Source organism: Diospyros lotus, chromosome 7, assembly GCF_014633365.1.
Source record: "Diospyros lotus cultivar Yz01 chromosome 7, ASM1463336v1, whole genome shotgun sequence".
In the NCBI taxonomy this organism is placed as follows: domain Eukaryota; kingdom Viridiplantae; phylum Streptophyta; class Magnoliopsida; order Ericales; family Ebenaceae; genus Diospyros; species Diospyros lotus.
Window position 1 is genome coordinate 32223446 of NC_068344.1, and position 72089 is coordinate 32295534.

The 72089-nt window shown below is 37.2% G+C and overlaps 4 protein-coding genes across 4 annotated transcripts; all 4 read right to left on the reverse strand.

Moving 5' to 3' along the window:
* Window positions 1-16392: 16392 nt before the first annotated feature.
* Window positions 16393-18448, reverse strand: LOC127805887 (putative UPF0481 protein At3g02645). Its single transcript, XM_052342714.1, has 2 exons — window positions 17200-18448; window positions 16393-16981 (listed from the first exon to the last, which is right to left on the reverse strand). Exons 1-2 carry the CDS (start codon window positions 18397-18399, stop codon window positions 16583-16585), a joined length of 1599 nt encoding a protein of 532 aa, XP_052198674.1. The 5' UTR covers window positions 18400-18448; the 3' UTR covers window positions 16393-16582.
* Window positions 18449-33165: 14717 nt separating this feature from the next.
* LOC127805677 (uncharacterized) lies at window positions 33166-34611 on the reverse strand. Its single transcript, XM_052342432.1, has 2 exons — window positions 33433-34611; window positions 33166-33339 (listed from the first exon to the last, which is right to left on the reverse strand). Exons 1-2 carry the CDS (start codon window positions 34609-34611, stop codon window positions 33166-33168), a joined length of 1353 nt encoding a protein of 450 aa, XP_052198392.1.
* Window positions 34612-38025: 3414 nt separating this feature from the next.
* Window positions 38026-39675, reverse strand: LOC127805678 (putative UPF0481 protein At3g02645). The gene has a single exon (XM_052342433.1). It carries the CDS (start codon window positions 39673-39675, stop codon window positions 38026-38028), a length of 1650 nt encoding a protein of 549 aa, XP_052198393.1.
* Window positions 39676-60989: 21314 nt separating this feature from the next.
* LOC127805679 (uncharacterized) lies at window positions 60990-61787 on the reverse strand. Its single transcript, XM_052342434.1, has one exon. The coding sequence runs from the start codon at window positions 61785-61787 to the stop codon at window positions 60990-60992; it is 798 nt and encodes a 265-aa protein (XP_052198394.1).
* Between the last annotated feature and the right edge of the window lie 10302 nt (window positions 61788-72089).

The window sequence follows — 72089 nt, forward strand, 5'->3', positions numbered from 1 at the left end:
CTTAGATCAGACAAGGACGAGGGTCAATTCTGCACGACCACCTCAGTCTCATCACTCAAATCACTCATTGTATCAAACAGACGCAGACATACCTTGAGTAACCTCGGTCTCATTCAAATCATGCCTTATAACAAATAGGCGTAGATAAATCTCAAGTAACCTCGATCTCATTCAAATCATGCCTTATATCAAACATGTGCGACAAACATTTAGTAACTTCAGTCTCATTCAAATCATGCCTTATATCAAACACTTGCGACAAACATTTAGTAACTTCAGTCTCATTTAAATCACACCTTATATCAAACAGGCAAATAGGTTCGGCGACCTCAGCTTAGCTGACATTTTGTGTAAGACCCCGTTTCGGCATAAGGTTGCCACGTAATTTAAGTAATGTTTGAATACCGAAAAATGGGATTGACAGTAGTTATAAGTACCGAATCGACTGTAGGGGGTGTCTCGGAGTAAAATTATCTAAAAAAAATGATATGGTCTCAATGAGCGTTCTGAGATAAGATTTATGGTATCGAAAGAAATCAGATCGGGAATGATTTTCGGTACAACTAAAATACAGCTGCCATTGAGGTTGCAAAACCAAATTGTCATAGGAGACTTCTAGAAAGTCAACAGAAGCCTGAGGAGGCTCCAATTTTTCATAATGAGTAACCATTCAATGGTTTCAGGATGAAACAATAGCCCTGTGAGGATAATGGGGCAAAATCGTCATTATTGACTAACTTTGAGGTTGTTAATTTTGTGTTTTCGATATTGAGATGCAAATTAATTTGATGTTTAAGGGTATAGTTGCAAATAGGGAATTGCACAAGTGTAATAGAGATGAAATTTAAAATTTAATGTGTAATTTTTCTTAAATTAAAATGTAATATATAAATATATATATGTGTGCACAGCACGCAACGGCCACGCCTATGCAAATTTTGAAAGGCTTTGCATGCAAATCCCATACCCTCTGTAATCTCCATTACCTGCAGGCGTTATGGCAATTGGAGTGTGTTCCACACAATAAAGTATGGCCAGGCAGTAAGGAGAAGCGGAGGATGGAAATGAAATGGAAGCAAAATGAAATGGAAATGAAAGCTATGGCTGAGAGCAACAAAGAGATCAACGGAAAGCTAAGAGGCAATACTAGAGGCCGAAAGCGCCGCAAGGATAGCTGGAAGCAACCAGAGCAAATCGCCACAACAGCAGCAAGCGGCCATAGCCGCAAGCTCCCAAGGTTGCAGGTGGCCATGGCCGCACGAGCAGCAAGTTGGGGTAGCCGCAAGGAGGCTGGTGGCGACCATAGCAGTGGCCGGCAAGGCCGGTGGCGACGAGCGGAGCAACAACAAGAGGTGGTGCGGAGGAGGCTGGAAGGAGCCGGAGGAGCGGCCATGGCAGTCGGGAAGCTGCTATTACAGCAACTAGGTGGGCCATAGCGGCGGAGCAGGTCGCGATGGCGGCGGTTCGCGGGAGGCCGAGGTTGGTCGGAGGTGGCGCAGCAAGCCGGCGGAGGGCCAAGTGACGGCGGTCGCATGGCTAGTGCACATATGTTGCGCAGTGAAGAAGAAAGAAGAAGAAGAAGAAGAAGAAGAAGAAGAAAAAAAGAAGAAAAAAAAATAGAGAAGAAAGTGGATGTTCATGGGTTGCAGAAGGGGTTGCAGAAGGAGCAGAGGAAGGAGAAGATGAATAGGAAGAAGAAAGAAAAAAAAAAGAAAAGAAAAGAAAAGAAAAATGAAGAAAATAAAAGAAATAGAAGAAAAATAGAAAAAAATCAAGAAAATTCTCGAAAAAAATTCTGAAAAATAGGATTTGAATATTTATTAATATTATGGAGATTTTGGGCTAAAAAATTGTTCGGGCACACGTTTCGAATATATGACTCGCATATCGAGGAAGCCTGAGAGGTTAAGTTAAGTTAAGTAAAATTCTCTAAAATTTTTTATAAATTCAAAAATATTATTTTATGAATTTTCATAGTGAAATATTTGAGAAATATTTAGTTTGGATTTATTGAGGAAAAATAGGAAGAAATAGAGAGAAAAATAAAAAAAATGCAAGAAATTATGAAAAATAGGTTTTAATACTTATTTAATCAAATATGGTGATTAGGATGTTTTGAGGCTTAAATTTGAAGTGACTGGTGTGAATTTTGAGGTTGGCATGCAAATGGAGGCGATACACATATTTTGAGGCAAGGCACGAATATCGAGGTAGTCCAATAAATTTGAAAATGTAAGTAATACTTCCCAACTGGATTTAGTTTTATGGAAAATGCTTGGTTTGTAGGTGATTTATGTTTCAAACCCCGATCCTCGGGGATGCTTTCAACATATTGACATGCTCTGATATGTATCCATCTGTAAACTACATACATGATATGCTATGAAATGCATATGTACACGTTGGTATCATTGATTACGTGCATTGTGGCCGTAGGGAGTACGAACTAGCACCGCTGTTTTACCAAGGGTGCCCCCATATATCTCGACTTCGAAAGAGATGGCCACAAAAATGGTGAGTAGCATGAAGGGTGCAGTTGACCCTTACGATGAAATAAGACATTGCATTCATGTACAAAATATGTTTTTTGTACCCTTACTTAGATAATTCATCATCTAACTTGAGCTTTATCCTTGAAATATTCAAACGTTCCAGATGGAGATTGTAGTAGATACGAGGATGAATGAGGCATGAAATGGTACTTAGCAAGGTGCATGATGAATGAAATGTATGTTATGTAGCCTATGTATTTAAGTTCTGCTACTTTGAAATTTGAACGTTTTAAGGAATGAATGATGATGTATAATCCTATTTAGGGTTAATGTTGAGAACTTATGCTTTGTATTAAGTTATGTTGAGGTACGATGATGTAAGAATTGATTTATGATCAATGTTAAAATGTCAGGTTCGATCTCTTCTTCCGCATTTGATGTGTATAATGATTCTCTTTCAAGAAAAATGAATGGGAATTTTGGGACAGATTCGAGGAATGATGTGATTTAGAATTAGTTTGAAAAAAAAGAAATTTATTATCCCAGAATTGTCCTAAGTTATAACGCGCTCGGGAAAGCGGAGTGTTACACTTTGTACCAATTGCCCGGGTTTACCCTGATGGATAGATTTTTCTCGAAATACGAGTTTGGATAAATACTACAACAAAACAAGAATAAAGAAAACTAGAAGTTGCGAGGTATTCGAAAAGTCTAAAAACCTTTCATTTCATTACTTCACTTAATTACAAGGTTTACATTTTTGACAATCAACCTACAACACTACGAAGACAACCAAATAAAGCAACTATCACCACAAAATCTATTCCATGCTCCATCTATTCCATTGGTAATTCCTTATCACAAAATATGTTCCATGTTCTCTCCATTCCATTGGTAGAGCCCCCCAAGAAACCCCTAGCTACGAGCATCCAACTGGAAATCCTACCATGTATCTCAGTTGGGAATGTTAAGATGATCCAAATCAATTGAAAGTATTCTTCGCCATGCTTCAGTTGAAAAAGATATCGAAAGAGTACGTGGAGAAGCAGTCCGGCAGGCCAGCAAACATGATGTGACAATCACTCCAGAAGTGAACTCAAAAAGGAGTGAGGTCACTCATTCTAGTGTCGCTCTCGTCCAAAATCACCCATTCTAGTATCGCTTTCCCTTAAACACACTTAACTCCGGCTATAGGTACCTCAACTGCCTCCGCAACACCATCAACGAAAACACTGTTGTCAACTAGCAAGGCCTTAAGTCGAATCAATGACCTCATCCCTCAAACCCTAGGGCTTCCTAAAAAGCAAAAGGCAACCAAAAGCGACTAAAATTGAATGCGTGTGAGGAATGCAGGAGTAAGGTGGAGTCCTTCCCCTTTTATAGGCGTAATAAGGGGTATCCAATGGCCAAGGGTCATTCATTGTCTCACTCGTTGCGATCCTGCCACGTGTCCAGATATCAATGCCCTACATTCGGCAGTCGAGGAATTGTCGTTACAATTTGTCCATGTGTCCAAATAGTTAATATCCTAATAAACGCGTCTTAGGGAAATGACGCACCTTGCATTGGAAAATGTCGCTTCATCCTCATGAGTGCCCCTGGTAGGGAAACGACACACCCTGGGTTTGAAAATGTTGCTTCATCTTCATGAGCTATGTGCCGCGTGTATCCCAACCATAATATCCAAACGACCACCGCTGAACCCCTTGAAAGGACTAGCCTGGGGTAAACAGCTCGAACATGAGACAAGACCGTCTCATATCCTTCGACATACTGAATGGAAGCCTTGTTTGCTAGCCTTTCATGAAAAAAATCTTTTTTTTTTTTTTATCAAAATTCCTACTTTTAAGGTGTTTGATTAATATTATTTTTCATAAAAAATGTTTTTCAACTTTAACTCACGTGTGACCTCATTTTCCCCAAAAAGTTGGAAAATAATTTCTTAGGAGAGGGTAGATTTTATATTTCAAGTAATTGACATTTCCATTCATGTCTTCTCTCATTCCCATCTTTCTCTCTCCCCACCAGCAAAACATGGAAAACAACCCAAATTCCCTCTCCTTTCTTTACATAAATCGTCTCTCCCCTCTCTGCTACAGAAATCACATCTTCTCTCTCTCTCTCTCTCTCTCTCTCTCTCCAAAACTCGCTCAAACAGGTTACAAGCTATTTTCGAGCAATGAGTTTCAATAGAAATGAAATTTGTGATTATATATATATTTGCTCTGCCTATTGAATTTCTTCACATTCATTTTTTTGAGGATAAAAGGAGTAAGCAACAGAAAAACCGAAGTGGGTTTCTGAGGTATGATTTTGTATACTGTTTATTTGCAGAAATCTGTCATGGGCTATACCTTATTTTTCGATGTTGATTTCGATTTTATTATTTTAATCCTTCTACATAGTATTACAGTGTATTATATCATGTTCTTTTGTTTTTTCTTTTTTCTGCATAGAAAAAATGGAAACAGAATACTTAACAATGAAGAGTGTGAAACCAAATTATGTGGGCTTATCGTGTAAAATTCTGATCTTACAAAAAAACAGTGTACAGAATCATCACAGACTAAAATGCTGGGGAAAAAAATGAAGAACAATACCTAAAATTAAAAAAAAGTGAAATGAAATTGTGTGGGTTTTGAGTGGATTACAACGTTTTCCCTTTTATTAAGTCAAATATGATTTTAAATCAACACCTCAAGCGAAAGTAACTTTTTTCTAGAAAATTCGAGAATCAGCTTTGACTCCTGTATTGATATTCAGTTTACCTATACATATTTATACATATGGATGCAGGAGTGAGAAACCTGAACGAAAATGTATTCATTGGGGTTATAGTTGTTCAAAATGATTTTCCATCATTAGTTAGGGCTGCTGATTAGTTTATATGGACTTACTAGTTTCTAGTAATGATTTGCGGGGATTTATTAGTAGTTAGCTACATGTTTTAGGTGCTCTTTCTTCAGTTGGATTTTAAGCTTTGGGAACTTCTAGTTTAATGTTATCAGAGTTATATGTTGTTATTATAGAGCGGTGGTTACTGATTTTTTGAAGAAAACTGTGGTAACTCCATTCAATCCCAATAGGGACTATATTATGCATATGGCAAAATTTAACCCCTTTTCCAGTATGCTTGATTATTGCTCTACATTGGTATTTTTAGCTGAAGTATGAGCAGATAAATATTGAGAACTTTGGCCTTGACTGATGTATGTTACATTCCTGTTTTGGGGTTAACTTTTTGCCTAACATCTATGTAATGGATAGAAGAAATTAGACTGTCTTTGTCTTAAAAGGTGGCTTGCTTATTGAATTTTTATTTAATATGTGGTAGCGAGTAACATGGCTACAACAATGAATCAAAGTCGACGCCAGCAACAATGTTTGGGTTTTTTTTGGACGATACTCATGCAGGCGATTGTGATATATAATTATAATAGGAGTCATGACTGACATCTAGGGATCTTTATAGAAATTGGGATGCTAAAAGAGAAACAACACTTACACGAATGTTTGGTACGAGTGATAGAATCTATCATGAGCTACATAGGATGAAAATAGGTCCGTTTCAAAAATTATATGCTCGTTTACAAACATATATGGGTTGGTTGATAGTAAACATGTTCGAGTTGAGAAACAATTGGCTATTTTTCTAAATAGAGTCGGACATGAACAACATAATTGAGCTAGTAGTTTTATTTTCTTTAGATTTAGTCAAACAGTGAGTTATTACTCCCATAGGGTGTTACACACTTGTTTGGACTGTATAGAGATGTTGTGATTAACACCACTATTCATAACTCACCATATGAGAAGGAAAATGTGAAGCCATAGTATACATTTTTTCAAGTTAATTGTTCAAAGTTATTTCATTATATTTTTAAACTTGCTCAATTTTTTTATTTTCTCAAAAGTAATTTTTATTTTCTTAAAGGATGCTATAGGGACAATAGATGATACACATATTACTGTGAATGTGCTTGGAGAAACAAGTTAGGTATCACAATAGAAAACAAGTGATTTCTCAAAATGTTTTAGTAACTTGCACATTTAATATGAAATTTACATATTTGTCAACTGGTTGGGAGGGATCGACACATATGGTCGTTTGTTAAGGAGTGCAATATTATGCCAATGACATAAGCTACAAATTCCTTTGGTAAATTATATCACTAGTTTGATAATATTTCTTTCACATGTTATAATAGTTTAACAATCACTATGTAACAAATAATTCTTTAATAGGTAAATATTATCTTGCCGACACCGACTTCCCATTAGTTGCAAGATTTCTTGACTGATGAAGATTTTATGCGTGATTTGGTATTTGAGAAGTTTGGCCGAGATTACCTCCACTATTTTAAGATGCCATTGACGTATGGCTTAATTAGTATTTGGTGTCTGGTATGTTTGTTGAAAACTTGTTTAACTCATATGGCATAAATAATTTATATTTCTATCTTTTTGGTAATATGTATGTTATCCTTTTTATTTATTTATTTATTTTTGGATGTTAACAATCTCTATATGAAGAGTCACTATATCTTATACGTGTTCTTGAATCTCGGGTGGATATTCTTATTTTTTAATGTTAACAAAAATGAGTGTATATATTTTCAGTAAAATCGATGATAATGTATATAATCCTGATACTCCGGTTAACAGAGAAAGAAAAGATAATATAATAATCTCTCTTCTCCAATGCTTCCAGAACGTCACGGCGATCGGGTGGCGCTTTCAATGATAGAATCACAGGCTTACGCATTGACAGGGTCGATATTTGGATCGAACACGATATCTATATAATAATATAATATATAACACTATATGAGCAAGGTACAAGTTTAATGAAAAAATGATAATTTTCGTAAGAAAATAATGATTATCAAACAACAAAAACTAAGAAAAATGATTATAATTTTTATGAAAAATAATGGCTATCAAATACCAAAAGATAGAAAAGTATAATAATTTTTAGGTAAAAATTAAGTCAATCAAACTTTAATTGATATTTTTCTTGAAATTTAATTCTATATAATTTAATTGTCTGAAAAAAAAATTCATGCAAATTTCATCCTTGCAATTAATGTTTTATTACTATGACAAATATATGTAATATTTATATTTATAACTACTTGTCATTTTGGTATGTTATATATATATTTTAATTATTTAAGATTAAAATTTGTCTAACTTTTTTATTACTGGTAAGGGTGGGGAAAAAAATTGGCAAACCAAGGAAACCGCTTGCATTGAACCACACCGCGTAGTTTTTTTGGGGGGAGCGGTTAGGCACAATTTGAGAAATTCTCAAACCGTGCGGTTTGCGGGTTTCTCGGTTCGGTTAAAAAATTAAAAATATATGTTTGCTTGACCATGCATTATGTTGTGGATTTTTGTGTTATTTTTATGTTATTGATATGTGGTTATGTTGTAGATTTTGAACTTTTAAATTTGCATTTTAAATAAGATTGTAACTCATTTTACTTTTAAACTTCAAAATACTATAAGAATCTAAAAATTATGATTTTATACATTGAATTTATTGTTTTAATTAAAAATTTATAAAGCAGTAGAGGAAGCACCAAATGAAACAATAGATGAAGTACCAAACCGTAGAAACCACACTAGACCGCGCGATTTGATTTAACGCCAAATCGCACCGTACCCACCCCTTCATTACTGGTGTTGTGTTATGCTTGTTAATGTTAAAACTAAGTGAAAATTGTTGGGTTAATTTTTTTTTTTTTTTTTATTGTCCTGCGGATTTATAAAATTCGGTTTGGGTTGGGTGGTTATAGATTGGGCCTCGAGCCCATATCTCAAGCCCCGCAAGCAAACTTGTACACAAACTGTTCATATGAGACAATCTGGTACACCTTTTGTTTTGTCCAGCTTGCACCTTTCCTACTTCCAATCCAGCCCGCATTAATTGAGTTCAAACTTGCAATTTTTTTTATTTTAGACTAAAAATTCATATTAAACTGGAATTGGGGAATTAGTGGCGGGAAAATTAAGAATAATGAAAGAGTGTAGAAATTATGGCCAATGATAATTAGAGATATTGAATAGGTTAGGTGTGATTTTAGTTTTGATCCAACTTCTTAGACTCAATGGACATGGGTATGGGTCTAGAAGAGATGGGTATAAAAATCTCCTATATTTTTTATCCTCCTACCAATAGAAAAATGTATCAAATTTCTATTTCTTTTTGTTTATAGCGAATAAATTTCTGTCAAAATTTGCAATTAATTGCTCATAAAAAGTTTTTCAATATGGATTTTCTATATACATTTGTTGGGTTGAGACAACTCTCGGCCAAAACTCAAAACAGTAAACAAATAGAGCCAACAAACATTCACAGAGGCTTCATTACTATAAGCATGCAAATATACAAGAAATAGAAATAAAATATACACAGAACACAAGCGATTTTTATCGTAATTCACCCGTTAAAGAGGGTTACGTCCACGTTGATGAGCTCTGTCAAAGGGAACTCACTGCATTATCGGGACAAAATCGATTACAGCCACAATGTACAAACTCACTCTCGCATCTCACTATACAAAAACAACTCTCAACTCAAATTGGCTCCATAACTACAAAACTACAGGTTAGAGGCACAAACCCTAGAGAGAAAATAAGCAATCGTAAATGCTATACAGAGAGAATGAAACAAGATAAATGAGCAGACAAACCCTAAACGAAGCTGATAATTGGAGGTTGTGCGTCCCACATCTCAAGGTGACTGTAGCTGATATAAAGAGGACACAAGTGGTGCATATTATATCGTATAGGGGCACAATAGAGCATCGACGATCGGGAAAGAGGCAGGCTAGAAGACAAGCTGAAGCACGCCAAATGAAATGGCAGGGGGGTTGTTGTTTTGGCCTTCCACTCAGGGCCCAAAACGTTACCATTTTGAGCAGCCATAAGGGTTGCCAAAAGACCCTCCTGCCTATTATAAAGTTTGATGCTAGATGAATTTTTTTAAAAATAACTTTTAATATTAGTCTTGGACCAAGAGCTAACCCAATTTATAAATTTAATCATGATTAGGTTGGATTCATATTCATAGAAATTTTAACGTTTTCAAACTTTATGTTTTTATTTCAATGAAATTCTCACTACAAGAAAAATCAATTTTAGTGATGAAAAATCCATCACTAAAAATAGAAATTTGTTACTAAATTTTTAGTGATTAATTTAGTGATGGGATAAAAATCTATCACAAAAAAGGGAATAATTGAATTTTAGTGACGGGGTTAGACAACCTTGCTTTAGATCTTTGATGGGAATATTGTCGCAGATCTTTTTAAATAATAAAAAAATAACAAATAAAATATTAAAATTAATTTTAAAATTAAAAATTAAAAAATAAAAATTAAAAAATTTAAAATAATAAGAATTTTTTCAAAAAAATTAAATAAATATTAAAAAGTAACATTATAAAGAAAATATTAATATTATCAATGTTTACATTAAAAATAATAAAAAATTAACATTAAAAAGAAAATTAATATTAATATGTAATGAAAATTTGATTTGAAATATTTCAAATAAAAATTTATATTGTCAATGTTTACAACATTCAATTACAATCAATAATCATTATTATTCTTATTTACATCTTCCTCTTCGTCACCCTCATCCTGATCAGCTACTGGGTTATATCCAATCGAAACAGTCGACGGTCCAACATCTGCAATTGATTGCTTTTGTCAATCGTTGTACTACTGTATTCATTTCTGACTGTCACGCCATCATTTGTTCTTACTACTATCGTAGTTGTTGATTCTCAACCCGAGATTGAAGCAACTCTTTGTTTAATTATGTGACTTTGAGTCTCATTTGTTTAAACTTTTGTGACATATTTGAAAATGATTGGCTGTAGCAATTGGCGGATGTAGTTGGATATAGTAGGTTAGCTTGGGAGCCCATGCCGTATACTCAACCCTTTTTATTCCGACCACTGACAATTTGATAGAAGATGTCGTATTTATTAACTGTAATCGACGAGGCCTCTCCGGTACTTACGGATGATGAAGATGCCCTCTCACTCAATCTGTCATATATTTCTTATAAAATTAAAACATTCGTGTTATTAATTAAAGAAATATTTTAAAATAAAAATTTTAATTTAATATATGAATACACTTACAACGACGTCCCTAGATTTGTCATCAACTCACACTTCTTGTCCTTGAGCATCTTTCCTCGTGTGGGTTCTCCTGAATAATTCAAACTTATTGGGCTCGCGATTTAATTCAATTATCTGCATAAGAAATTAATACATAATATAGTAAAATTGATGAAATTAAACTTATTATATAATTTAAGTAAATTATAAAAATACAACTTAGCATAAGTAATTACCAACCTCCTTCGAGTCAACGAGAATAGAATGGACCCACCAGTGTGGAGTGACCCATTGGTCTTGGAGGCACGATTTTTTTTTTTTTTTTTTTTTTTTTTGTGTGGTAATTTTTTTATTGCTTTCATCTGCCCACTTTGCATCAAGTGCCTTATGCACGTCGGGGTTCATTCACATTTCCTAGTTTTCCCCGCTTTTAATTCGATGCATATGCCTCCTGAAACTTCTTCTACCCGACTTATTCCATGTGAGCCATATGCGATCATTATCTTCGGGTTGGCAGAAATAAGTTTTCTGCATTAAGTTAAGAAACATATATATTTAAGAATTTAAATACAAACTTGTACTAATAAATAATTATAATTTGACTTACGCTAAATTTTTTAAGCCATATCCTTCGTATTATTTATGGCATCTCATCCCATTGAATCCATGATTCAGTGTATTGTGCCATCCAAATCTTTGCTAATTTGCTTGGTGGGACATTCTCAAGGATAAAGCTGTCCAACATAAAAGATGTATATATATATATATAAACTTACAAAAAATTATATTAATTTGAATATATAATAATTAAGAGTAATAAATTCAAAATAATAAATAAACAAATGATACTCACTGATTACACTGTTCATCATAAGATAAGCGTTTTTGACCATCTTTTCGGCTAGTGCCAATTGATTCAATTGGACTGGGCTCAGAGTGCTGTGCAGAACTAGACGATGAATTGGGTCCTTGCGGTGTCAGCATGAATGTGTATGAGGAATGTCTGTCTGGCATATGAAAAGTTCTCCCCAGATATTGGTCAATCTGTGGTACAACATCTGGTGGGTGGAAAATGGGTGGAACACCGTAATAACCTCGTGGCATCATACCATCAAGATATGAAAACTAAGCCATGGGAGCAAAAGGTTGTGGGGATGGTGACTGGAGATAAAATTGTGTGGAAGAGATAGCAAGTGTGAAGTGGGGGGAAGAATATTACTAAACAAAATTGGCATCTAGTGAATGTGTGGTTCTATAAGATATGTTCTACTTCTACTCCTTCCCCTATTTGGAGGTGTTGAATGTTCCAACATCTATTTCAACAATTATATATATGAAAAACAAAAATATATAAATATCAAGGTCATCACATTAAAAATATACAAGTTATTGACATATAGTGTATCTAATTTATTTTCTATGTTAGTTGTAAATGTCTCGCGTTGAAATTTTATTCTTTATTTTTAGTGTTTGATTTTAAATAAAAATCTTAAAATCTATTGGTGTGCTTTCTTTCATTTTATAACAACAAAATATATTTTTTCATGAATAGTATTTTTATTTTTAATATTTCTTTCCTTACATATTTGAATTTAAATATTTATCTAATTTATTTCTTATATTACTTCTAAATATTTAAATTAAAATTTTATTTCTTATTTTTAGTGTTTTATTTTAAATAAAAATCTTAAAATCTATTAGTGTGCTCTACATATTTTATAACAACAAAATAATATTTTTTCTTAAATACTATTTTAATTTTTATTATTTCATTACCTACATATTTGAATTAAAATAATTATCTAATTTATTTCGTAAGTTAGCTTGAAATATTTGAATTGAAATTTTATTAATTATTTTTAATGTTTTATGTTAAATAGAATTTTTTTAATTTTTTAATGTGTATATTTTATTTTATAAAACAAAATATATATTTATTTAAATACTATGTTAATTTTTAGTATTTTATTTCCTACGTATTTCATTTAAAATTACAGTATTATATTTTTTAATTAAAAGTTTTACTATTTTAAATTAAAAATAAAAAATGAACATTATTTATTAATACAATTACATAACAAAATATGATTACTAAATAACAATCAATAAAGTTCATTTTTTAATTCTAAATATATTTTAACAAATAATATAAATAATTAAACTAAAATTAAACTAATTAACATAAAATAACCATTAAACTAAACTAACACAAAATAACTAATTTTAAAAGCTTTAAACTAAAACTAAACTAATACAAAATAACTAACTTTAAGAGTTTTAAGCTAAAACTAAACAACACAAAATAACTAAAACTAAAACTAAAACTAAACGACACAAAATAATTAACTCAATGATTGAAAGAGTGGCAGTAATGGCACCGAAGGCAGTAACAACACTGGTGGGAGGTAGCAGTCGTAGAGAATGAGAGAACCAAGAAGGAAGAGAGAAATGGCGTGAGAATAGGGGGAGGAGAGGAGAAATGAGATTTTAAATACAAATAAGTGATGGGATTGTCAGTCCCGTCGGAATTTTGTGACTAGACTACCAGTCCCGTCGCTAAATAGCAACGGGTCTGGCAATCCCATCGCAATTTAGTGACGGGAATCCATGATCCATTATTAATTAGTGACGAAAATTTTGTCAGTGAAATTCTATGATAGAATATTTCGTCACTAAATTTTGTGACATGTAAGCCACTGTTGAAACATTTTAGTGACGGATTTTTGTCACTAAATTTGTCACAAATTAGTGACGGGTGGCCCCCATCACAAAATTCGTCCCTAAATTATGATTTTTTTGTAGTGTCTTGTTTACACAAAAACAATTATAAATTTTAAAACTAAAATTTTAAATTAATATTTGAGAGAGATTAAAACTGAGCCAAAAGATTAGGGTGCGGTCTATTTGCTGTTTTAAAGTCATTTTTAGTTTTTGATTTTTTAAAATAATGAAAACGCATTCTCTTTGTTGTTTTTAAAAATGTATTTTTTAAAACAAAAAAAAATTGTAAAGAAAACTCAAAACAGCAAAAAGTTATTTTGAGTGTTTTCATTTAAAATAAACTCTAAACTCAAAACACATTTATTTATTTATTTATTTATATTTTAATATTGTAATGGGAAAAAATATTACAAAATTCATGAATTTTAAAAAATATATATTTTTTAATAATATATTAACATTAAATATTTTTAATTTACTAAATAATCAAATTTATTAAATAAAATATCATTAAAAAATTATTTTCAACATTTCAGAGAAAACGCATTTTTTAATTTTTTATTTTAAAAAATAATTTTTCAAAATAACAAAAAGAATGCGTTTTCAATTCTTTAAAGATAGACTATTAAAATAAAAAAATAAAAAAAATTCAAAACTTAAAACTAAAAATTAAAAAGTAAAGAAAATACCACCTTAAATCTTTGAATATAAGCCAAAAAGTATGTTAAAAAGAGGGAGGTTGTCCTAATTTAATCTTTTATTATCAATCTTAAATTTTTAAGCATTATCTTGATGATGTATATATATACCAAAATATACGATCTAATTCTCCCTTACGTCAACTCAAAAAATTGGGTGGCAAATGAGAGGGCTGTTTGTCATGCTAGAGGCTGTCAACGTGGGTTCGATTCTTAGGAGAGGATATTTGCTTTATTCTGGGAGAAGACTTTAGTGGTGTTATCAGTGGATCCAATCTCAAACCTTGGACAACCAGACATATCTCGCGGTTTATCTCATAGCAACACTGAGGGGTTGGGTTGCGGTCCCCAAACTAGTCAGGCATAAGCCTAGAACTGGGCCATAAAAAAAAAAAAAAATATCTCACTTAATACAACAAGATCTCACACATGGATGCGCTTGTCGGCCATTTAATTGAAAGCAGTCACATTGCACCATTGCGGTCCAAACACGTACCATCCAAAGCCAATAAATGAGATTCCCCTTAACCTAATTGATTGACAAAGATGATAAACGAATAAATAGAATAGAGAAAAGAAATGCAAGGACTATTTAATTTGTTGGAATAGCATATCAGTCCTCTGATTATTATCCCTTGCTTTAGTTGATGTTGAAAAAGCAAAAAAGAATTCGAAGCCTTGAATGAAGGGATCCAATTATAAATTAAAGACGAATAAGAGGGGGGTTGTTCGGCTTTTGTTTTTCTCCTTTTCTTAAAGGTATAAGGCTCAGTGAATTCACGTAAGTCAAATACTTTGAGACAAGTTCAAGCCCAATGTTTTAAAGAGCTTAAACATGCATGGCTAAGCTATAGACCTAGATTTATATAGGTCAAACTGACACACAAAGGAAATAATAGTACAATAGAAAGAAAAACAGTAACTAAATAAAAATAAAAAACAAACAAACAAACAAGATAAAGGAAAGCTAAATCTCTAGCTTTGAGACAAAATGAGACAAATCAAGAATCAATATTGGATCGGCTGATAAGTAAAGATCAAATTTCCAAACACAACCTCTAACAGGATGGAGCAAAAATCATGAACCAATTACTCACAAACAAGCTACGGCGTTGTCCTCTTGGAACTACCAAGAACCTCGAGAATCCCAAGGATACTTTCTCACTTGAAGTAACCTGGAGGTAGCGAAACTATCAATTGAGAAAGAGTGAGAGGCTTTTAAGGGGATGGCAAAAGGAAAGGGAGAAAAAATAGTATGAGAGAAGCTTGGAGCCGGAAAAAAAAAAGGGGGGGGGGGGGGGGGGGGGGTGTGTTGACCAATGGGGCAGATCAAGCAAGGAGAAGAGGAAGACTAAATCTGGGAAAGAAATTAAAACAGAGCAAATACCACCAATAATAGAGCCTTGGCTTAACGATGATCGTGCTCTACCCTCGAGGGAGAAACCTCAAGAGAAAAAAGGCGATAGAAATAAGGAGGAGAACGTTGTTGCTAACTTGGAGAAGAACTCTTTTCTTTTGTTGTCATTAAAGCCTGTTACAAACAAATAGAGATAGCAAAATCTCCAAATACACACACACTGTCAAAATTCCACAGATGAACTCACACGAATTGAAAGATAAATGCAAAGCAATATTGACAGTATTTAAAACATAAACAAGAAACAGGAGACACGAGATTTTATAGTGGTTCACCCCAAAATAGGTCTACATCTACTTGAGCTCCGGTGAGAAGAGCTCACTCCACTAAATAGATTCAATCTGATTACAGAGTAAAAATGATAACAAACAACCTTGATTTTCTACACTATAAGCCACGAAATCACTTACAGATTAGGAGCTTACCTTAAACAAAAACAAAATCAAGAACGCTTAAAGAAGACGATCTATACAGCATTTACAGAGAGAGAACGAGAGAGAGCAAGAAGAAAAAACCCTAGAAAAGTGACCGACTCCCTGCAAACCCCCTCAATCAATTTCGTCTTCAATGCTCTCAGAAAACAGCAATCTCGAGACGTGATATAAATAAAATGAATGGCTCGAATTGCCTCAAGAAAAGTAGCGCCAAAGGTCTGGATCAAGTCGTGCAAAAGAGACAGCAGCAGACAAAACGACAAAAGACCACAAGTTATGAGCATTGGGCTGGCCCAAGGTGGCTGCTTCTTGTGGCCCTCCAGTGGGCGCCCAAAGGGGCAGCCCAGGTTGCCACAAGAAACCCCCGAGCCATGGGCCTCATTTTATGTTTCATAATATAACAAAGCCAATGGTTTATGAATTGGTCCTTAATATAACCCCAAATTTCTTTCTTTATTTTTACAAAATCTAACCTGTTATTCATGATAATAGACACTCAAGAAATGGTAGGGATCACTTTCATTGCACAATACTCTCACACATCCAAGAGATGGTAAAAAACAAGAAACAAGCCATTAAAAATAGGAAATATTTCAATTTGGAAAACGTGAAAATGGAATTTTTTGATAACCTCTAATATCCACATACAATGAAACTAAGCCAAGTTACATAGGCCACAATCAAGCATTAGTGCCACTAACTGTGTTGAAAATACGAGGACAGTTATAAATCGAGCAGAATGATTGTAAAGCGACTAGCAACATCAAACAGAGAACTCCAAGAAGAGTCAAGAGTTTCCATGAACGATACACATACATCTTCGTGCACTCACGGACTCGAACCTTTGGGGTATCACGGTAAGTCTTGGTCACATCTTCAATGACTTTATCAATATAAGGCACATGAGTAAGCCTGATGCACTTGCTCATCCCATTAAAGAATTGAGCAACTTCTCCATCACTCTTTAGATGGTGGACGATGATGTTCTTCTCCCTTAGCAGCTTTGCATCTTCGATAGTATCTATAATCCCGTTCATTAACTCTGTATATCGAGTGAAAACCAGACATTCTGATAGAACCTGATATTTAGAAAAAATATATAAAAGAAGAAGTTGAGAGTATTATAATTGCATTAATTTTTATAGAAAAAGTATGCATTATTATCTTCTGTAACTAATCTAAATAGGTAATAAAGAAATATGAAAAGATTATAAGGAATATAAAAAAGCATATGCAAGAGACACAAGAAAAAATTGTCAAAAAATATTCTAGAAGTAGTGTTTTGAAATATACTCACCGATGCTTCATAGGCGACCAAGTTTCTCATTATGACTTCGGAATGAACATCCAAAGTGATGACGGGGAGATAAATTATCTTCTTCTTACGGTCGAATTTGATGGATGTGATGCCCCTAGAGGTGGGGCAGAATTTAATTCCGATATCACAGAGTTGTGAAACCGAAGGAATGATAATCTCTTCTACCATGGGAGTACTTTCCTTCTTGTCCTCTCCTTCTGGTTTGGTGTCTTCTTTGTTTTTTGATGCTAAGTTGGACAGCTCTGGAACACGGGAAACAATCTTCAGGGGCACAGAGATGATCATCTTGATCGGTTTGATGATTTTCTCCAAGAATCCAACCTCTAGGCGTGAGAAAAACTCCCAAAGATGAGTGAAAACATGATGAGAATCATCTGAAAATTTCAGAGAACAATCATCTTCGCCATATATGCTACAGTATTCATGGGCAACCTCCAATTTAGGCACGGTCAAATGGTGCAAAAGGTCCAGCAAATGTGGACGCTTGAGTACTTCGGATAAAGGGACATCCTCCTTGAGCTTCAATGGCGAAAGGGCCTTGCAAAAATCCATCAAAATTGAAGGCAAAACAGTGTCTGTCAGCTCCGGAACAAGGCAGTGAAACGACAAGACCTTGCTCAAGACAAAGAACGGGACTTGGTTCTCCAGCATCAGAACGTCGCCTAGGATCGCATCGCTAGCCAGCTTCTTGCCACCAGAGTCGACTAAATGCGCTTTGGCAGAGGAGAGATCGGTTTCCTTTCTGCTGGTGAATAAGTAAAGAAAATCAATCAAGAACAAGCCATCAATGGCCATAATCCAAGACAAGGTATGGCCTTCTATGTCCAGATACTTGTGGTAGCAGGCTCTAACTTCTTGTTCAAGCTCGCCGAGCATGTCGACAAGCTGCTGGAACTTGATGCTTTGGAACTGCTTTTGCAGCCTGCCGGCTGCAGCAAGCTTGTATCTCTCCATCTCATAGAGCTCAGAGCGGAAATGGTGGTAAGGTCCCAAGGCCACAAGCCTTGGCACATAAGCTTGTGGCTTGAAAGCACTTAGAGTTGCAGGAACACGAAAGATTGAAACTGGAACTTGTATATCGATCATCACCTCTTTCTCTAGGATATTGCTCACTTGCTTGATCCATCTTTCCTCACTGTCACTGGAGCTTGACTCAAAGATTAATGAAGGCAAGGCCATGTTGGTAACTAGCAAGTCGACAATGTTAGGAAGATGAAGCCTTGTTTATATATATATATAGTGTTGAAAGGGCAATCATGCAGCCTTTGAAGTGGATCGGAAAATGCAACTTCGAATTATATTACTTTTTATTTTTATTTTTTTATGATTATAAATGAGCCAAGTCATGGATAAAAAAATTTAAAAATATAAGACTTAATTGTGTCCACTATTCTTGAGCACTCCCGCTCCACAAAACATGGAGCTGACTTTTCCAGCCTTACACATTGGACACTATCTCATGTAAATTAAGCCTACATGTGAACCTCATGTTTACACTACTCTTAATTATTTTTTTTATTAAAAAAAGGGGTTGTTGAATCGGCTTATACTTTGATTAATTTTAAGATAACATTTAGTGATTGATTTACAACTGAAATACATATATCTCTTATAGTTTATTGTGGGGTTTTTGATCATTACGTGTGAAATTTTATTTAGTTTTTATGAAGGGATCAATGGCGGAGCTACATGTTGGCCAACTGGCCCTTGGCCCCAGGTGATTTTTTTATTTTTTTAATTTTTTTATATATATAAGTATGAATAGTTATAATTTTTATAATTTGATCAGAGTTAAAATTAGTCCTCAATTTGGACTAAAATTTTTTCTTGACTCTGTCATTTAAAGGGATGGTTTGCATTGGGTTGAAGATCGGAATATTTTATATTATAAAAGAAAACTATTATATAGAGAATGTCCAATAAATAGTTCAGGCCCTTTATTATTAGACTTTATTACGGTGTTATTAGTGCGAATTTTATTTGAGTAATGCTATATAACATAAACGTATATAAATCAGAAAGAAATGACGTTGTTCTGAGTGATATTTGCATTAATGTCATGCGATTTTTCTAGAAAAATAATAATAATAATATAAAATGGGATTTATTTGGTAGAATATTGATGCTCATGCTCTCACTAAATAATCAATAGAGAGTTTGTTTGTATCTCATAATAATCACCGTCTCTTTCTCCATGACACCAGCCACGAAGGACCATTAATCAAACTATAATAGACTGGAGGGGGCCCATAGCCATTAATAAGTGCCCCACTTCCATATATAATTATCTGCACGTGCCCCACAAATATTTTTTATTTTTATTTTCCCACTAACTTTTAAATTATTGTGGAATACGACATATATCTAGCAGGAAGAGGGGAAAAATAAAACGATTTTAATATGAAAATGTTATGGATAAAGCTCAACGCTTTTCGTTTCTTTTAAGTAACAGTAAAAGCAAGAAAGAAAAAATAAGTAGTTCAGACCCTTTATTAGACTTTAATACGGTATTATTAGTGCGTTCATTACTTAAACTAGAAGTACAAATCACATGAACAACCAGTAATAACTTTTCAATGGTTGAGCGCAAGAAAAAATAATTACAACGCTGCCAAATTGTTATATCTTGAAGTTAGAACAATGCATACATTTTGATTTAAAATAGAAGAATTAATATGTAGTTTTTTTTTTTTTTTTTTGTGTAAGTAAGAATAAAAAAACAAGAACAACGCCAGAACGACTACATAGCAAGGGCAAAACAAACCTCGAACTACCAAAAAAAACTAGGGCTAAGATAGAATTAACCACAACCACCTTCTGGACTGAAAATAAAATAAAAGTAAAAATTAGAAATAAAATAAAAGAAAAAAGAAAAAAGAACTAAAGATATATACAATGCCTGAGAGAAAACTAAAATTAATATCAAGCATAAAACTCTAAGATCACAATAACCAGTCTCCAAAGCAAACAAGCTATCTCTCAATGTGGATAAATGGTCTGATCCTTCGAAAGCCTCCAGGCACGACGAAGAGCATTGCTTTGAAGAGATTGATTAAATCAGACAGTCATTAAGCAAACCCACACCATGTATTGAATTTGGTGAGCTAACTAGGAAGATGAAGTCTCCTGATCACATAAACACCTGTTGTTGCGTTCCTTCCAGATGTAGTACACCAAAGCATGACGCACCAACCTATTCGCCACTTGCAGGGATTTTTTCCACTCCATCCATCCGTTGCCCACCGCACACCAGTATCCTATCAACGCCACAACCAACTAAATTTCTTCGATCTGCAAAAGAAAGATAGCACCTCTCAGGAATAGAGGCACTCAAAAAATAGGTGGCTGTGTCTTTCTGCATCCGTCTTGCAAAGAAAACATCTATTTGGAAAGGACAAAAACTAGTTAATACGGTTAAGAGTAGATAAACGTTCCCGAATCGCTAACCAGAGAATGAACGAATGGGCACAAATACCCACAAACGACCAAACTAATTGATACTAAAGAACCTTAGGACGCTAACCCTAAAAGCTCTGGAAAGTGGCCCTAACCGAAAAAACTCCGTTTGATGCTGGGAGCCAATAAGGCTCATCACAGCGCTCAAGATGAGGGAGACTAGGAAGATGATTCCAAACAAGGTCTGAAGGTGGAGAGGAAGAATTCTCCGGCCAAATCTAAGAACCATCCTCAATAAAACCCGAGACCTTAGCCATTATTGAAATTCCTAATTACCTAGGCAGCTGGCGCGAGAAAAGATCAATGAGCACACCTAAAAGGTGCCACTGATTATGCCAAAAGAACGTGCTCTGACCGTACCCAATTCTCCACCCAAAACGGGATCTCAAAGCCTCCCTTAACAAGAGTAATTTTTGCCAGTACCATAGGCAGGCATAAAGAACTTTAAGAAACCAAAAGCATGCCTCTTTTACTCTATATGTAATACCCCATGTTTAGATAAGGGCTGCCATGTAATTTTAATAGGTTTAGAATACCGAAAAATGGATTTTATAGCAATTTCAGGTACCGAATCAACTACAAGGAATGCCTCGAAGTGAAATTGTCTAAGGAAAAGTATATAGTCTCGATGAGCGTATCGAGTTGGGATTTATGGAGTCGAAAAAAATCGGATCAGGAACAATTTTCGGTACAGCTAAAATACAACTGCTATTTAGACTATAAAACCGAATCGTTGTAAGAGGCTCCCGAAAAACCAACGAAACCTTAGGGGGGCCCTGGTTTTGCGTAACGAACAACCCTTTAATGGTTTTAGGAGGAAACAACAGCCTGGTAAGGACACTGGGGCGAAATCGTCTTTTTTAACTAGGCTTCAAGTTATTAATTTTATGTTTTCGGTATCGTAATGTCAATTAAATCAGTGTTTGAGGATATTATTATAATTAGATAATTATTTTAATAAATTTAAAATAAAATTTGGGGTTAATGCATAATTTTTATATATATTAAATGTAATATACAATATATAGTATATATAAATATACAAATATGCGTGTGCGCGTGTGTGCAAAGGCCAGCTTCTGTGGCCGAGATTTTGGATGCAATTGGAGAGATTTGGCAGCCATCCTCTGCAAAATTTTCATGGCCGAGCGAGATTCACGCCAATTGGAAGTAAATGGCAGCAAGATTTGAGGCGAGATTTGTGGGTTCTTTCAGATATGCGTGGCAGGCAAGCATGCAATAGTGTGTATATATATATATATATATATTGGAGAGCAAGCCGTGGCTGCTTATAAATAGGCAAGAAGATTGATCGATTGAGGAGCACCAAGCAAGGAAGATCGAGAGAAAGCGAGAGTTGCAGCCAAATAGTGGCTGAAGGAAGCAACAGCAAGCAGCCATGGCCACGAACAGCAAGTTGCAGCCATGGCAGCTCGGTTGAAAGCGAGCAGTAGGGGTGGCGCGGCGGCCCAACAAGGTGCGTGGTGGCTGGCAGAAGTGGGGGAGACCGGCCGAAGTGGCCGAACTCGGCCAAGCCAGCCGCACGGTAGCGGCAGCCATGGCAGCCGCTGCAAGCAGCAGCGGCAGGGGCAGCGCGCGGAGAAGGCTGCGGCGGCCCGCGGCGGAGGGCATGACGTGGGTGGAGGCCGGCGGCGGAGGCGGACGAAGGCGTTGGTAGTGGTGGCGGCCGCGGGAAGGAGATGAAGCAGGGGCGGATCGCGCGCAGGTAGGAAGAAGAAGAAGAAGAAGAAGAAGAAGAAAAAGAGAAGAAAAAGAAAGAAAGAAAAGAAGGAAGAAGAAAGGGAGTTGCAGGAGCAGGGGAGGCGGGAAGAAGAAGAAGGGAGAAAAAAAAAAGGAAGAAAAGAAAAGAAAATAGGAAAAATCCTAGGAAATTCCCGAAAAGTAAGAAATTATATTTCAGTAATATCCCGAAGATTTTGGCAAGAAAAATAGCCTGAGCACACGTTTCGAGAATATGACACGCATACCGAGGAAATCAGAGATACTAAGTTAAGGTGAGTAAAATTTTCTAGAAAATTTCAAAAATTCCAGAATATTATTTTATGAATTTTCGTAGTGAAATATTTGAGAAAATATTTTTAAAAATATTTAATTTGGAATTATTGAGGGAAAATGGGAAGAAATAGAGAGAAAATTATAGAAAATGCCAGAAATTATGGAAAAATAGATTTTAAAGTTTATTTAAATAATTATGGTGATTATGATGATTTGAGGCTTGAAGTGGCTCGCACAAATTTTGAGGTTGGCATGCAAATCGAGGCAAGACACGGATATCGAGGTAGCCTGATAAGCTCTAGAAGGTAAGTGGTACTTTCTCGAAAATGTTTTTATCATATTGACATGTCCTGATATGTATCCATCACGTAGATTGCATACATGACTATGAAATGCATAAATACACGTTAATATCATTGATCACACGCATATGAGGCCGTAGGGAGTACGAACTAGCACCGCTGCCTTACCAAGGGTGCACCCATACACCCCGGCTTCGAAAGAGGTGGCCGCTAAAATGGTAGGTAGCAAGAGGGGTGCAGTTGACACCTACGATGAAAGACATTGCATACACTCATGACATAACATTATGTACCCTTACTTAGATGGTTCATTATCTAACTTGGGTTCACCCCTGGAACATTCAACGTTCCAGTCGGGACTTGCAGAGATGATTCCGAGATTGGTGATATGTAGTGGCGTGAAACATCAAAAAGCGAGTAAATGTACCATGTTATGTTATGAGTAGTTTAAGAATTATGTACATTGTATTTATTGTCAGACACTTATGAATTAACTTTGTAATGAATGTCATGAGCAGGTTTGATTCAGCTTCCGCTTTGTATTTATTTCTAGTGTAGATATCTCGCACTAGATAAGGTCTTAGGGAATTTCGAGATAATGTAAAGATAAAAAAAAAAAAAAAATATAGACCAAATTTCCTAAGGCATAACACGCCCTGAAGAAGTGGGCTGTTACACTATAAGTATGCACTCATTTCACCCACAAGGATGCTCTATCCCCTATTAGCAAACCCCAAATAAGTTTGCTAACCAAAGCTTGATTCCAAACATAAAAAGGCTTAAGACCCAAGCCCCCCTGATCCTTAGGGCAACAAATCTCACACTAAGCTACCTTAGCTCTATGGCAGTTTGCCTCATTGCCACTCCATATGAAATTATGAATAATCTGTTTTATCTCATGGATCACCTTTTTCGGAGAATGAACACAGACGCGTGGATAGAACAGATTGAGCCAATTGTAGGCGCCCCCAAAGGAGAGCAACCCATTACGCCAACCACAAATCCTATTTCTCACTTTATCAATGATGGGCTGGCAAACCCCGTAAGAAAGCTTGGTGGATAGTAGAGGCACGCCTAGATATATCATAGGCAAATCACATTTTCAAAAGCTAGAAGCATTAAGAACATCCTCTCTCAAGGGTTTATCCCTACAAGAGAGGAAGCAATCACTCCTTAAAGGATTGGTCTTGAGGCCAAACAAAGAAGAAAATCTCTCCAAGCAGGATTTTAAGATGCTTACCGAAACAAGGTCACCATGAGAGAACATGAGAAGATCATCTGCGGACATGAGCATCACCATCCGAGTCTGCTCACATTTCCAGTGAAACTAAAAATTCAGGGACCTCGAGTAGTGGCTCACAATACCATGGAGGATCTACATCACAAGAATAAAGAGATAAGGGGACAAGGGGTCCCCTTGACTCAACCCCCGACCCCTAGGAAAGAAACCATTTAATTGACCATTGATCTTAACAGAATAATGAGGCGTCATAATATACTAGTAGATCCAACTACAAAATTTGGGGGGCGGGAGAAGTTCATCAATTGAAGTACCATCATGAGGAAATTCTATTCCACTTAGTCATAAGCCTTGGCTAGATCCACTTTAAGCGCACATCGGGGTTGCCCCTTATAGAGATGATATTGGAAAACCAATTCTTGGGCCAGCAACACATTATCCCCGATCGAACGACCTGGCACAAAGGCAGCCCTAGAACCATCCACCAAGCTAGATAGCACCGACTTGACCTTATTTGCCAAAATCTTGGTAATGACTTTATAAAAGACATTACAACAAGAAATAGGTCTGAATTGGGATGGCACCTTAGGGTGGGGAACCTTAGGAATGAGACTGATTATGGTTGTATTCATTTTCCCCAAGAGACAACTAGATGAGAAAAAACTATGCACCGCCTCCACAACATCAGGACCTACAAACTCCCAGGGCTTTCTAAAGAACTTAACAGTGAACCCATCCAGCCCAGGAGCCTTATCATCACCCATACTGAAGAGCGCGTTCTTAATTTCCTTAGCTGAAACTTCAACAATGAGCCCTCCCCACTGATCCTTCTCCAAATGCTTATCAATAAAGGCGGCAACTTCCTCAGAACGCAGAGGAGTTAGACGAGCACTTTGACCTATAAGATTTTGGAAATAAGACACCATAATGCTCGCCACCTCCTTCTTAGAGTCCGGAACCGTGCCATTTTCTTTTTGGAGGCTGATGATATGATTGTTATTTTGCCGAGCCAACATGGATTGAAAGAAAAAACATGAACACCAATCCCCTTCCGTAGACCACCGGATTCGAGCTTGAATGCAAAAATAATCAGATTCTTGAGCGATAGCCATTGAATAATCCATATTGAAGTCAAGCTCGCCCTGACGAAGAGCAGGGTCATGAAGGTTATCATGCATATCTTGTTGAATACTACACAATTTATCTCGGAGAGACGCAACGAGCTCTAAGACATGACCGTTAGACCTATTGAGAGTCTTCATAGCATCCTTAACAGCTTTGATCTTTTGAGCTACTCAAAACATAGGAACCCCAGGAACACACCTACTCTAGCTAGCAGCTACTTTATCCAAGAATAGGGGATGAGATTAACAAGATGGTTAAGAAACCTAAACGGACTCCCCTTATTCCAAGTATTTTCAGATAAAAAAACTATCGCAAGGCTATTATCCGAGATCCCTAGCTGAAAGAAATGCGCCTTGCTCTTCGGATATCTAACAAGAAAACCATCATTATCCAGGGCTCTATCCAACTTAAGAAAAATATAATCTTCTCCAAATCGCTTGTTATTCCATGTGAGCTTAGGCCCACTAAAGGCCAAGTCCTGAAGTGAAACAGAAGAGATAAAGTCATTAAACCTACACATACACAAAGATAGAAAGATTTTCCCACCTTTCATCTTAGAACTATTGCGACAAACATTAAAATCAACTAAAAGGAGCCAAGGGTCGCTCGCTACTGACATTCCCACTCCTCTTAGAGAATTCCATTGACGAGCTTGGTCCACTTCCTTATTCCTAGTATAAATACAAGACAAGAAGAATGGAGTGAGAATCTAAGGACCGATCACTCTAACATGAATGAAGTGATCCGACTTGCTTAAAACAACCAAACTTAGGGCAAACAAATCATGACCTACCCAAATACGACCCCCATCGGACATGCCATAGTTAAAATCCCTTTTCCAGTAGGGCATAATTGCTCGCGAGACTCCCTCATCCTACCTTCATGGACCCGCGACTCTAGAATAGCCACTACAGACAGTTTACTTTGAGAAATAAGCGATCAAACCTCCCATTGTTTATGGGCCTGATTCAGCCCCCTCACATTCTAGGTTACAATCTGCATCATAAGCATTCCTGAGGGGTTGGGTCTGGACTCATGGACTCGTGCTGATTCTTCTCACGCTCTTGCTTTTTCCTGTTATCCCTCTTAGCTTGAGTTCTCGTTTTCGTCTTATTCATTTTTGAACTCACACTCATTACCCTATCAGACTCTAAACCTTCAACCATCTCTCCTTCTTGCACACTAGGGTCTCCCAACTCATTCCTATCATCAGTGTCTTCCTCCGATTCCTTGGGAGAGGGAACATCCCTGCTCTCTTCCAATAGAGCAAAAAAATTATTCCTATTTATCATTTGGTCATCAGTATCCTTGGGGTCATAAGAAACTGTAACATGATGGGATTCCGGATTATCTATCACTTTCATAGGATCTGGATTAGGCTCAGTGAGAGGAGTAGATGGGCTTACTTTCTCACTTCTATCAATCACCTCATCCTTCCCCTTTTTACTTTGCACCTTGACAAAGTCGTCATGCTAACCCCTCTAATGATTTTCGAGTCAGGTTTAGGCTGTCTCAAGCACCTTGAATCTGGGTAACAAAACACTTGACAGTGAGAAAAGATTGATGGTATCCAATGATGCTCAACTGGAAGCTTGGAGATACAGGGTTCTTCGATAATTACATCTATATCTTGATCAATGCCTATAAACTTAGGAAATTTAAATGAAACACTTACCTCCACACATACCTTGGCGTACCCTAACCTAAACCTATCCTTTGTCATAGGATCCGCATGTAGAGGTCGAGATAGTCATCATCGAAATCCCCTTCAAGGACCACCCTTCTAACAGAATGTTATGAATTAATCTTAACCAAAGAGGGATCGAGGAGTGAGATTCTATGGCTAAATTCATGCCCAATTCCCAACATTTTATAATAAATGGTCAATCCACAAAATGATAGGGACTCGCATTAATAGCTTTTAAGATGTTGTCATGAGAATCATAATGAAAAAGAAAAAACCATAGTTGTTCGAAAGAACTTCTAAAAGCCCTTGACATTGCCATAAACGCCTAGTAATATTTTTGACCACCAAAAAAAGAAGACGTTTTTCAATAAAATAACCCACAAGAGTATTCGTCCAATAATCAATGCACTCATTAATAACATCACTAGGGAGCTTAACTATTGGAAAATCAGAAGATGTACTTGAAGGGGGGAAAATACTCTAATCTCGTTGGCATTCACTGCAGACGATCGGCAATCACGTCAATCCACAACTTGATGGTTTGCATATAAGTCCACAGTTGATGATTGCTGTTGGGCCTTAGAGGATTATTGTTATTGGGTCTCCTCTCATAATCCTCGTAATTTGCTTTGCTAGGATCACCCATGCCTCTGGTATTCCTTGGGCTACTTAAATCCACATGCTCCATATAAGCAGGATGGGACCCATAATTATCATGCCCATTTCTTTTCTGGATAGCTTCATTTAAACCATTGTGAGGGCCATTGGAACTTTGGCCCATGACATATTACCCTTGATCATGAAGACGTGACCCAAATTTTCTACATGAGCCATATTGAGGCCTCCTACCCTGCCCAAGAAACTTAGCCACCCGATAAGGCTCACTTGGTCGACCCGATCTAGTTTCTCTTATCCCCAACAGTCGTCCAGTGTCAGCGAAACTTAACTACCGATGATGGTTTCCTTCTTGCCTAGCAAGTGTAAAACCCTTCATCTGATCGTCCCTTTGATCGGCTAACATCTCACTATTTGATTGCCCAAGATGAGCATCTGTTACTCGCATCCCACCCTTAAACCGATCTGGAAACCCTTCGCCGTTAATGCCACATCGTTGTCGCTTGTGGCTTTTTGCTCGGAATCGCTCCCCTCGCTTGACAGAGCATCGCAAGGGGAGGGAACTCACTCACATCCCTCACACAGATCTGCATACCATCCCTATCAATCATTCCCGAACCCCAAGGAACCCTATTTTGACTCACTTGATTTCCATCGGAAGGGAGATGATGCTCCACTGCCTGCTCCGACACCCGATGCTAATGAATGTTCTGCACGCGTTGCTCGCTTCCTCCGAAAATGCCTTCATCTTTGGCTTGACCCTTATAAGGATTGGTAGTTTCATCTAGTAGATCATCTTCATCCAAAAGGGGGTGTGAACTTTGCTCAAATCCGCCATTCACTCACTCTCCTAAAGTCGATTCACCTGTTCCCCTGTTATCATTAAATGGCCTTTCATCCCCTCTGTTCTCGATCTATTTATTTGTAGTATCTATCATCAGCGAGCTAGCTAGGAATCTTCTTTAACGACTGCCCAGAACAAACACCATTCAGAAAGGTCATTTCCAATCCCCCCAGATCTACCACTAATCGGCCTTCAAGCTCGCATCCGTTTGAATTAGTAGCAACTGAATTTCTCAATCATGACCGTCGGGTACTCTTTGAACTGCCGCCCATGATTTGGCTGGGAGGGGGCCGACTTTTGTGGTGCGATCTCTCCGGTGAAGGCCATCGGGAATGCATCAGAGGCTTTGGTTGATTTGAAATCACCAATTGTTCGAGCACTTTCCTTTATAGGTTAGAGAGAGAAAATCAACATTACACAAATAAAAAGCATCAATTATAGCAAGCGCATCCAAGAATTTTATTTGTATAATGTTACTTTTTATTTGAGTAATACTATGCAACTAAATGTATATAAATCATAAAGAAATTACTTTTATTCGGAGTGATGTTTTGTGAAAATATTAATGTCATACGATTTTTCTAAAAAAATAATAACAATAAAATAGGATTTATTTGGTAGAATATTGATGCTCATGCTCTCATTAAATAATCAATAGAGAGTTTGTTTGTATCTCATAATAATCACCGTCTCTTTCTCCATGACACCAGCCACGAAAGACCATTAATCAAAGGGAAATTCTATTGGGAACCCGCCAAATTACTCAATATAACCCGTTGGACTGAATTTTTATTTTTACTCTTTGCAACCACGAGAATTACTATTTACAACCCATAAATTCCCAAATATACCCTCACACAGCCGCACCAGCCACACAATTTCTCACATTTCTCAAACAAACCCTAGCAATCTTCGGCCGCGAGGAAGAAGAAATCGGACTGATAAATCAGGTACGCCTTCTGTTCAATGTTTAATTTCTTCAATAATCGTACATGGCGGCATCACCATCGACCGCGATGGCAGCCACCATGGCCGCCATCATCACCACGAACCTCCGCACCGCGAGGTGCGGGGGTTTTAGAAACCCCCTTCCTGGCGGCGACGATGGCAGCCGCCATGGCCGCCATCGTCAGTCGCGGACCTCCGCACCGTGAGGTGCGGGGGTTTCAGAACCCCCCTCCCCCATCGGCGACGATGGCAGCCGCCATGGCCGCCTTCATCAGCCGCGATGGTGCCACCATCGCGGCTGATGAAGGCGGCCATGGCGGCTGCCATCGTCGCCGCTAAGGTGGGGGAGGAGGGTTCTGAAACCCCCGCACCGCGAGGTGCGGCGGTCTCAGAGACCCCCGCACCTCACGGTGCGGGGGTCCGAACCCATTCCGGTTCTCGAACCCGCAATTCCGGGTTGGAGAAACCGGAACCAGATTTATTAATAAATGTATAATTATATATTTATTTTTTTAGTTTTGTGCCATTTGAATTTTTTTTAAAATATGATTGATTTCATATTAATCTCACATGTTATTTTTTATATTAATTATAATTTTACAGTTCACCTTTCTAATAAATCTAATTATTATTAATTTTATTATAAACAATTTTATTTGTCATAATGCATTTAGACATTTCATATAACATTCTTATATGAATTAAATTAATTTTGTAGTAGATTACTATTATTTTAAAAATGACTAATATGGTACATTCATTTATAGGTATGGCACGTACTCGAGGAGGAGGAGTAGAGGGAGCTCGTCAGCGTCCGACAGCTTCCACGAGGAGGAGGGTAGAGGGCCATGATGGTCATTTTGTGGCTGATACATCTATTTCAGAGGCGCACATTTCTGAGCAGCCAGGTACTTTGGACTCATCACCTCCTAGTCCTCCAGAGCAGCCATCTACTAGTGCTCCGGAGCAGCCATCTACTAGTGCTCCGGACGATACTACCGAACTATTTTTGGGAGGCCCTGAAGATCCATCCATTTTAAAGAGTTTTAAAAATCATGTTGCTGTTAGCATATGGGCTGGAGAGGTAAGTGATTATAAAAATAATTTTACATTTAAAATAATTATTATAATGTTAGTAATTATTTTATTATTTTTATGTAATAGGAAAGAGGTGTATTAAAGTGTAATAGCCATGGACAAAGAATTCCTGATTGGCCATTGGCAAATCAGCAACGTATTTATGATATTGTTGTAAGATCTCAGTTAGCACCTTTGATAGAATCCACGTATCGATTTGTGAATCCTACAGTTGTGTCAGCCTTTTCAGAGAGATGGCAACCTGAGACTAACACATTTCATCTACCATTTGGTGAGATGACACTTACGTTAGATGACGTTGCCACTATTCTGAAGATACCAGTTGCTGGCAGCCCTGTATCAGTCCCTCATTTGACAGGTAATGAAGCTCAGAATTTACTTTGTCGTTTACTTGGGGTCTCAGTAGTAGAAGCAGCAGGCCAGATAGCTGAGACTCGGGGACCGTATGTGAAATTAGATTGGCTGAGAAGAACATTTATGAACGTACCAAATTCAGCTCCAGATGAAGAGATGTACAATGCTAGTAGGGCATATTTGTTATTTTTATTAGGTTGTACATTATTTGTGGATAAGAGTGGTACCATGATTTCGATTTCCTATCTTGCATTGTTGGAAGACCTAAGTATATCTGGTACGTATGCATGGGGGGCTGCTTGTTTGGCATATTTATATAGGCAGCTAGGTATCGCGAGTAGAAGAGATGTCAAGGGAATCTGTGGATATTTAACATTACTTGAGGTAATAATTTAAATTTTATTATTTTGTGCATATTTTTACTATGTCTTTCCATATATCTTAACAATTATTTACATTAAATGTATACAGGCTTGGATATACGAACATTTTCCATTGACTAGAAGTAAACATAATTTATCATATACTGACGAGCTGCCTAGGGCTCATCGCTGGCTTCCTGTTCGTGAGTACGATTCTTTGCAATCTTTGCGAGAGCGACTTGATGACTTAATTGAAGATCAGGTATTCTGTTCACACATTATATTTTGCAACTTAATATTGCTCATCATTGAAATTCTAAAACATGTGCAGGTCATATGGACACCATATAGGAGGCATCGTGCACAACACCCACTCCATGAGATTGCGTTCTTCTCCGGATGTCTTAAGTGTGGAGGCGTGATTGAGCCATATCATCCGGAGAGGGTTCTGCGACAATTTGGGCATAGGCAGAATATACCTCCACCTCCATTATCTCCTATTGAAGCCAAGCGGGGTAGAGCTACGACAACATATAAGGTAATTTATGATTTTATCAATGATAGTTGGTCTCGCTGGGATTTTCACTTATTGCCAGCACACCGTCGGGGTGGACTTGCCCTAGTGCCATGGGAGTGCAGTGAAGACTACTTGGCATGGTATCATCGCATTACACATCGAGTCATACAAAATCCTACAAATAGATCCGGGTTTGACAGAGGTGATCATGATAGAGTGACTCTTGCTGATGTGGTAAGATTAATTTTGTAATTGTAATTTTTTTAAATATATTATGTTTAGTTTTTTATATTTAAAATAATTGTCTTGTAGCGCATCATGGCATCACTATCTCCTCTTAGGCAAGTCATATCAGGTGGATCCACTCAAGATGTAGATGCGTGGAGACGGGCATGTCTTCAGGTATATGATATTTTGACTATTCGTACTGGGTCTTCTTCTACTGGGTCTCATGCATATACAGTATTTCGCGAAGCACCTTCTAGTATGGTACGAACACCGACGGTGGTTACATCACCTCCGGCAGTAAATATAAATCCACCACCTACGAGTTCAGATCCATATCATCCAGCCCCAAGCCCCCCTCAAGAGACAAGAAAAAGGACTGATAGAGATTAATTTTTTTTTGTAATATGAGACTATTTGTATTTGCTATAGTGAGTAGAGTCTTATCTATTTGACTACTTATGATGAGGTTCGGATATGTCGCTAAGATATAAATGGTGCCAACCCTTTTCTGTTTGGATTTAATTTTCTTAGTTTATTTAAAAATTATTTCTATAACTCGAAAAGTAATTTTATTGTTACTAACAAAACTTATTTTAAATACTTATATGTGATATAAGTGATCTATAAAATAAGATATTATAAACTTATTTACATCAGACTCCTTTATATCATAAACTTTAATTATGGGTCAATTAAATCAAATATATCTTTGTGAAATAGGTTTGTGAATAGGAAATATATAAAACAAGATATTAGTGCAATATAATTCACAAAATAAAATGCAAAAATATATATAAAGTATAGAAAGGCTCAGATATGAATAACAAATCACCACTTAAGTAACTCCAAAAATAAGACCACTAAGCCCAACGAAACCCAGCCCTGAATCGCCCAACTGTCCTCCTCTCTCGGCCGAAATGATGGCTATCATACGTAATGGGCTAGGCTTCTCCATCTCTTGAGCAAATGGACTTATGCCCATTTCTCCTCTAAAGAGATAGTAAATAGGCTTATGGACTTCAAATTGGGCTGCCAATAAGTGGTGATATGAGTTAATGTTTCAATCACGGGCTGAAGCCTATGAAAATTAAACTTGCCCGAAAAATCATCATCGCCTTAAGCCGTATTTGGAAACACAATCTAAGAGTAAGAATCATGTGTCAGATAAGTCAAAAACTTCCTGTGTTGCCACATCTTGACCTACTAGAGATAAAAATGCTTGAATTCTGGATATGTATGGCGTTTCCCAATCACGTGCATTATCACATCGAAATCTGTACCAATTCAGTGCGACGGGAGGAATTGGTGACCTTGGCTTAAGGAATACCTGATAAATGACATATGCAACAAAAATTATTATTAAAACAAACGTATGAAATCCACAATATAAATAAATAAATACCAAAATAAGTAAGAATACTTGCACAAAATGACAATCATTCACAAATCCTATAGTAATCATCCTGTGTTGTACTGCTGGAGGAGGGATCGATCTAAGTGGAAGATATGTAAGACACTGGATCCGTGACAAATGCACCAATACGACATTGTATTTTGAAGCAACTAAATGGCCCATGTCAGGTAAAGTCATCCAATGCTCGCACGGTGCAATGTTATCAAAGCAATATAATATATGTAGTAACTCATCCACACGCATTTCTGATCCATATATTTGCGTATACATCGCACGAAAAGATTGCAACTCTCCTATCAGACTAAAACGAATATCTCTCCAATTGTGCTCACTCATACCAAGTAACCCTGCTATCGCGCGAAATCCACAATGTCCATCTGATTCTACATTAACAATATTATGCAAGAACGGTTGTATTTGTGGTGGGAAACAATCATCATACCCCTTGAGTCGGTTGGTGTTTCTCTTGGATATCCATGTTGCTAGGGATCTACTGTCTTGACTAGATTGAACTATTTCAAATAAGGACGGATCACGTTTGGTGGATGTATCAATCTGAATTTTCTTCTTCGATGTTGGCCTACCCTTCGTCCTAACTTTCATGGTTGGTGGTTGTAGTGAAGTTGTGTCTGGATTAACTATTTCTCTCAACTTTTGCTTTAATACTTGCTTCCCTGGCTCCGGTTCTGAATAAAACATTTTATATATACTCTCTATTTCTGGCTCAATCGTTACCTGCGATGACACACCATCATAAGCTGACTGCACTAACTGCAACCTTGTCCAATGAGGATGCACAGTTGACAAAGGAATTGGCCGTCCTTGTACCATGAACTCTGCAATTTCATGTGCACAAGGTAAACCATATGTGCTTCTAATCACACATCCACATGAAACTTTGTCTATCCCAATTTTATAAGCAAGTTGCGACTGCATTAGTACCATATTCAATGCACTTCTCGATATAACACCTCGCAATTCTCTAAAAATTGCTGGCTTGAAGTTATGTTGCACCAACATTAAACTTTTTTCAAACGACCCCTTAATCTCTACATGTTGTAACTCAATAAGACTGTTGATAATTGTCCATGATGACTCTAAGTCACCTTGAGAAGATCCAAGATGTCTCTTCAACTTTGCATGTGCACTCTCAGCCCTGTTCGTAGTAACGTTGCCAAAATGCATTATTCTATTTGTCCATGCTGCAACAAATTTTTCTTTATAATCATTCAACCATGTATTTCTCAGATAATTAAGTGCGCCCTCATATGCATAGTACTCAAGTGTTAACTCATACAGACGACGTTCATATTCATCCTCAGTCGACGCAAAAACAACCAGGTTCCAACTTAACATAAATTTCTCCCATGTCTCCTTTCTATCAAATAATTTCTTACATTTGGCGAGCACATTTTTTGATATATGCCACCTACACAACAAGGTGCTCGTGGTTGGAAACACTTTTTGTATTGCATTCATTAATCCCAATTCTCTATCAGTTACAATTACTCCTGGACATGTATTGTGAGTTATTAGACTCTTTAATTTCTCCATTGCCCATGTGTAATTATCCTCATATTCATGATCCATAAATGCGAAAGCAATAGAAAAAGTTAGCTCAGTTGACGTCACACCAACGATCTCTAGCAGTGGATACTTATATCTATTAGTTTTGTATGTACAGTCCATTATTAACACATGGGGAAATGTTTTAAATAACTCTATAGCCATCGGATGAGCCCAAAATAAGTCTGTGATACAATCTGATAATGTATCACTTCTATGCCACTCCACATAATTACAATCTTTCAATTTTTTCATCAACTGTTGTATTTGTGATCGACCACCTTTATCCATGACTCTATATCTTTGCCGTGCATTATATATAGTTTTGATGGTACTCACATTTTTTTTATCTTCTGCCTTTAACGTCATTAAAATATTTCTTGGCTTCACAAGATTGTTAGACATTGTTATCATAATTTGTTTCTCTTTCTCTGTAAGTCGGCCAGCATATGAATGACCCTCAAGTTGAGCTGCTGGTAAATGATTGTGCAATCCACATACAACTTTCAATATCCAGTATTCATTTGACAATTTAACACCAAGTAACTCAAATGGACAACCACACTTTTTTGAACCTGTCATCCTACGATTTGTTTCTCCTATTGTCTCATCTCCTTTTTTTGATGATTTATACTTTCCACTCCGTTCACAAGCAAGACGAACTCTAGGTTTTCTTCCTATACCACCAGATTCAGAACCCTTTATAACAATAACCATTCTATTTTCTTTTCCAACTATCTTAACCCATTCGATCAGTGTTTCCCTATTACTGAAAATCTGATTCGTAACAAAAGTTTGACTAGCATCAAACGATACGCCATTCTCATTCTCAAAATTCTCTAAATTTTGATGATCAAATCCCTATTATCAAAACAAAAATAGGATACATAAATTAAAAATGGGTTGTGCTTTAACCAAAATATGAATAAAAATATATGAATTAAAAATAACAAAATGGATAATGAAATCGGGTTCGGGCCATTCGAAAAAAAATAGAGATCACCCTCGGGTTCGGGAACCCTCGGGTTACCGACTCGTTACAGTCGGGAATCCAAGCGTTCCCCGACTCGCATCTGTCGGGGAACGCTTGGGTTCCCGATTGTAACGAGTCGGGAACCCAAGCGTTCCCCGACAGCTGCGAGTCGGGGAACCCGAGGTTTCCCGACTGTAACGAGTCGGGAACCCTCGGGTTCCCCGACTCGCAGCTATCGGGGAACGTTCTGGTTCCCTACTCTCTCGAGTCGGGGAACCCAAGGGTTCCCGACGGCTAAGAGTCGGGGAAGCCGAGCTTCCCCTACTGTAACTCTTCGGGGAACCCGAGCTTTCCCGACGTATTCCAGTCGGGCATACCCAACTTCCCTGACTGGTCGAGGAAGCTATGTATGCTCGACTGGAATGCGTCGGGGAAGCTCGGGTTCCCCGAAAGTTACAGTCAGGGAACCTGGGTATCCCCGACTGTAATGTGTCGGAAGCTTAGCCGCCATTCATGTAGTAATTCTCAGCATCAGTTAGCCATTCATGTAGTGATTCTCAGCATCATGCATCAATCTAAAATACATTACCAGAATATTGACGTGCTGCTGGTGTGATTCATTGTAAACGTGCTGCTGGTGTGATTCATTGTAGTCCACCTGCTCATTATGCACGATCTGGTGCTCATCATCTTCTCCATAAAACTCTTTCCATCTCATCAATTTTTGGATATAATCATCCATAGAGAAAAGTTAAAATTAACAGAAACAAGAAGAAGGTAATCGCTATAAGTGATTAGAATCAGAAACCTTCGCAAATGTTTAGTGAAAGTGATCGGAGATGGGGCTGCGAAACTTAAAATCAGAAACGTTCGTAAAAATTTAATGAAAGTGATGAGAGATTGGGTTGCGAAGAGTTAAGAAAGTAGTTGAAAAAAAGTAGTTAGGTAAGGGTAATAAAGGCTTTTTAATGAAGGGTAGTTGAGGAATTAAAACAACGGGTTATATTGAGTAATTTCGCGGGTTGACAATAGAATTTCTCTTAATCAAACTATATTAGACTGGAGGGGGCCCATAGCCATTAATAAGTGCCCCACTTTCATAAATAATTATCTGCACGTGCCCCACAAATATATATATATTTTTATTTTCCCACTAACTTTTAAATTATTTTGAAATGCGACATATATCCAGTCATGGACAATGCTCATTGCTTTTCTTTCCTTTTAAGCAATAGTTAAATCAAGAAACACGGAGACCACTCCATCTAGACATATACTCACATTTTCATGTGTTTCACGTGGTTGGAGATATATGCATAAATAACGGAACTTACGTTTTTTTATATCAAGTTTATGCATAGTTTTATTTCTTAATTAAGTTTAAAAGATGCTTATGACGAGATTTATTTGATATATTATATATATATTTTTTATTTTAATAAAGAATTCTTAATTTGTTTCTTTTTTTTGCTGAAACTTATTAATAGAATGTTGTGTCGCGTTCTCACTTATTATTCAAAGAATAGCTTCATGGATATTTATAAAAATCAAACGTGTGATGTGGATAATCCCATTATTGTTTAGCTACACTGCCAAAATGAGAAATGTTTTCCCCAACAATTAATTATGGTTATGAAAATGATGCAAACTCTTAAATATTGACAATTATAAATAAGTTGGGAATTAAAAATGAAAAATAAATTTCATTCAAACTGATTTACTCTATTTTCAATGAAACGTTGCGTGATTTAATTATGTTTAGTATTTTAGGTTTGTATAATATATTTTATTTTATTTAAATTCATTTAAGCAAAGAATAGGAGAGAGGAGAGGAAGAGAAATTCCGGAGAGGCTTCCGCCAAATTTTGATGCTTCCCATTTCCTCACCTTTATTATCACTTTATTTGGTGACCCACACAAACGCACACCTCCAGACCAACAAACTTATTAAAAAAAAAAAAAAAAAAAACTTGTTCTAGGAATGGAACTACTCTTTATTTGTTCATATTTCTTGCGGGGAGTACGAAGGAAAGACAAGTCTGAACCGTTTGACAGAAATTTCAGGTTTCCAAGTCAAACTTTACAGCCCGAGAACAGTTATAAACCGAGCACACTGATTGTATGGCCGTCAGGAAAAAGAGCAAGAGAGCAGCGACAACTGAGAGAAACCGCCAAGATTCGTAGACATGCTTCCTCATGAAATTGTATACTCGGACCTTCCTTGTGTTATTGTAGTAGTGGTTCACTTCTTTAATGGCTATATCAATGTTATTATAATGCGAGAGCCGAATGGGCTTGCTCAGCCCATTGAAGAGATCGGCAACATCTTGATCACTCTTCAAGCTGTTCAAGACGATCCCTTTCTTCCTCAACCAAATTGCATCCTGGGCTGTATCTATAATCCCATTGATCAGCTCAATGAATCGAGCGAAAACAAGAAAGTCCAAGACAATGGCGGCCTCGTACGCTACCATGTTCCTGATTATAACCTCGGAATTCACGTCCAGCTTAAGGACAGGGAGGTAGAATTTTCTGGTTTTTTTGTCAAACCGGATGCTGGATATATCATCGGCTGGCTTGAATTCAACTCCAGCGTCAATAAGTTGTGATACAGAGGGCATCAATATTTCATCGACTAAGGGCCTGTGGTCTTCCTCATCCCCCGAAGTCTCCAGACCTGGGATATTTAGGTTTTTTGTTGCCATTTTAAACAGAAAATTGCAAGGGACTCCAGCCATAGCCCTCATAGGTTTTGTTACTTTACTCACCCGGCCAAATTTGAGATTGTCTATGGCTTCCCAGAGTCGGATACAGACCTGAACATTTTGGCTTGCATTCGTAGGGCGTGGTCTTTGGCCGCTTCCGGTGGTCGACTCATTAGTTGAACTATCCAAGGCACTCCCGTCAATTCTGGGCTCTTGATTGTTGGAAACATTCGATGAGGGCACGGCCAGTTTGTACAATAGGTCGAGCAGATGATGATGAGAACCGAAGACTGAGATATTCTGGTAGTCAGGTTTCTTGGGCAGTTTCAATGGAGCAACTTTTTTACAGAATTCTATGAGGCCAGTACCCCATTTCTGGTTAAGTTGTTCATCATCAGACGAGCACCGGATTGACAAGATCTCCTTGAGAAAAGACATGGGGATTTGGTTTTCGAGCATCATTATGTCTGCAATGATCGAGTGGTGGGCCAGTTTGTTCCCCAAGTAGTCGATTAGATGAGCCGTCAGAGTTGCATTCGGCTTGTTACCATTCATGAGAACATAGTTACTGAGGAACTCGAGCAAGAACGTACCATCGATGGCCATGATCCAGACCAGAGTCTCGTCTTCGATATCGTCCAAGTAGTTGTAGTAGGATAACCGGACTCGACCCTTAATTTGGAGATCGCAAAGCTTCTTCACAAGTTGTTCGAATTCACCAAGGTGACCGAACAGCTTCGAAGCTTCTATGACGAAAAGCTTGTAGCACTCCATGCCGACGAGCTCGGAGTGGCAATGGTGAAACGGCCCTAGCCCAATGAGCCGAGGCTCATAGGCCACCGGCCTCATGGCACTCAGAGATTTAGGAACGCGAAAGATGGAGACAGGGATCTTTTCATCCTTAACTAGCTCTTTCCGTTCCCTTACTATTTCTTTGACTCGGAGAATGAAGGAGTTCACTTTATTGCCGCTTGAATTATTGGACTGATCTGGAGCTTTGGCCATGTTGGTAATACAGATATTGAGTAATATATATAAAGATCAAAGAAGCTTTGCAATGCTTTATTTGAGTTGCATACGTGAGATGCATGCAGCTTAGTAAGCAATTGGCTTGTATATATACATAGACTGAAGTAATTGTACTGCTGTCTTAGTGATTCTGCTATTGCGTTTTTATCAAGTTCCTAGACATTGTAATGTCGTTGCAACGGGGGCCGGAGAGAAAGGTATTAGTTCTCCATCCACATTGCGGAACATGATTCCATCCATAGATTGGAAGATTTAGACAGGATCATGAGGAATATATACATACGCATCGACTAAATAACATATATTCCTGTTTTTTCGTTAAAAGATTTTAAAGTTTATATATTCCTTTCTTTTTTTTTTTGGGGTTAAAGTTCATATTCTTAATGACATATGTAAGTATGACGATTGTGCGTAAGAATATTTGCGTAAATTAAGCATAGACAAAGTAGTGATGTAAGAGGCAGCTCAATCATAAGGCTATTTAGGCGGCTGCCTAAGCCCCATAATTTTGAAGGCCCCAAAATTCATTTTTTTTTTTTTTGTAATTTATATATATTTTTTATTTTTTAATAATAAATATTTTATTAAAAAAATTGAGTCCAAAATAAAATTTAATATATGAATTAGAAAATTTTGAAATTTGGTTGGGCATGACTATTTGGTATGATATTTTGTTTGCTGTTAATTCAGTTAGTAAGAGCTTTTTAAAGTAAAGACATGCATGCATATTGACCTTGCGATAACTCAAGTAAAATGTCTTCTTTCTTTTTTTGAAACTTATAGGAAAAAAAGATTTCAACCTGCACAGCCAAAGAACTTTTAAATGAAACAGAAGTAAATTTCATATTTCGTGAATAATGTGTGATCTGTAAGAAAAAATAATGTGATGAAAATATACAATTTGCTGAAGAATCCTTTAGAGTTGATTATTTTATTTACATGTTTGATTAAGTCATTTCTTCTCTTCAAAATAGGTTTGAGCAATATGGAATATATGAAAAAAAATTAAATTTCTATGCAATTTCAAGAAATTAAAATTAATAGATGAAGATGTTTTAAAAGGATATTGTTTGAATCTTGAAAATGTTCTTAAATATGATGGATGTTTTGATATGGATGACATAGATTTATTTTTAGAATTAAGAGTGTTAAAACTTTTCAAGAGAAAAAAAATAGTCCAATAGAAAATTTCCATTACATCAAAAGAGTATTATTTTCTGTATGCATATATTGCTTATAGAATATTGTTCATAATTTCAGTTTTAGTGACTTCTGCATAAAGGCATTTTTCAAAATTGAAATTGATAAAATCATATTTAAGATCAACTATGTCGCAAGAAAGATTGAATGGATTAGTTATATTATCTATTGAACATAATTTATTACCTAAATTTGATTATGGAGATTTAATCACTAATTTTGCATATCAAAAGGTAAGAAAAATTGATTTTATAAAAAGTTGAATATAGTTCAACACATGTTTGTGAAATGAAAATTTTCTCATTATTTATGCACTTTATCTATTTAATGCTATCAATTTAATGTTTTGTTTTGTTTTCTTCTATACAAGAATTATGAATGGATAGTTTTTTACTCTACTTGCATCGACAATCTTAAAATTTCAAGGAAAAATTAGTTTAATTTTTTTTTTATTGAAGCAAGTTGTTTGGCTCTTTTGATCTCTCAAATATTATATTTTAATTGAAAATTCACTATTTTTAAGAGATTATCATATGTTATAGTTGATTGAACTTTAATTTTTTTTTAATTTAATAAAATGATAGAATTTTCTTATAAAAAGATGTATTATTTATTTTTTTATAAAAAAATTAATACTTTTAGAAAAGCACTAACAAACTTTTTCGTCTAGAGCCCCCAAATTAGTTGAGCTGGTTCTAAGTGATGTTTAAGTGGAATTGATAGTGTTTTGAACATAAAAAGGAAATCTTTCTTGACCAATACCAAACTAATTAATTGTTCTAGTCTAAAATGAATAATTGGAACAACACAGTCTACTAGTGATATTACACACTAAAATCGTTGAGCATGAAAATCAACCAAAGGATCCAATAAAAGAGGAAAAGAAAGAACAAGATGTAATGTCCCGAGTAAAAAATGAATAAATTTAAAATTATTTCATGAAATATAGCATTTTTGGCGGCAATAATGGAATCTTGAAGACAACTTAAGGGTACTCAATAGTCGAATCGATAGAAGAGAGAACCTCGAGACGTGCATGTTTTAAAGGAAAGAGATACCCATAGCAAGCATATTAAAATAAGATTTTTAGTGCCAAAAGAAGCCAAATAAAGAACGTTTTTTGGTACGATTTCGAATCAGATTGAAAAATCAAATTATTGTAAAAGGTTTCCAAAAAGACAATGGAACCTTCGCATAAGTCAAAAATTACATAAGGAACAACCCTTCAATAGTTTCAGGAAGAAACAAAAAGGTTTACAGTCAAAATGAAGATTCGGGCCTAAGTGTAAATTTTTGAAAATTCCTAAAGAAGGTTGAGATGACATTTTTTTTGAAATTTCTGGGGTCAAATGAGAAGTTTAGAACATGAGGGTCTCAATGAAAGTTTTGGAAAACTCAGAGACTTTGTGAAAAGGGCCGAAATTGTGTTTCAAAAATTGAGGGGGGTGAAATTGTAGTTTTCAAGAAAAGTAGCCATGGCCAACCAACCATCCAATCACCGAAATCGGCCATGGGAAACCCGAGGAAGTGGCTGGGGAGCCTCGGAGCAAGGCCAAGACAAGCTTCTTAGCTGACAAACGGCAAAAAATTAGTTGAAATTGGCCAACTTTCGACCAAAAGTGGATAAATGTTTGGCCACTTTAATCGAGCTTTTGAGGGCATTTTTTGGTGGCTTTGGATCGATCTAGGGCATGAGAGGACACTAGTGGCTTTGGGTTGTGTGAAATCAGTCATTTTGTGGGTCGAATTTGAGTATAAATAGATGATGTAATGGCTGAGGATTTTGTAAGTTTTGAACTTTAAATCGACCCAATTTTTGAACAAATTGAGAGATGAAAATAAGGGGCTTTTGTTGCCCATGAGTTGAGGATCAATTCTGGAAATTTTGAGACATTTTGATGGCTATTTGAAGGGGTTATGAGGCTTGTCGGAGAAATGAGGCGATCGAGTTAGCCGAGGTTTTAAGCCCCTGGTTGAAAGCCTTTCGACCATCCTTTCTAGCATCGGGGCACACCATTGTGATTGACTGGAGCTGAGGATCATTGAGGTGCAAAGATCCCACGTCGCCGGTGTGCCGTCGCCAAAAAAGACGACCAGCGCATGAAGCTCATGAGCTAATCCTCATGCGTAGCCACTTGCGCTAACACATGCAGGCACGTGACCAATTAGGTTTTTTCGATTTTTTTTTTACTATTTTCCTAATTTAATGTTAGGAATTTTTGTGTAAAAATATTTAGAAAAATATTGATGTAGGCATTTATTTTGAAGTGCTAAAGAAGAAAATTTGAGAAAAATAGAGGAAAAGACAAGATAATTATGAAAAAAAAGGTTTTAATGATTATTTAAATAAATATCTAGGATAGGGTGCTTTGAGACTTGAGGTGAAGTAGTTTGTGCTATTTTCGAGATTTGGTATGAAAATCAAAATCGTGCACGCTTTTTTAGATATTTCGAACTTTGTGAAAGGTAAGTGGTATTACTCAATTGGATTTGGTTTCACAATAATAGATTTAGCTTTAAGTGGTCTTACCAAAATAAACCTAATTCCATGAAAGCGTTTTGATATCACGTTGTCATGTCTTAGTATGCTATGCATCACGTAGTGTACATTTACATTTACTGATGACGAAATATGCATATGAGCACGATGAGATTCACGGTCATACATTGCATGGGTTTGGGATTAGGGGCTGGCGCCATTGCTTTGCCAAGGGTGCACCCATACACCTTGGTCTGGCAGGGAGACTGTAAAAATGACGAGTAACAGTTGGGTGCGGTTGACTCAAATGTAAAAATTATGAAATTATGTGCATTGCATACATATATGTGCATTAAATGAATGTATCCTTATTTGAATGATTCATCATCTAACTTAGGCTTTACCCCTGGAACATTTAAACGTTCTAGATGGGGTTTGCAACGAAGGCACAAAAGTGGATAAGATGTAACGACTCAAGGCATCATGGATGCAATAATGTTGTTTCTGCATTTCATTTTCTGTATGAGGATCCAAATATGTATCAGTCACATTTTGTTAAGTTTCCAATAATGTTGAAAAACTTATGTTATGGTTTACAATCATATTGAAAAACTTAAGTTCTAAAAATGAATAGTCTTGTATTATGAATTATGTAATATTAATGGGGTTCGATGTATGTTTAGGTTCTAGTCTAGCTTCTAAATTTGATGTTTATGATGATTATGTTTCGAGATAGATGTATGGGAATTTTGGGATGTATATGAGGAATGATATGATTTAGCATTAGTATTGAAGGAAAAAAAGAAAAAATATAGTCAAAATTTCCTAAGTTATAACATGTCAGAGAAAGTGGAGTGTTACACAAGAGACAAAAACAATCCCAATACGTATATAGCAATAAAAGAAACAAACAAGAAGGAAAAAAACCCGCACCATCGGCTAACATTTAAAAGCCTAATAAAACTAATTATGATTAGTATAAAATATTACATATCAAACTCATTTTATCAAGAAGTTTCAAAGAGTTGACAACCAGAAATGGGGCGGATAAAGACTTGGTAAGGGAGAATTTTCTACTCCAACTAAAAATAAAAAATAAAATCTGATTTAGAGAATGAAAAAATTCATCTCTAAATCCTAAAATTTCGTCTCTAACAATTTAGAGACAGAATTTTGATCCGTCCCTAAACTAGTCATCGCTAATAATTGGAGAAGGAATTTTGGTTCCGTCTCTAATAAGAGACGGAATTTTTTCATCTCAAAAAATAAAAATTCCATTTCAAATTTAATTCTAAAATCTGTTATATTGGTATTTTATAGAGAATGAGTTTTTAATTTAAGGACGAATTTTTTTGTTTCTGTCAACTCCTTTTTTAGAGACGAAAACTTCCAATATATATTTCGTCTTTATTAGAGACGAAATCTTCTATCTCCAATGTTAGAGACACCTGTTATTAAAACAAAAATTTAGAGATAGAAATAATTTTGTCTCCAACATAGCTATGCATAAAAAAATTGCACCGGCCATCGTCTATATATGGTAGATTTTGATGATCGGTTTCGATCATCGAAATGGCCTTGGTCTAGTGACCAATATACCTGAAAACCAAAATGATTTGATGGTTAAATTTAAATAGATATGAGAATTATTTTTTTTTTAAATAATACCCGTTTCTAGAAGGACATCACTGGCTACATCCATGGTAGATTTCGATGATTAGAACTAATCATTGAAATCGTTTTGGTCTGGTAACTAACATACCCAAAAATCAAAACAATTCAATGGTTGGATCTCGATAAGTTCAGAAATTATTTTTTCTTTTCAAAAAGGGGTTCTTATTTTTAGAAGGGCATCACCGGTCATCGTCCATGGTAGATTCCAACGATCAGACAAATCATTGTCATTGGAATCGTCTTGTTCTGGTGACTAATATATCCAAAAATCAAAACGATCTAACAACTAGACCTTAATAGATCTGAAAATTATTTTTTTGAAAAAAAAAGTTTTTATTTTTGGAAGGACACTGTTGACTACCGTGCATGGCAGATTCTGACAATCAGAACTAATCATAAAAATTGCCTTGGTTTGACAACCAAAATACCTAAAAACTAAAACGATATAATAGTTGGATTTTAATGGATCTAAAAATTAAAATTGGAGAACTTTAAGTAATGTTACTTTTTATTTATTTGAGTAATGCTATATAATAGAAACGTATATAAACAAGAAAGAAATAACTTTGTTCCGAGTGATATTTTTTGGAAAAAAAAAAATAATAATAATAATAATAAGATGGGATTTATTTGGTAGAATATTGATGCTTATGCTCATTAAATAATCAATAGAGAGTTTGTTTGTATCTCATAATATATAATCACCAGCCACGAAGGACCATTAATCAAACAATTTTATTTTGAAATACGACATATATCTAGCAGGAAGAGGGGAAAAATAAAACGATTTTAGTATGAAAATGTCATGGATAAAGCTCATTGCTTTTCTTTCCTTTTAAACAATAGTTAAAGCAAGAGAGAGACCACTTTATCTGGATTCTACAGATACTCACATTTTCATGTGTTTAGGGTTGGAGATATATTTATATATAGAGGAAGTTACGTCTTAATTTTTATATTAAGTTTATGTATAATTTTATTTCTTAATTAAGTTTAGAAGATGCTTATGACAAGTTTTATTTGATATCTATAAAATAAGGTAAGAAAGTTTTTGAAAATGTCTCAAATATATGAAAGAGACATTTCATTGGTTAAGATGAATTTTTAGTCTATGACCGGGACTAATGGATGAATTTTTTTAGAGTATTTTACTTGTATAATAGTTTTGTGCTGTTATATTTCTGATTTTTGTTGCTGAATAAACAATGGCATTTTTGTCATTTTGATATATTAGTTCTAGGATATTTAATAAAGTAGCTGAAACCCCAAATGGGTTAATGAGGCATTTTATTATCTTTTGTCTCTTTCTCTCTCTGTTCGTGAAATGGTATCAGAGCAATTTTGAAACCCTAGGGCTTCTTTCTATCGAGCCCTAGGTTGCCTTTCGCCGCATGTTTCGCTTCGCCTCTTCTTCGAATCTTGCTTTGCTTCGCCTTCGAATTTTCAAAGATTTGTGATACGAAGATCAACGATTCTGTGAGTCTTCTTTGTTCGGATTCCTTTTTCGATTTCTTCGTATCTTCTTTGTTCGAAGATCGAGAGATCTCAAATTTTTTTAGATCTACAACTTTTCTCCCTTGCTTGGAGATTTGTTCTCGAAGATTTCTTCTGGAAATCGTGAATCTTGCGATTCCTCTTAATTAGCAAAACTATTCATTCATTTTTTTACCATTGACAACGGAATGAGTCATTTCTTCTTACATCATTCTGATAACCCCGGCCTGGTCCTGGTGTCCCAACCATTAATCGGAGATAACTACGCCTCCTGGAGCCGTGCGATGGTGATCGCTTTGTCGGTAAAGAACAAGCTAGGGTTCATATATGGCTCCGTATCGAAACCTACAGGTGATGAATCTTTACTTAATGTCTGGTTAAGGAACAATAATATAGTCATTTCTTGGATACTTAACTCTGTGTCTAAGAAAATTTCCGCGAGTGTCATATACTTTGAGTCATTGCAAGATATCTGGAAACACCTTAAAGAGAGGTACCAGCAGAGTAATGGTCCTCGGATCTTTCAACTGAGGTGAGAATTAATTAACCTAACTCAGGGTTCATTGTCTGTAAGTGCTTATTTTACCAAATTGAAAACTATTTGGGATGAACTTGGTAATTTTAGGCCTGTTTGTACATGCGACAATTGTTAATGTGGAGGCATTAGGGCATTAGTAGAACATTATCACATGGAGTATGTGATGTCATTTTTAATGGGTTTGCATGATTCTTTTGCTCAAGTCAGGGGGTCAATTACTATTAATGGATCCTATTCCCCCCTTTAATAAAGTTTTTGCTCTAATTTCTCAAGAAGAAAATCAGAGGAATGTAGTAAATCAGACTGTTGGGAATGATTCTGCTCAATTCAATGTTAAACATGATATGCCTAAAACTGGTCATGGTTGGTCTACAAAAAAAGAAAGATCATTGTGCACACACTGTGGGCGGTCACACCATTGACAAGTGCTATAAGTTGCATGGGTATCCTCCTGGATATAAGTTCAAGAAGAGAAACCCTAGTCAAATACATCTTAATCAAATGAATTCCACTGTTAATCAAGTATGTGAGACTCATCAAAATTTGTCCAACAATAATCAGGTTATGGGAGATTTTATGCAAAGGTTGAGTCCTACACAATATCAGCATCTGTTGGACATGCTGAACACTCATCTAAATGTGGCTAAAACACGGGCAGAACTTGATGCTTCCCAAGACCAAGCATCAGGTACTTATTTTTCTATTTCTTTGAGTCCAATTCTCAATAATCCTAGGCATTGGATAGTGGATTCTGGGGCCACTAGTCATATATATGCTTCAATCAGTCTTCATTTGTTCATTAAAGGCCAATTCAGAACACATATTTTACTCTACCAGATCACTCTGGGATTTCTGTATTATATACTGAAAATGTATTGCTTAGTCATTATTTAGTGGTTAAGAATGTCCTGTTTGTGCCTCAATTCAAGTTTAATTTGATCTCTGTCAGTGCACTTACAGAAGAAAATTGTATGAGTCTTAGTTTCTTCTCTCGCACATGTATTCTCCAGGATGTCAAACATTCGAAGATGATTGGCAGGGGTAATCTTCATGGAGGTTTATATGTCATTGATGTTGATTCTATTGATTCTGAATGTCAACCAGTAGATAGAACATGTATTTCTTCTACTCATATGGCTTATGTTGTAAGCAAACATACTTGGCATAATAGGCTTGGACATATTTCATTTCATAAGATGGAAAATTTGAAAGATTTGCTAAACTATAAAAACACTGAGGATGTTTCTTGTTCCATATGTCCATTAGCTAAATAGAGAAGGTTATCTTTTGTGTCTAATAACCATCTATCTCCATATACTTTTGACTTAGTTCATTGTGACACTTGGCGTCCATATTATGTTCCAACATATGCTGGTTATAGATACTTTCTCACTATAGTTGATGACTGCACACGATTCACTTGGATTTTCTTGATGCAGTAAAAGTTTGATGCTCGGGTTATTGTTCCTAAATTTTTCTCTATGGTGGAAACACAATTTAACACAAGAGTGAAGAAATTTAGGTCAGATAATGCTCTTGAGCTCAAATTTCAGGATTATTTTTCTATAAAATGGGTGATACATCAATTTTCTTGTGTAGCAAGGCCTGAGCAAAATTTCGTAGTGGAACGTAAGCATAAACATATTCTTAATATAGCTAGAGCACTATTGTTTCAGTCTAGAGTGCCTATTCAATTTTGGGGTGATTGTATCCTCACTACTGTTTTCCTAATTAATAGGACTCCAGTTTCTATTTTGAAAGATCAGTCCCCTTACCAGCTTCTCTACCAAAAATCTATTGACTATACCTTCTTCCGCACTTGGTAGTTTATGTTTTGCCTCTACTTTGTCTTCTCATAGGGCAAAATTTCATCCTTGTCCTACCGCTTGTGCTTTTCTTGGATATCCTCTAGGTATGAAGGGCTACAAACTTTATGACATTGCTGTCAAAAATACATTTGTGTCATGTGATGTTTTTCATGAAAATGTATTTCCTTTTCATTCTGTCAGCTCTCCTACTGAGATGGTGGATCTTTTTCTAGATTTGGTCTTACCGTATTCGAACCTTGATTCTTCTAATTCCTTGGAACATGATTCACCCATTCAATCCTCAGATGTAGCAGAATCTGATTCTTCCAGCCCTAATTTTCTCCTTGATATTACAGTTCGCAGGTCTTCTCAAATCAACAAACCTTCTTTTTATCTACAGGATTTTCATTGTAATTTGCTGACTAATACTTTCATTCATGATTCCAGCTCTACTTATTCTTTACACCATTATGTTTCATATTTAACTTTGTATGCCCCTCATAGAACCTTTCTACTCAATGTTTCTTCCAATTTTGAACCTCAGTTTTATCATCAAGCAGTGCCATATGGTTATTGGGGAGATGCTATGAAAGCTAAATTAGATATGAATAATACTTGGTCTGTTACTACACTGCCTCATGATAAACATTCCATTGGATGCAAGTGGGTTTACAAGATAAAATATAGGTTTGATGATTCTATTGAAATGCACAAGGCCCGTTTAGTTGCTAAGGGATATACCCAGCAAGAAGGTTTGGACTTATTTGATACGTTTTCCCTAGTTGCTAAGTTAGTCATAGTTAAAGTTCTTCTTGCTTTAGCTACTATAAATAAATGGTTTCTTGTTTAATTTGATGTTAATAATGCATTTCTTAATGGTGATTTATTTGAAGAAGTTTATATGGATCTTCCACTCGGGTATAAGCCTTAGGTTCCAGCTCTTAATGAGGTGGAGCGATTGGTATGTAAACTTCATAAATCCATATATGGGTTTAAGCAGGATTCAAAGCAATGGTTTTCTAAATTTTCTAATGCTCTCATTTCACATGGTTTTCATCAATCTAAGTCAGATTATTCCCTTTTTACTAAGGGTACTAGTGCATCTTTTGTAGCACTTCTTGTTTATGTTGACGATATCATCATTGCGGGTTCAGATCTTACAGCAATAGCTTCCCTTAAAGGGTTCCTTCATGGTCAGTTTAAGCTTAAAGACCTTGGACGCTTGAGGTATTTTCTTGGTCTCGAAATTGTTCAATCAGTTAAAGGTATCTTCTTTTCTCAAAGGCATTATACTCTCCAACTTCTTGAGGATACTGGTTTTCTTTCAAGTAAGCCTGCTACTTTGCCTATGATTCCTAATGTCAAACTGAATTCTTTTGATGGTGAATTGCTTGAGGATCCATCTGTTTATAGGTGTTTGGTTGGTCGTTTGCTCTATTTGACCATTTCTAGGCTTGATATTACATTTGCGGTCCATAAACTCAGTCAATATGTTTCTCAACCTAGAAAACCTCATATTGCAGCTGCATATCATCTCTTACAATATCTTAAAAGTGCACCCGGTCAAGGTTTGTTATTTTCTACAAATTCTTCCTTACAAAGTTGTGCTTTTTCTGATTCGGATTGGGGGTCTTGTCTGGATTCTAGGTGATCGATTATTGGCTTTTGTGTTTTTATTGGTGATTTTTTAGTTCCATGGAAAGCTAAAAAGCAAAGCACAGTTTCTCGATCATTTGTTGAAGCCGAATATCGAGCTCTCGCTTCTACTATTAGTGAGATTATTTGAATTAATCAACTCTTTACTAATTTTCAGATTTTTCCTACAGCTCCTGCTTTGCTTTTCTGTGACAATCAAGCGGCTGTCCATATTGTTTCTAATCCGGTCTTCCATGAACGCACCAAGCACATCGAGTTAGATTGTCATTTTGTTCGGGACAAGTTGACCAATGGCATGTTCAAACTTCTTCCTATTCGCACACAACTTCACTAGCTAATGTGTATACCAAACCTTTGTCTGTTGCTCGATTATTTCCTTTGCTTTCCAAGATGGCTATTCTCAATGTTCATAGTCCATCTTGAGGAGAAGTATTAGAGTATTTTAGTATTGTAATAGTTTTGTTAGTTTTGTGCTATTATATTTCTGATTTCTGTTGCTGAATAAACAATGGCATTTTTATCATTTTGATGTATTAGTTCTAGGAATATTTAATAAAGTAGTTGAAACCCCAAATGAGTTAATGAGGCATTTTATTATCTTTTGTCTCTATCTCTATTCGTGAAAAATTTTAAAATGTCTCAAATGTATGAAAAAAACATTTTAATGGTTAAGATAAGATTAATGGATGAATTTTAAATATGTATGGATGAATTAATGTATAATGTGATTGATGAGGAGAGCTCATTGTCTCTCTTTTTCTTTCTCTCGTGGACCCACCCACCCATCGTCTCATTTTTCGCTCTCTCCCATTCCCTTAGTTATCCGCCGAAGTTGTTCGCCATCGCCTAAAAGTTGTCGCTGCCTGAAGCTCCATCACGGCCTCATCACGGTCGACACCTCAAGCTGTCTCTACGCCACCATCGCCTGAAGCTCACTGTGTGTGTATGTATATATTTTATGTATATATTGATTTTGTAAGTGAGACAAGTTGTCTCTACGTTGCCATCGCCTGAAGCTCACTGTGTGTGTATGTATATATTTTATGTATATATTGATTTTATGTATCACTCACTGTGTGCGTATGTATATACTTTTATGTATATATACTTTTCTTCGCCTGAAACTCCTCGCTGCACTATGTGTGTATGCATATATTTTATGTATGGATTATTTTTGTTTATTATAATTAATGTTATTTGAGAGATGATAGTAAACTGTCAAGAATTATTACTTTTATGTGTTTAACAAAGAATAATTAAAAAATTGTCATGGTTATAAAATTATGTGTTTATGTGTGATTAATCTTAATCTTAATTAAAATACAGAATATAATTTTGCTTTTATATAATCACATATATAAATTCTTTGTTATTGATTTAGTTATATTGGTAATTCGAAGGATCGCTTAAATTATTTCTCCTTCTACTTCTACGTCTACTTCTACAGGGTTACAGAAAAAAATATTAATAATAATTGGGAAGGAGGGAAAGGGAATTCTATAATTTAGTTACCATAAAATAAATATGAAATCAATGCTTCCATTGGATTAGAATTTAGATATATGGATGGATCTGTCACCTGTGGATTGTGATAAAGAAACTAATTATGCAACTCCACCCCATAAATTGTCACATATAAGAATGAAATGAACGAGGATTAGCTTGGATCGGTTTCCATTTTTTAAATGACCATAACTAACCGTAATTGTGGTATAATGTCCAAAACTAATGCCCCTCAGTTATGAATAACTAAATAAACAAATAGATAAAATTACACCAAGAAACAAAGAAAATATCAATTTCATGAGAGATGTATGGATAACAAATGACTATTCTATAATTAATCAAACCTTTATATGAAGATTTTAGTAATCAACACTATTTCGTTTAGGGTTATAATTATCCAATTATGGACCAACTTAGCTGTGCCCATCCCTAATCACACATAAACACATAATAGTAACAATCTTTATAATGTTATTCTTTGTTAATTATAGATTAACATGTATAACAATCTTTCTACGTATAAATTAATTAAATATAGCACGTAAACTATTAATCAAATTTTGTATGTAAATTTATGATATTTGAATACATAGTAGTTCAAATTTTATGGTGGAATATGTAAGTAGAATGAGTATAACACTGATGTACAATGAGTTGTGATTTACAAATATGCTAAATATTTTTTTATATTTAATTTACAATTTTAATGTTAAATTTTTTTTTCACCTTTATTCCATATAATATAGCTTTAGTTTTAATTGATGCTGATGCTCTTAATTAATTTTAGTTTTAATTAAATTTATATGCTGATGATCTTAATTGTAAACAACTAAAAACAATCTCTTCATAAAATAAAAATTAAATTAAATACAAAAACAATCCTCATAATTTTTATAGGACGATTTCTCTATTTTTTTGCCAAGAAGCCCACTTAGCCCAACATCAATGTTGAATAAAATTGAAAAAATATTTAATAGTAATTTTACATTATCTAATTTATTTAATAAAGTAGAACAATTTTTAAAAATATATAAAATGTATCAGATATATATTTTATTTGTATAACTGAAATGAAGGGATAAATATATTAATGATTGAAATTAATTCTTTTTCCTGCCCAACAATCCCAAGCTCTGCCCATGCCCCATTTTATTTCTCCAGCCACAATCATGCGCCTCTGCACCCCTACAAAGCCATCAAATCTCACCTGACTCGTAATTGAAGAAGGATTGTTTGTTCCGGGGTGAAATCGTTCATCCCGGACGCCTCCACCCCCGTCTCGACAGAAATGTGGGGGATGTTAATCATGGTGATTCAGTCAATCAACAGCGAAATGATTGTTAGATTAGACAGCTTGTGGTTCCAATACGATTGGGTTGAGTGCAATGTGCGCTATTAAGTATAGAAACCTCTTCAAAATTTCAATCAAAATATTTGAATTAATTATAATAAATTTATAAATATTAATACATGTAAATAAACAAACTTATAAATTACAATTATATTCTTTTTACCAAACAGACTTACTGTCAATAGATTAAATATATTACTTATTAACTTATAAACTTATATTATTTTTAATACAAATTTAAAAAATATATAAATTAAATATATCACTATCAATAAATTAAATTTAACTATTCTATATAATAAAAGATAAGGGTTTTTAAAAATATATTACATGTATAAAAGTACTTATTATATATTTATTATATTAATTTTTATGCAATTTTAAAAATATATAAATTAAATATATCACTATCGATAAATTAAATTTAACTTTTCTATATAATAAGAGAGAAGGGTTTTGAAAATATATAAAATATATTAGAGATATATTTTATTTGTATGACTGAGATACATTTCATTTGTGGCAAATCTATATAATAAAACAAGAGGATTTTTGAAAATGTCTCAAATGTATCAGAGAGATACATTTGGTTTCAATGACTGAGATTAATTTTCAATGTATATGAATGGTTAAGATGAATGATTTTTCCGCCCACTCACTCCCTAAAACACTGCCCCTCTCTCTCTCCCTTTGTTGCACCCTATCTCCCACTCCCCTCACTATCCCTCTCTCTCTCTCACAGACCCACCCACCCATGCTATTGACAGGTGCGGCGGCGATGGGGGGAAGGGAGGGTCGAAGGTAGGTGGGGCAACCGACAGGTGCGACGGTGATGAAAGGGGCGAGAAAGATGATGATTGATAGGGGCGATGGCTGTCCGAGAGGGGATATGGGGAGAGGGGAAGCAGCGGCCATGGAGGTTGTAGGAGCCAGCAGCAGGGCGGCCATGGCAATCGTGGTGTCGGGAGAAGCAGCGAGCAACAACTAAGGCAACGCGCGGTGGCGCATGCAGGCAGCCATTGGTGGTTGCGGTGACTAGTAGCTGGTGGTGACCGCTTACAGTGGCGGTTCGTGCCGGAAGGCAGAGGCGTGGGAAGTGGCTTGTAGCTATAACGGTTGATGGCAGAGACGACCTTGGCTGCGGAGACGATAGTGGCCAGCAGAGGCCAAATCAACGGGTGGCCGGTGTTGTGAGCTAGTGGTGGCCATGTGTTGCAAGAAAAAGAAGTAGAAGGGAGAAGGAGAAAAATAAATAAATAAAAGAAAATAAATTCTAAAAAAATAAGAAAAAGAGAGAAAATGTCAAAAAGATTTAGAAAATTAAAAAATTCTAAAAATCAATTTGGGCCTCGAAGAGTGTGCTAGTGGCTCGAAAATAGGGGACCCTTGGAGCCTCTAGTTGGGTACTCCAAAATTTTTTTAAATTTTTATTTTTTAAATATCAATACTTAATTTTATTTGAAATTTTTTAAATAAAAGAACACCGAAGTGTAATTTTTTTATACCAAGTGGGGGACTCTTTTTCAATTTTTTTAAATTTTAATTTTTAAATATTTTAAATATCAACAGTGTAAGTTTTTGAAATTTTTCAAAATATTATGTAGGTTTTAATACTTAATTTTTAAAATTTTTTAAATAAAAAACACCAACCATATAAGTTTTAATGTATAAGAATTTAACATTTAGAATTTGACATGGATAATTCTTCTAAAAGAAATAAAAATCTTTCTTTTTAAATCATTGATGATTAAATGCTATTTTTAGTGTGAAACTTTATTCAAAATAGGAAGGTTAATTTAAAATTTAATATTTTTATCTTTAGGTGTTGAATTTTTGATACTTAAAGAATTGTAAAATTGGTTAATCTATCCTATTGAGTTACTTAAAGATGCAAATATTCAAAAATAATTTATTTTTTAATTATATTTTTTATTTTAGGCATAATAATTTTTTTTAAATTAAAATAATATAAAAATTAAAGAATTCCCGACCACGCATTGTCGGAGAACCCAAGGTTTGGGAACTCAAGGTTCTCAAACCCCAAATCGAGGTTCCTCTCCCTGCTGATGGCCGCGGTCAATGACGGCTGATATATATTGTTTGATATTTAATTTTTAATTTAATTTATTCAGATTGTAGAACACTTACTGGTGTACTTTATTATATAGATTTAGTAATTTTTTTCTTTTTATTTTAAAATGTAACAAGTATACAATAATTTTAATTTCTATTTTTTGTTCAGTGTTTACAATTTTTTTTACTTGCTCTTATATTTTGATTTACAATATATTAGTGAACATTATAAATTTTATATGTTTGTTTCTTATTTAAGTTTTGTAAAGTGTTAAATACAAGTAAAATTATTACCACCGTATAAGTTATAACTTTATTGTAATCTTAATATTATTTATACTGTGACTTTAAGGATGGGTATATGCTAATATTATATATCGTGCAAGGAGATTATAAATATAGATGCATTATATTATATATATTTTTGGATAATGTTACACGAATGTAAAGATGGATAGAAAGCTAGACAATTCTAATAAAATTACATATGTAACCCTTAGTGTAAAAGACAAGTTTACCCTCGCTCTCTTTTTCAGTCTTATATATCTCTCACTCTCTCTTTCATTTTCATGTTTACTCACCCATTTTCAATCTCACTCTCCCCTTCAAAACCACCATCTCTCAAACCCACACTCTCTCTCTCTCTCAAACCCACCCCCGCAGGTTGCAACGTCCACCGTCACCCCACCCTTGCCTCTCCATAGTGACGAGCACCGCTGTCACCCCTATCCAGTTGACCACTGTTCGTTGTCACCCCTCCTTCTTTCGGTCGCACTGTCGTCGCCCCTCCCTCTTTCAATCGGACCACTTTTACATATCTAACCCTTAGTGTAAAAGATAAGTTGACCCTCGCTCTCTCTTTCAGTCTTATATATCTCTCACTCTCTCTTTCATTTTCATGTTTACCCACCCATTTTCAATCTCACTCTCCCCCCTCAAAACCACCATTTCTCAAACCCACTCTATCTCTCCCCCCCACTCTCTCTCTCAAACCCACCCCCGCAGGTTGCAACATCCATCGTCGCCCTACCCTTGCCTCTCCATAGTGACGAGCACCGCTGTCACCCCCTATCCAGTTGACCACTGTCCGTTGTCACCCCTCCCTCTTTCGGTCGCACTGCCGTCGCCCCTTCCTCTTTCAGTCGGACCACCTTTACATATCTAACCCTTAGTGTAAAAGACAAATTTACCCTCGCTCTCTCTTTCAATCTTATATATCTCTCACTCTCTCTTTCATTTTCATGTTTACCCACCCATTTTCAATCCCACTCTCCCGCTCAAAACCATCATCTCTCAAACCCACTCTATCTTTCCCCCCCCCCCACTCTCTCTCAAACCCACCCTCACAGGTTGCAACGTCCACCGTCGCCCCATCCTTGCCTCTCCATAGTGACGAGCACCGCTGTCATCCCCTATCCAGTTGACCACTGTCTGTTGTCACCCCTCCCTTTTCTAGTCGCACTGTCGTCGCCCCTCCCTCTTTCGGTCGAACCACCTCACCCCCACCACCTCCCACAGATTATTGTCGCCTTCACACATAGCGTCAATCGGACTTGTTGCGAAAGAACACTTATAAAATAGAAGGGTTAGTACTAAAAATAATAATCAAAACCAAAATATCGAAAACAAGAACACAAATAGCATAAAAATAGAAATCTCTTTAAGGTGATTCAAGTCTCAAATCTGAGTTTGTCCAGATCGTACCACTCAAGTAACACCAATCAAATAAGGCCACCAAACCACAGAGAAGCCCCAAAATCCCAAGGACCGAAACCTTTAGATGTTGAAACCCTCTTGCTGATTTACAACTCTCACCAAGAAACCACCCAAAAGATCACTCACCAAGCGATCCACAAAGGAACAGAGAGTAGGGGTGAGCAGAAGTTCGGGTAAACCGAATTAAATGAATCGAACCGATAAGTTCGATGGGTTCGGTTTGATTTTTCTAAAAAAATAATTCGGTTCGGTTATATTTTTTTCTTAAAAATCGATTATTCTGTTTGGTTAGGTTATTTATACAAAAATAACCAAATAACCGAGTTACCCGATGGCCCCCCTGTGCCTCGCGCTCGAACCGAAGATATTACCCACCCATGAGTCTGTGACCCAAGTTGGGTCACCCAAACGACACCCCCCTCCCCGCGAGACAGGCACTCACCTGGATATGGAGACCAAGATCAACCGATCGAGAGAGAGAGAGAGCCTCCAGCAGATCGCATAAATTGATCGATTTTGTGTCTGTCGGTGCGTCGCCATCTATGAAGGTCACCTCCGCCTTCCACCCCTTCGCCGTCGGCAGTCGGTCGCGCCTGCCATTCGCTTCACCGTCTGTCTGTCCCCTTCGCCTCCTTCGTTAGACCCACACCAATGTCATTCCATCATTGTTCTTCATTTCCTTCCTTATGCTTAGACAATCGATCCACACCAACGACCACCGACCGTCGAGCACTCAGGTTAGTATCGACAGTTAGGTTAGGGTTTTGTAAGACTTTTTAATTTTTTTAACTTTTAGTTGGGTTAATTTCTTGATGTTTTCTTCTACGGGTTGTTCGTTTGTATTTCCACAAACGGATTTGTATTCTCTCTTGTGTATTTCTTCTGTTCTTCTGCTGCTCTGCATTGTAAATGGGTTTGCATTTTTCTGTTCTTTTTCACTGTAAATGGATTTGTATTCTTTCTTGTGTGTATTCCTTCGTTTGCACAAATGGGTTGCACAAATGTTATTCCTCTGTTGCTGTAAATCAATTTGTTTCTATATCAATTTCTGTATCAATTTTTGATTTTGCACAATTGATTTTCGATTTTTGGTTATGTTGTTGCCAAAATACAACAATTAAAATTTGTGATGTGTGGGGTCCACTCGAGCTTGATGTCGGATGAAGTTGGGTTACCGTTAGAGATGCTGTCACAAGGGTTCATCTGAAGTTTTCGCCGCTACTAGCCTTTGCCACAAGCTCTTGCCACTAGCCCTTTGCCACAAGCCCTTGCCACAAGCTCTTGCCTTTAGCCCTTTGCCACAAGCTCTTGCCACTAGCCTTTACCACAAGCTCTTGCCACTAGCCTTTGCCACAAGCCCTTGCCACTAGCCTTGGCCACAAGCTCTTGCCACTAGCTCTTGCCACTAGCCCTTTGCCACAAGCCCTTGCCACAAGATTCGTCACAAGGTTTCGCCACAAGACTTTGCCATAAGCTTCGCCACAAGGTTTTGCCACAAGCTTCGAGCTTCGCCACGAGGTTCGCCACAAGGTTTCGCCTTCGCTGCTAGGTTTGCCGCAAGACTTTGCCTTTGCCGCTAGGATCGCCGCAAGACTTTGCCTTCGCCGCTAGGATCGCTGCAAGATTTTGCCTTCGCCGCTAGGTTCGCCGCAAGACTTCGCCTTCGTCGCTAGGTTAGCCGCAAGGTTTGCCGCAAGACTTTGACCCTGTTTATGCTCAAAAAATGTGTTAAAAGGCTCGCGGGAATCTTCTCCCGTGAAGGCCCTCCGATGCCAAAGTCAGTCTCGGATCCCAATGACTATTCAGGAAAATAGTAAAAGTGTATTCAAAGTGACTAGTTTTACCGAAGTTGGAAGTCCTCATTAATGTCCTATAGTTGGGTATTTATAGGGCACGGATCTCAAGAGTGTCTGGTGCCGACACATGGCATTTTCTCAATGGGTTAAAGCCAAAGAAAATGGGGGGAGTTGCTACGATGTAGCCGTAGGCACCCGAGCCTTGCGGTAGTGTGCCTTGCGGCCAACACTGTCGTAAGGCAGTAACTTCTTGCGGCTGATTGCCGCGAGGCACCTCGCGGCACGCAGCCCAAGGCTGCGCCTCGCGGCAAACAGCCGCGAGGAGCCTCGCGGCAAATTGCCGCGAGACTTTATCTCGCGGCATGCAGTCGCGAGAATGCACCTCGCGGCAAACAGCCGCGAGGCTGCTGTGCCTCGCGGCTGCATGCCGCGAGGCCGAGCCAGCCGCGAGGTTGCACCTCGCGGCTGCTGCTTCTTGCAGCTGCTTTGCAGCCGCAAGTCTTGCCAGCTGGCAGCAACAAATTGCTGCCAGCTTTCTTCCATTTCACTCTTTTTTGATTTTTTTATTTTTATTCTTTTTACATGGCACAAGAATTGCCCCCCACTCTTCTGTTTTGTCTTTAGACAAAATTGAAGAGTAAAAAATTAGCCAAAGAGTCAGTTTTAGCTCCTAAATTCGATCTAAGGTTCCAGGATTCCTGAAGATCCAACGTTAGCCAAGGGCTTTAGGTACCAAATTATCTTCTGGGCAACCATGCCCTTGGGAGATAATTTCCACTGAGGGGTTCTCGTCGAGGGTCCGAGCTTGCCGGGAGGCCTAGGCGCTGGATCAACCAAGGAGTCGGGTCTAACTGGAGCATAGCACCGGACTCAGTCAAGGGGTCCAGCGAGCCTGCGGGCACAGTCTCCGGGACATCCGATGATCCTATGATGGATCATAATGCTCGGGCTATTGTGTTTTCCATGTCCGTCTTTTCGGGGTTAGCCCATTCAGGGAATCTGGGTTTGGCCAGTGGTCCAGCACGGGATTCCTACCAGACATCCGAGTTTGCCGGGAGACCTAGGCAACGGATCAACCAGGGAGTCGGGTCTAGCCAAAAAGGCATAGCACCGAACTCCAACGAGGGATCCGGGTGAGTCTGCGGGCATAGGCATCGAATGTTCTGGCAATCTCGGGCCAACTTGTGGTCATAGGCACCAGATTGCAACTGAATGACTCAATTCTGATAAGCGAGGTCATGGCAGAGTTGTCATAGGGTTGTTATCTTTTCATGCTTTCCTTGGGCCAGTCTACCTCAGGGGATCTGGGTTTGGCCAGTAGGCTGGCGCGGGATTCCTATCAGGCATCCGAGTTTGCCGTGAGACCTAGGCGCCAGATCAACCAAGGAGTCGGGTCTAGCCAAAACGGCATAGCACCGAACTCGAACGAGGGATCCAGGTGAGTCTGCGGGCATAGGCATCGGATCCTCTGGTGATCCCAGGCCAACTCGTGGTCATCGGCACCAGATTGCCACTAGGCGACTTGACCTTCGGGAGCGATCTTGTGCTTGAGCTATCAGGTGATCATTTTTCTTCTTTTCTGCCTTCCTAGGGCCAGTCTACCTCAGGGAATCTGGGTTTGGCCAGTGGTCCAACACGGGATTCCTACCAGACATCAGAGTTTACCGGGAGACCTAGGCACCGGATCAACCAGGGAGTTGGGTCTAGCCAAAAAGCATAGCACCGAACTCAAACAAGGGATCTGGGTGAGTCTGCGGGCATAGGCATCGGATGTTCTGGTGATCCCGGGCCAACCCGTGGTCATCGGCACCAGATTGCCGCTAGGCGACTTGACCTATTGGAAGCGAGCTGTGCTTAAGCCACCATACCTGCATGACACATATAAATAATCTGGACCCACGGAGATTTTACGTGGTTCGGCTTACAGTTTTGCCTACTTCCACGGGAATACAGGGGGTATATTCTTTTATTCATCGGGGGACGTTATTACAATGAAAAATTAAGGACAATTCCGGCCTTCAACCGGGCCGAGTAACGCTTCAGATGACAGGCTCGACTTTGCATCTCGCACTTCGTCCGTTCCCCTAGGGCTAAAGTTGGGAAGTACTTCTCGAGGTGCACGGTGTTCCAAGCTTTCCCTACCGCCTCGGCTTATCGTGTGGGGGGTAAGTACCTGTTGGGTTCTTCGCACTTCGTGCTGAGTTTCCCTCCCTCTTCTATTACTTTCCCCTGCGTCCAAAATTTCCATTTGAATGATAAACTGTTCTGCTCGGTCTAACAACTCCGTCAAAGAGTTTGGCTCAGAGAAAGCTAAGGATCTTCTAAGCGGGGTGTATGTAGTTCCATTTAGTAGGGCTGACGCCGCCAATCCGGCTGGGAGATCCCTGACTTCTTGCGTCCCGGCTCTGAATCGCTCGATGTATTGCTTTAGGGATTCATTCGGCTTCTGCTGCAAGCTCATTAGATATATTGCGCTCTTCTTTTTTGGGAGATAGATGGAGAATGCATTTAGGAATTCTTTCTTCAATTGCTCGAATGATCGTATATGTCCAGCTGGTATTTCAGTGAACCACTGCTGAGCTTGTCCTACCAGGGAGAGTGGGAAGGCCCTGCACCTGGTGATCTCATTCCACCCATGTAGTACGACCACTGCGACAAAACGTTGTAAGTGCTTCTCGGGATCTTCCCTTTCGGAGTACACCGAAAGCTGTGGCAGTTCAAACCCTGGTTGCACTGGTTGCCTTTGGAGTTCATCGGATAGAGGAAACCCTTTCAGAGGAGTTACCTTTGGCACCATCATTACCTGCTTCTATTCTAGCACTTATTCTATGAGGCGTTTGATGTCAGACGTGCTGAGTGTTTCTGGTTTCGCTTCATTTTGGCAAGGAGATGGGTCATAATGGACTCCCGAGTAGGTGTTTTTTGTTGTCTCTCCATACGTGGGAGTTCTTCTTGCCTTCCTGTTATTTTTCCTTCTCGAGTCTGTTACTTCCGGGACTTGGCTATTCAGCCCTAGAGTTCTGATTCTTGTCCCTTGGCGAGGGTCCTTTGGAGGGTTGTCCTGGGATCTCTAATGTTCCCTTCTTGTACTGATTTGTCCCATGTGGGGGACGTGAATGTCCGGCATTAGCTCACGTAACAATGTAGTGACTCCCTGTAACCTCCTCATATTCTCTTCATTGTTCATCCTGAGCTCATCATTTTGTTGCTTCAGCTCCTCAAAATTCTTCCGTAATAGTTCAGAATCTGAGAGTAAGACTGTGGGTGGAGCTATTCTTGAAGTTCCTACGAGGTTTCCATTTGGAATTGAAGACTGTCCAAAGGAGTGTTGTTCCTGACTAGCAGGCGTTGCATGTGGGACTTGCTTCTCTTGCCTTATTGTATATCTCCTCAATCCAACCACATGTGCTTCTCCTTGCTCGGAACTCTCCATGCCCCTCGGTCCAGTGGTATGGTTGCATTCGAGCACCGGGAAGTCCCCTGAACGCGCTTCATTGTTAGGGTGTTCTACTGAAAATTCTGGCGCTGTAGAGTGCGATTGATGAGGGCCTTTCGTGGCTCCCGTTCTGGTACGAGCGCTCCTTTGGGTGGGATCAGGCGGGTTTGCCCAACTAGCTGATCTTGTCCCTCTCGACATCTTATGTTAAAATTGGCTTTTTGTTGCGTTTCTCACAGACGGCGCCAAATTGTTGTTGCCAAAATACAACAATTAAAATTTGTGATGTGTGGGGTCCACTCGAGCTTGATGTCGGATAAAGTTGGGTTGCCGTTAAAGATGCTGTCACAAGGGTTCGTCTGAAGTTTTCGCCGCCACTAGCTCTTGCCACTAGCCCTTTGCCACAAGCCCTTGCCACAAGCTCTTGCCTTTAGCCCTTTGCCACAAGCTCTTGCCACTAGCCTTTGCCACAAGCTCTTGCCACTAGCCTTTGCCACAAGCCCTTGCTACTAGCCTTGGCCACAAGCCCTTGCCACTAGCCTTGGCCACAAGCTCTTGCCACTAGCTCTTGCCACTAGCCCTTTGCCACAAGCCCTTGCCACAAGCTTCATCACAAGGTTCGCCACAAGGTTTCGCCACAAGACTTTGCCACAAGCTTCGCCACAAGGTTTTGCCACAAGTTTCGAGCTTCGCCACAAGGTTCGCCACAACGTTTCGCCTTCGCTGCTAGGTTTGCTGCAAGACTTTGCCTTTGCCGCTAGGATCGCCGCAAGACTTTGCCTTCGCCGCTAGGATCGTCGCAAGACTTTGCCTTCGCCGCTAGGTTCGCCGCAAGACTTCGCCTTCGTCGCTAGGTTCGCCGCAAGGTTTGCCGCAAGACTTTGACCCTGTTAATGCTCAAAAAATGTGTTAGAAGGCTCGCGGGAATCTTCTCCCGCGAAGGCCCTCCGATGCCAAAGTCAGTCTCGGATCCCAATGACTATTCAGGAAAATAGTAAAAGTGTATTCAAAGTGACTAGTTTTACCGAAGTTGGAAGTCCTCATTAATATCCTATAGTTGGGTATTTATAGGGCACGGATCTCAAGAGTGTCTGGTGCCGACACGTGGCATTTTCTCAATGGGTTAAAGCCAAAGAAAATGGGGGGAGCTGCTACGATGTAGCCGCAGGCACCCGAGCCTTGCGGCAGTGTGCCTTGCGGCCAACACTGCCGCAAGGCAGTAACTTCTTGCGGCTGATTGCCGCGAGGCACCTCGCGGCACGCAGCCGCAAGGCTGCGCCTCGTGAAAAATTGCCGCGAGACTTTATCTCGCGGCATGCAGCCGCGAGAATGCACCTCGCGGCAAACAGCCTCGAGGCTGCTGTGCCTCGCGACGTGCGGCCGCGAGGCCGAGCCAGCCGCGAGGTTGCACCTCGCGACTGCTGCTTCTTGTGGCTGCTTTGCAGCCGCAAGTCTTGCCAGCTGGCAGCAACAAATTGCTGCCAGCTTTCTTCCATTTCACTCTTTTTTGATTTTTTGATTTTTATTCTTTTTACATGGCACAACAGGTTATCGGTTCGGTTAACTCAATTTAGATTTCGGTAAGTTCGGTTAATTGAGATTAGTCGGTCGGCTCGATTCGGTTATCGCATTCTGGTCGATTCGGTTCGGTTAGTATTTTTTGGTCGATTCGGTTCGGTTATAACCGAATGCACACCCCTAACAGAGAGCACCACTCACAAAGAGATGGATTCAACAACTGTAGGTTGAGAGCTTCTCCTTGAGAGATATGTCAGATAGTATAAATAGAGACAACCAACGGATCGACCAAGGGATCCACAAGGAAAGAAGGACCACCACCATGGAAAGGGGGATCGAACCGAGAAAGGCAAGTAAGACTCACGAAGATTGACCATCAAAAAGAAGCTATCGGGAGAGTAAAGAGAGAGAGAGAGAGAATCGGCCATCAATAAAAGGGCAACAGAGAACACAAGAACCCTTTTATATGACATCCCTAAGGTAAGGCAAACATGAGAATTGGCTTGGACTTGGGCTTCCTTAAGCCTCGAGCAAATTGGCTTAGCTCATTTCTCCTCCAAATGCTTAATAAAGAGGTTTATGGCCTGACTTCTAAATGAGCTGCCAATGAGTGGTACTATGAACGATACTTCAATCCCGGGTCAAAGCTTATGAAGATAAACTCGAAACCTCGTCATAGCCTTGGGCCTCAATAGGAAACAAAAAATCAGTAGGACCACCATCGCATCCCTAGCATCCGTTCGCATTGCCTCACCCCCACCGACACTCCATCTTTTTCATTCTCTCCTTTCCCCCCCCTCCCCCTCTCTCTTCTCGTTTCTTGCCGCCATTGCCACCAATGCAACCGCCGTTTGTCGTTCCGGCTTCTCTCTCTCTCTCTCTGGGTCTCTATTAAACCAACATATATATATAAATATATAATATATGATATATATGATATTATATATTACTTACATATTATTTATTTTCTTATCTATTTATATTACTTGTATAAATTTGAAACAACAGCCTAAGATTTTGTTTAACTTTAAATATAATTTTGATTTTTGTAAAATAAAATATTAAGTCTTTGTATAATTTTACAGATAATTTTTAACCTTTCAATTCAAGCAATATAAATAAAATAATAACATATAAATATACATAATTATTTATACATAAAATTTTATATTTTGTATGAATAATAAAGAGAAAAAATATAATTAAAATTATAAATTATTTAAACTAATTATTCTAGAGAATAGTGGATTAAAAAAAATAAATTTATTTGATGCAACTTTCATAGACGTATTTGACTTTTCCTTTATTTCGAGAGAAATTTTTTAGTAGAATTCATAATGTTTCTTTAACCGCCTTTTCTTATCTTCTATCTATTTTGTTACTTTTAAAAATTTTGAATTAAAAGTTTTTAAAACTTTCAAGAGTATAATTTGACTTGCTATTTTTAAAAATTTATTTTTTAATTTTGTTTTATTTTTTAAGTTATAAAATATAAATCAAAATATAAACTATAATATGATAATATTTATTTTTAATAAAAAATATATTTGTATATCCATGATAATATAATTATATATTTTTTTATTTATTATTCATACAAAATATAAAATTTTATGTATTTTATAATTATCTTATATATAAATAATAACATAAAAATATATTTTAACTCAAAATCCTTGAGCATGCAAATCAACTGAAGAAAGGAGAAATCCCAACACATATATAGCAATAAGAGAAACAAACAAGAATGAAAAAACCTGCACCATTCACTAACATTTAGAAGCCTAATAAAAACTAATTATGATTAGTATAAAAATATCACATATAAAATCAATTTACACATAAAAAAAAAAAGAGAGGGAGAAATCCCTGCTTGAGTGACGAGACGAAGAGGTGACTTTCGCCTTCAGTGCTCGATCAAGTCTCTCCTTAATTATATAGAGCTACAAGCCTGTAATACCCCATGTTCGTTACCACGTAATTTCGATGAGTTTAAAATGCTGAAAATTAGCTTAATAATAGTTATAAGTACCGAATCGACTGCAGGGAATGCCTCGGAGTAAAATTGTTTAAGGAACATAATATCGTTTCGATGAGTGTTCTGAGATAAGATTTATGGTATCGAAAGAAATTGGATCGGGAACAGTTTTCGGTACAACTAAAATGCAGCTGTCATTTAGGCTGCAAAATCAAATTATCGTAAGGGGCTTCCGAAAAATCAACGGAACCCTAGGGGCGCTCCGGTTTTAAGTAACGATCAACCCTTTAGTAGTTTTGGGATGAAACAATAGCCCGGTGAGGACACTAGGGTGAAATCGGTATTATCGAGTAACTTTAAAGTTATTAATTTTGCATTTTATGTATCGAAATGCAAATTAATTCAGTATTTAAAGGTATAATTGAAATTAAGGAGTTGCCCAAGTGAAATAGGATGAAAGTTGGAATTTGATTATGTAATTTTCTATATATATTAATGTGATAGTTAGTGTATAAATATATATATATATACGTGGCAGAGGTGTGAAGCCATGCCTCTGTAAAGTCTTCCGTGCCTTTGCAATTCAAAGCCCATGCCCTGCAATCTTTGAGCCACGCCTCTGCAACCCGAAGCTTACCCCTGCAAGATTGTAGCCACGTCTCTCTGTAAGATTTGAAAGATTTGGCATGGAAGGAAGTATGGGCAAAAGCGTGAGGTGAGGCGATGGGAATTGGCTATAAAAAAAGGGGAGGCTATGAGCAAATGGAAATGAGAAGTAGCAGGGAGATCGAGAGAGAGAGTTGAGTGAGAGAAGGAGCTCGCAATAGAAAGTTGTGGTTGAGAGGTCGAGGAAGAAGCCGGGAGCTGAACCTAGTGGCATGAAGAAGCACTCTAAAGCAGCCGGAGTAGGCTGCAGCAACTTGCGGTAGCCAAGGCCTCAAGCTTCCAGCAAGCTCGTGCGGCCATGGTCGCGGGCGTGGAGCAACTGGTCGTGGTGGTGGCGCAAGCGGAGCAGCGAGCAGGGAGGCCGGATGCACACGGGGGTGGCCGGAGGCTACGCGCGATGGCGTTGGCAGGCCGTAAAGGCTGACGGGAGGGCCAGACAGGCCGTGTGCAGGTGCTGGTTCGGCCGCTAGAAGAAGGAGCAGAGGAGAGGAAGAATGGAAGAAGAAGGGAAGGAGGAGGAAGGAGAAGAAGAAAATAAAAGAAAAGAAAATAAAAGGAAAGGAAGAAAAGAAGAAAGGAAAAGAAAAAAAGAGAGGAAGGATGGCTGGTCGCATGAATTGCATGGGAGGAAGAAGAAGAGAGGAGGAAGAAAAAGAAAAGAAAAAGGAAAAAAAGAAAAAAATAGAGGAAAAATAGAAGAAAATAGAGAAATTTTTTAGAAAAATATCGAAAATTGGGAAATAGAGTTTTATTGTTATTCCAGAGGTTTTGGGCGAGAAAACGATTCGAGCACGCATTTTGGGAATATGACACGCATACCGAGGAAGCCAGAGATGCTAAGTTAAGGTAAGTAAAATTTTTTAGAAAATTTTAGAAATTCAAGAATATTATTTTATAAATTTTCGTAGGGAAATATTTGAGAAAATATTTTAGAAATATTTAGTTTGGATTTATTGAGGAAAAATAGGAAGAAATAGAGAGAAAATTAAAGAAAATGCAAGAAATTATGAAAAAATAGATTTTAATATTTATTTAAATAATTATGATAATTAGGATGATTTGAGGCTTAAGTTGGAGTGACTTGTGCGAATTTTGAGATTGGCACGCAAATCGAGGCAATGTATGAATATCGAGGTAAGTGGTACTTCCCAATTAAAGTTAGTTTTATGGAAAATGCTTAGTTTATAAGTGATTTATGTTCCTCAAAAATGTTTTCACTATATTGACATACTCTGATATGTACCCATTACGTAGACCGCATACATGACATGACTATGAAATGCATAAATACACGTTGATATCATTGATCACATGCATTGAGGCTGTAGGGAGTACGAACTGGTATTGCTACTTTACCAAGGGTGCCCCCAGACACCCTGACTTCAAAAGATGTGACCGTAAGAACGGTAGGTAGCATGAGAGGTGCAGTTGACACCTACGATGAAAGACATTGCATACACACATGATATAACATTATGTACCCTTACTTAGATGATTCATCATCTAATTTGGACTTTGCCTCTGGAATATTCAAATGTTCCAGATGGAGAGTGTAGCAGATACGGGAATGAATGAAGCATGAAATGACACTTAGCAGAGTGTATGATAAATGAAATGTATGTAACGTAGTCCCTGTATTTAAATTCTGCTACTTTAGATTCTGAACGTTTTGAGAAATGTTGAAGATGTAAGAATTTATTTATAATTAATGTTAAGATATCAAGTTTCGATCATTGCTTCCGCATTTGATGTGTATAATGATTCTCTTTCAAGATAAATAAATGGGAATTCTGGGACGTGTAACAGCCTACTTCTTTAGGGCGTGTTATGCCTTAGGAAATTTAGACTATATTTTTTTTTTTTTATTACCTTATCCCGAAATTCCCTAAGACCATATCTAGTGCTAGACGAGATATCTACACTAGAAAATAAATACAAAGCGGAAGCTGAATCGAACCTGCTCATATAATAATAACTAGACATGGCATTCATTACAAAGTTAATGCATAAGCGTCTGACAATACAAAGTACATAATTCTTAAACTACTCATATTACAATATAACATGATACATTTACTCGCTTCTTGACGTCTCACGTCACTATATATCACCATTCTCGGAATCATCTTTGCAAGTCCCGACTGGAACGTTGAATGTTTCAAGGGCGAACCCAAGTTAAATGATGAACCATCTAAGTAAAGGTACATAATGCTATGTCATAAGTGTATGCAATGTCTTTCATCGTAGGTGTCAACTGCACCCCTCATGCTACCTACCATTTTAGCGGCCACCTCTTTCGAAGCCGGGGTGTATGGGTGCACCCTTGGTAAGGCAGCGGTGCCAGTTCGTACTCCTTACGGCCTCATATGCGTGTGATCAATGATATCAACGTGTATTCATGCATTTCATAGTCATGTATACATTCTACGTGATAGATACATATCAGGACATGTCAATATGATGAAAACATTTTCAAGGAAGTACTACTTACTAACCAAGCATTTTCTATAAAACTAACTTTAATTGAGGAGTATCACTTACCTTCTCAAGCTTATCGGGCTACCTTGATATTCGTGCCTTACCTTGATTTACGTGCCAACCTCAAAATTTATACCAGTCTCTTCAACTTCAGCCTCAAAGTATCCTAATCACCATAATTATTTATATAAACATTAAAATCTATTTTTTCATAATTTCTGGCATTTCCTATAATTTTCTCTCTATTTCTTCCTATTTTTTTCTCAATAAATCTAGATTAAATATTTCTAAAATAATTTCTCAAATATTTCACTATGACAATTCATAAAATAATATTCTTGAATTTTTGAAATTTTCTAAAAAATTTTACTTACCTCAACTTAGCATCTCTGACTTCCTCGGTACGCGTGCCATCTCCTCGAAATGCGTGCCTGAATCATTCTCTCACCCAAAATCTCTGAAATATTAGTAAATATAAAAATCCTAATTTTTGAAATTTTTTTGGGATTTTTTGACATTTATTTTTTTCATTTTCCTCCCATTTTTTCTTTTCTTTTTCCTTTCTTTTCTTTTCTTTTTTTCATTTTCTTTTTCTTTCCTTTTCATTTTCTTTTCTTCTTTTCTCTTCTTCCCCACTTCATCTTCTTCGCGCCACTGCTTCTTCTCCAGCAACCATGCATCATTTTTTTCTTTTCTTTCTTCTTTATTTCCTTTTCTCTTTCTCTTTCTTTTCTTTTTTGTTTCTTTTCTTCTTCTCCTTCCGTCCTTCCTTCCTTCCTTCCTTCTTCTTCTTCTTCTCCTTCTTCTTCTTCTTCTGCAACGCCTGCGCATGCACCCAGCACTAGGGCCGGCCCTAGGCCAGGGCTACCAGGGCCACAGCCCAGGGCCCATAAGTGAGGGGGCACAATTTTTTTTTTTAAACTTATGTATATATGTATATAAAAAATAAAAAATAAAAATTAACAAAAGAAGCTGCCACTTGTACCCTGTCAAAAGAAGATTTCATTTCTATTTTTATTTTGTTGGTATATGTGATGATTGTTTTTACTTCGATTAATTGTGGAGGATAAAAGTAGGGGTATCAATGGTTCGGATTGGTCCGATTCTATAAGAATCTAGTAACCGAACCATTTTTAAAGGTTCCGAAAAAATAAGAACCATAAACAAACCATTACATATATAAAACCAAGCCATGACCAATCCGTCAACATTTAACTTCTAAATATTTTTGCAAAATATTAACTTCTAAATAACTTCAATTTCGGTTCTATCCAATCAACATTTAACTTCTAAATATTTTTACAAAATATTAAATTACAAACAAATTTGTTAATTAAAATAAACCCATAACTTCATTAATGCTTCAAGTTTTGAAGTAAAAGTAGAACAAAATAATTCATATACTATCTCATCAAATGAGATTACATCGACCATTTAGTATAGCAATAGCGCATAAAATGTTAGAAATAAAAGAGTTAATAAATCTCGCTAGTTTCCTAAGAAGTGATACTATTTATACATATGTCTATATATATATACTCAAAAAATTATAATATATATATAAGTATAATATCGGTTTCGGTTCGATTCGAACCATGGTTTGAAAAAAAAAAATTAGTAATCAAACTAAATATATTGGTTCTTAATTTTTTAAAACCATAACCTAACCATCGAACCATATAACCAATTCAAAAGGCATGGTTCGGTCCGGTTTGGTCCAGTTTACCAATTTTTAAATATTTTTTGACAACTCTAGATGAAAGGAAGATTGATCAAATTAAGAAATGCTTACGGAGATTCGAGAGGAAGTATGTAGACTCAAATATGTTGTTTTTATTTTTTAATACAATATTTACAATGCAAGGTATTCTTTTTCCTTCATTTGAGATTTTATCCTATTAGATTTTCTCTAAATAAGGTTTTAATGAGGTCCCAAATTATTCTTTGTAAATTCTTATAATTTTAATAAAATTAATTAATTAATATTTTTTTTATTTAATTTATATAATGGGGCACACTTAAAAAAATTTGCCCAGGGCCTCCAAAAACTCAGGACCGGCTCTGCCCAGCACCTGCGACCAACCCCTCCGCGATGCCCAGCCGCCGCCGTCTGTTGCTCCGCCCGTCACCGGCCACCGCGGCCTCGCCAACAGCTGCTCGAGCCCTTATCGACCTCCGTCGCGACTGCTGCCGGTTGCGCCTACTTGCTGAAAGCTCGCGGCCATGGCTGCCGCGAGCTGTTGCAGCCAACGATTGGCTGCTAGCTTCTCCTTCTCGATCTTCTACTCTTTCTTGGCCGATCTCTCTCTCGCGAGCTCTCTCGCTTGCTCTCGGCCTTGGCTCAGCCCAAGCTTCCTCTCTCAATCTCTCTTCCCTCTGCTTCCCTCGGCCAAGCATTTCTCTCAAACTCTCTGCTTCCCTCACATCTCCTTGCTGCTATTTATAGCCTCCTCGCCGCTCCCTCATTGCCATGCCCCTACCTACTTGCGTGAAAAACTCTCTTACCGTACAAAATCTCCCATAAGTCATGGCTTGCAGAGCATGGGATGGATTTGCAGGGAATGGGAGAAAATTACAGAGGACGTGGCTGATGGCTGATTGCAGCAAGGTGTGGACTTAAAGTTATGGAGATTTTTGGAGGTATGAAGGTTGCAGGCGCTGCTACGTACATACATATCAATATATATATATATATAATGTTATATATATTATATTATATTAATAACAATTTTATGTTTTTAAACTTCAAATTTTATCATAAATTTATTAGAATAATTCTCTAATTGCAATAATATCCTCAAATTCTGAATTAATTGACATTATAATACCGAAAATGCAAAATTAATAACTTTAAAATTACTCGATTTGGACGATTTTGCCATAGTGTCCTCACCGGCCTATTGTTTCATCTCGAAACTACTGAAGGGTTGCTTATTACGAAAAACCGGAGCCCCCCTAGGATTTCGTTAATTTTTCGGGAGTCTCCTACAATGATTCGATTTTACAGCCTAAATAGGAGCTGC

Coding starts and splice junctions, on each gene's coding strand:
- LOC127805678 (XM_052342433.1), bottom strand. CDS start 39,675: ATGGCCAAAGCTCCAGATCAGTCCAATAATTCAAGCGGCAATAAAGTG.
- LOC127805887 (XM_052342714.1), bottom strand. CDS start 18,399: ATGGCCTTGCCTTCATTAATCTTTGAGTCAAGCTCCAGTGACAGTGAG. Junction 16,982..17,199: donor TGGTCGCCTATGAAGCATCG/GTGAGTATATTT, acceptor TCTAAATATCAG/GTTCTATCAGAATGTCTGGT.
- LOC127805677 (XM_052342432.1), bottom strand. CDS start 34,611: ATGCATTTTGGCAACGTTACTACGAACAGGGCTGAGAGTGCACATGCA. Junction 33,340..33,432: donor ATGATTGTCATTTTGTGCAA/GTATTCTTACTT, acceptor GTCATTTATCAG/GTATTCCTTAAGCCAAGGTC.
- LOC127805679 (XM_052342434.1), bottom strand. CDS start 61,787: ATGGTGCCAAAGGTAACTCCTCTGAAAGGGTTTCCTCTATCCGATGAA.